Source organism: Salvelinus namaycush, chromosome 30 (assembly GCF_016432855.1).
Source record: "Salvelinus namaycush isolate Seneca chromosome 30, SaNama_1.0, whole genome shotgun sequence".
In the NCBI taxonomy this organism is placed as follows: Eukaryota; Metazoa; Chordata; class Actinopteri; order Salmoniformes; family Salmonidae; genus Salvelinus; species Salvelinus namaycush.
This window is the reverse complement of record NC_052336.1, coordinates 16,812,148-16,884,236: the sequence shown is the minus strand read 5'-3', so window position 1 is coordinate 16,884,236 and position 72,089 is coordinate 16,812,148. Positions and strand designations below refer to the sequence as shown.

Sequence of the window (72,089 nt, the reverse complement as noted above, 5' to 3'; positions counted from 1 at the left end):
TACCCCCCTCCCCTCACACACACTCTCAGATCTGTGAAGAATCAATTTTGGAGTGGAGCTTTAGAGTATGTGGGGCCTAGGCGTTTGGAGGGGCGGGAGGTGAGGTGTGTGCGCCGTGCTGGGTGACTCGACTTGTGTGGCGAATCTGCTACTCAAAGCACCTCTTAGCTGTGACTCTGCACCCAACACACACACACACATCTCCAGCCCCGAGGACATTCACACAACCCGGCGTAAACACACACACACATCTCCAGCCCCGAGGACATTCACACAACCCGGCATAACACACACACACACACATCTCCAGCCCCGAGGACATTCACACAACCCGGCGTAAACACACACACACATCTCCAGCCCCGAGGACATTCACACAACCCGGCGTAAACACACACACACACATCTCCAGCCCCGAGGACATTCACACAACCCGGCGTAAACACACACACACACATCTCCAGCCCCGAGGACATTCACACAACCCGGCGTAAACACACACACACACATCTCCAGCCCCGAGGACATTCACACAACCCGGCGTAAACACACACACACACACCTCCAGCCCCGAGGACATTCACACAACCCGGCGTAAACACACACACACACACACACACACACACACACACACACACACACACACACGCACACATCTCCAGCCCCGAGGACATTCACACAACCCGGCGTAAACACACACACACACACACACACACACACACACACACACACATCTCCAGCCCCGAGGACATTCACACAACCCGGCGTAAACACACACACACACACACACACACACACACACACACACACACACACACACACACACACACACACACACACACACACACACATCTCACACACACACACACACACATCTCCAGCCCCGAGGACATTCACACAACCCGGCGTAAACACACACACACACACACACACACGCACACATCTCCAGCCCCGAGGACATTCACACAACCCGGCGTAAACACACACACACACACACACACACACACACACACACGCACACATCTCCAGCCCCGAGGACATTCACACAACCCGGCGTAAACACACACACACACACACACACACACACACATCTCCAGCCCCGAGGACATTCACACAACCCGGCGTAAACAAACAGATCATTCCCTCATAATGCACACACTTCAGAGGGATTAGCCACTAACTGAAATGGTTGAGAGATGCTTTGTTAGGCCAGACATATCAGTCTGAAGCAGCAATGGGAGCTGCTCTAAATAGCTTGGATAGTAAATACCTCATAAGTAGCTTGGTTAAATGTTTATAATGTGCAGTAGGCCTGTCTCTTTGCCCTTCTCTAAATGTCAGTTGGGGAGAGTTCAGCTTTCATGGAAACGGAGGCTTCTCAGTCACGGTGCCACTGTTACAGGTGTGAGCACTGTGTGAAGTCATGTCGGTGCCATGCAGAGCGGGTTTAACCAGGTGGTGAAGACAGCGTCTCCAGACCTGTCACTCTATGGAGCATTTGTGCGTTTAGAAAAATGGTGTGTCTGCTAGATGATTCAATAACCTCCCCACTGTCGTTGTCTCTGTCACGCCATCTCTCCTTCTCTCCTCCTCTGTCCATCCAGGCTGTACACCCAGAGCGCCTTCAAGAATGAGATGTTGACCACCACCATCCCAGAGATTCAGCGGACCAACCTGGCCAACGTGGTGCTGCTGCTCAAATCCCTGGGGGTCCAGGACCTGCTGCTCTTCCACTTCATGGACCCCCCGCCTGAGGACAACATGCTCAACTCCATGTACCAGCTGTGGATCCTGGGGGCCCTGGACAACACAGGTGGGTCTCTGCCCTGGCCTGGCCTGGACCACATCACTCAAGATTAGGCCACCAAATGTACAAACTGATCAAATAGAATAATTTATCTCAGAAAACAAGGTTAAAATAGGGTGGGATAAGTATGTGTTCCCCACCAACAATACAGCCAACAGATTAACAATAACTACTTCATGTGCGAGGAGAGACTTGGATGATGGATCTAGTCAATAGGTTGCTGTAATGGTATGTACATGCACTGCACACCGTAAAGTACAGAGCTAGGTAGCACTGTGGTGTAGGTAGTGGAGTAATTGCATAGTGCTTTATCCTCTGTTACATTTGACTGGCTGAGTCTCATCTCTTGTCTCATCTGAGCCAGATCCCTGGGGATTAGGGGATTTGGTGTCTGTGGAGGACTTTTGACGTTTGCCTGTGTGGTGTGTTAACGGCAGATTATCTCTGATTTAAGGTTTACCTGGTCAATACAGCCTGTTCTGCCTCTGCACTTTCCCTCTAAGCTCCTTTATAGTCTGTCATGTAATCATTTAAATCAGAGCTGGCAAAGTTTGATGTAAATATTTTTTACATCAAGTGCGTAAGTTATTTGTGTCCCCCTCAGGTTCCCTGACGCCCACTGGGAGGCTGATGGTGGAGTTCCCTCTGGACCCGGCTCTGTCCAAGATGCTGATCGTATCATGTGACATGGGCTGCAGTGCTGACATCCTCATCATCGTCTCCATGCTGTCTGTACCGGCCATCTTCTACAGGCCTAAGGTAGATGTCATTGAGATCGCCAACCGATTAATGTCTTAATGTGTTGCTAATGTTTGTTTCTCTTTCTGTTATTAAGAAAAATTCACATTACACACTGGACAGTTGTGTGACCCCTGTATTTCCTCTGTGTCCTGACCTTTCCAGGGTCGTGAGGAGGAGAGTGACCAGGTGAGGGAGAAGTTCTCGGTCCCAGAGAGTGACCACCTGACCTACCTGAACGTCTACCTGCAGTGGAAGAACAACAACTACTCCAGCATCTGGTGCAACGAACACTTCATCCACACCAAGGCCATGCGAAAGGTCAGACCACGCCCCTGTCCTTTACCCTCTCTGACCAGTCTCCCTGGCTTAGGATTGAAATGCACTTGATTCCCACTTTGCATCACAATAGTCACACACTGAGCAATGTGTATTGAATGTCCTCTTGTGTTGGTTCCCCGGTAGCTAACGTGTCTCTGTGTGTGGGTGTTTTAGGTCCGCGAGGTCCGCTCCCAGCTCAAAGACATCATGGTGCAGCAGAGGATGAACCTGGTGTCCTGTGGCTCAGACTGGGACATCATCAGGAAGTGTATCTGTGCTGCCTACTTCCACCAGGCAGCCAAGCTGAAGGGCATAGGGGAGTATGTGAACGTGAGGACAGGGATGCCCTGCCACCTCCACCCCACCAGCTCTCTGTTTGGCATGGGCTACACCCCAGACTACATCACCTACCACGAGCTGGTCATGACCACCAAGGTAACAGACCCAGCCTCCACACAGCTACGCTATGATCTGGACTGTTCAGAGATGAAGATGTTCTACACCTTGACTCACCAGAAAGAGCTGTCATATATATCAGCCTTCTAGCTCTGTTACTGTGTTGTAACCTGTGTTGTTTGATGTCCCTCTGGTAGGAGTACATGCAGTGTGTGACTGCGGTGGATGGGGAGTGGCTGGCTGAGCTGGGGCCCATGTTCTACAGCGTCAAACAGGCAGGGAAGAGCAGGATGGTAAGCTCTTCGGCCCTTACTTCCTACGTCTCATGGTTAGTTCCTCCTCCCTCTGTCCTTTTCTCTCCTCACACCCCTCTGTTCCTCTCTCTCTGTGCAGGAGAACCGGCGGCGGGCCAAGGAGGAGATCACTAACATGGAGGAGGAGATGTCTCTGGCGGAGCAGCAACTGAGGAGCAGGAGAGAGGATCAGGACAGGAAGAGTAACGTGGGCAGCGTCAGGTATACACTCATCTACCTTCATCTATTCTTCACAGAGAGGTTTCACTCGGACAATAGTCCCAGTCGCTATTAAATAGACTGCCGCGGCCCCACCCGCCTGTGTGGAAAACAACCTCTGGTTACCTTGGTTACCCAATTGGCTCACAGCAAAATCTTGACCTTTTTTCAAAGCAATTTTCCTGTTGTCTGCTTGTTTTAGTCAATTACAAAGCTACATTTAAGAAAAGTACATGTCTAAAGATTACTTTTCAACATTGCCGAGTGTTTCCGCTACTTAGAAAAACGTAATATTGAAAGGCTTCCCTCATGCCCCATTTCATGACGGCGCTAACGTTAGCCATGTGAGTGCTAGCTACCTACCAACCAGTACATTAAGCTAGCCAGGTCAACAACAGACTATACAGCTACAAGTAGTGAGTGGAGTTACAAACAGACTGTACTTAACAAGTTAAATGTCTTCCCTCTGATTAAATGTTTTTTACACACATAGCTACGAGTAGCCTAATTGGACACCGCGTCCCTACATTTCCCACTCTCCCACCCTGAATAGCCTGAATCCACAGGGCTCTTCTCGCAGGCTCTATTTCCCTACGTGGGAGCATTGCGAACTATAGGTTGTGAATTTTGACCTGGCTACATGTACATTGAACAACAACAGCAGCTTTTCTGCATGTTTTGTTATTTCTGTAAAACAAAAAAATCAACAACGAAGTTTGCTCTTTTACAAAGGGGGTTCATTGGGAAACAATGTTAGTTTTCCAGAATCGGCCCCTTCCGAGTCGTAGAAACTGGTTAATTTAGCTGCTTCTCTACCCATCTCTCTAATTTTCACAGCCTCTCCTTCTCTCTTATCCTCTCTGTCTTCTCTACCATCTCTAATTCTCTCTGCCTCTCCTTCTCTCTTATCCTCTCTGTCTTTTCTACCTCTCTCACTTTCCATGATGAGCTTTTCTCACCTACAGTCCCTCCAGACGAGACAAAAATAAATAATATTGACTCCTGGCTGACCCCCATTACTGCTGCAATTTAAATGGTGCCACAGCAGAGGGGAGAAAGGAGCCAGCGTTAATTTTCAAATTAGAAAGGACATTTTTTATTTTGCACCCGTTCCACAAGGCTCACAAAAGAGAAATGGGTTTGGGAGGAAAGAAATAACACTTTTATTGTTAATGAATCAGCAGATGTATTGCTATATCAGTCTGTGTGTGTGTGTGTCTGTCAGCCATTCTCCAAAATAATAACATTAAAACACGGAGGTTTAAGGAATAGATTAGAGAACGAGTGCCTCAGAATTATGATAATAAACATGGCCGGCTCTCGTGGGCTCTCAGCTGCTTTTGTCCTCCTCTGCCTGTGAACACAAGCGTCCCTTCACTGTGCCGGGGCCCCATGAAACACTTCTACTACACATTTTGATCTGGTTCCTGTCTGTCATTCAGCAACCCCCCACCCTTACTCAGATAAGTGGGCTCAAAGCTTTACGTCAGAACTGAGGGCTGAAGGGAAGGCCTGGGTTATGACCTGATGGCTGTAATTGCTGCTGCTGGTGTGTGTGAGGACCGAGGAGAGAATGCTGGGTAGTGTCAGGGTGTTGCGCTGCTGTAATTAAAGATTATAGATTTTGCTGTCAGCCTGTCCCTCCCTGCTAGCCTGTCCCTCCCTGCTAGCCTGTCCCTCCCTGCTAGCCTGTCCCTCCCTGCTAGCCTGTCCCTCCCTGCTAGCCTGTCCCTCTCTGCTAGCCTGTCCTTCCCTGCTAGCCTGTCCCTCTCTGCTAGCCTGTCCCTCCCTGCTAGCCTGTCCCTCCCTGCTAGCCTGTCCCTCCCTGCTAGCCTGTCCCTCCCTGCTAGCCTGTCCCTCCCTGCTAGCCTGTCCCTCCCTGCTAGCCTGTCCCTCCCTGCTAGCCTGTCCCTCTCTGCTAGCCTGTCCTTCCCTGCTAGCCTGTCCCTCCCTGCTAGCCTGACCCTCCCTGCTAGCCTGTCCCTCCCTGCTAGCCTGTCCCTCTCTGCTAGCCTGTCCTTCCCTGCTAGCCTGTCCCTCCTTGCTAGCCTGTCCCATTATGTTTGACATGGCAAGTTGTTGTTTTTTTAATTCTCTTTTGTTATTTTTATTGCCAATTGTTTATTCTTTTGTCTCAATAGGGCTGTGAAAATCTACACCCCAGGAAGGAAGGAGGAGGCACCCATGACCCCAAAGCGCACCCCAGCTCGTTTTGGGCTCTAGTACTTCTCTGTTAAAACTTAAACACTTGAACTCCCCACTAAATATCACCTATATGTGTACCATACCATCACTGGATGAGCCTTGCTGAGAGGCCTTGGAAAACTGTCCCCTCCTATTGTCTGGAACCAGCCGCAGTTCAGACAGAGGCCAGCAGAGGTAGAACTTGTATAAGGCATGAGGCTCCCATAACAGACCTTTTCTGTCAGCAAATCCACATAGCGTCGCTCCATTTTTACGTGCAGAGAGATGTACGGCTGTTAGAATGCAGTATTTTCTATTTCTGTGATTGTAAAAAATATATAAACACAATGATGAAACATCATTGAAAAGGTATCGTCTTTAAGGAGTATTTGATATACCTTGACAATCTGTCAAAGCCTTTATCATAATCCTTCACTAGTGTCACAGTGGGAAATGTTTAGTTGTTCCATCTCCTACTGTACCCTACAAGGGGCTGTTTTGTTGATGGTAGTCTCTCACGATCAATATAAACTGTGTTCAATAGGGCTGGGAATTGCCAGGGACCTCACGATACGATATTAGCATGGTACTTTGGTGCCGATACGATGTGTATTGTGATTATCACGATTCTATATGTATTGCGATTCGATACTGTGATTTTATTGAGTCGATGTTCCAAACATATTGCTCACCATATATCTTCTGCAGAGGGACGAGAGAGATCCATGAGAAACAAGTTTTGATCAGTCATGGAAATAAGGGTGCTGAATACAAAAGAAGACGGAGAACAAGATATGAAGGAAAAATACTGGCATTTTGGTGCAGGTACAGCCAACTAGTGCGATATTGTCAAAACAATATATCCCGATATGTAACTGTATAGACCCCCCCATTACTAGTGTTTAAGTAGTGCTGCATTGTGCTGTCAGTCATAAGTCCAAACTAGTCTGATCCCGTAGTGTGTTCATTGGGCTGTATGTCATTCAGTGTGAGTAGAGAGAGGAGGCAGAAGTAGTACTGTCGTGTGTTCATGAATTCTGCCCGATTTTCTTCAGTTATTTTTCAATTTCATCATGTCCCTCTCGAATCTCCTTCAAGAGATCATTTTCACCTTGTACAACTGGCTGACCTCTGTATCCTTTTGTATGTCGTGTGTAGCAAATGGCCTGTGCCATGGTGAAGTGCCCCTTCACTGACTGAAGCATTATCCAAACTGTGCTTGTGGCATGAGTGTCTCAGACCTTATATCTGGAGCTACCTTAACAACACCCTTCATGCAAACTGTTTGGAGGACAAGCTTTAGCAACTGAGCTTTTCCCATTAGCCCATCAAAGCACTGATGGGCGGCAGGTAGCCTAGTGGTGAGAGCGTTGGACCAGTAACCGAAAGGTTGCTAGATCGAATCCCGGAGCTGACAAGGTAAAAATCTGTCGTTCTGCCCCTGAACAAGGCAGTTAACCCACTGTTCCCCGGTAGGCCGTCATTGTAAATAAGAATTTGTTCTTAACTGACTTGCCTAGTTACATAAAAAAAAGTAAAATATTCCCCAGCTTCTCTCCATTTACACATGAATGTCAGAACCTGGATGAAACTCATGACGGCCTCAGCCTCTCATGATCCTTGTGTTAAAAATGCCCACCAATTTTATCTTGAGATTCCCCTCTCCAAGTCAGGTGGGTGAATGATCCCAGAAATGTATTTTGCAGGGGCCATGGTTGGAGTTGATATGTGTGTGTGCACGTTTTGGTTTTTGCCCCAGCACTACACAGCTGATTCAAATAATCAAAGCTTGATGATTATTTGGATATTTGAATCAGCTGTGTAGTGCTAGGGCAAAAACACAAACGTGCACCTGGGGGGCCCCAGGACCCCAGACTGATATGTCCTGCACTTGAGTAGTCAGGTTTAGCAAGGTGGTTCAGCAAGTTCCAAGCGGTGGACTTGATTCTGAAGTCATTTATTCTGTGTACTAGATTGACTTTGTATAGTTTTGTACAGACTATATTGTCTTGTTGGTGGTCAGTGACTCTGTTTTGTGATGTGAAATTAGGCTCATGGTTTGCGAATATAATTTTTAACTTGACTACTTTTGGGAACTGAAAATAAATGGTCTTATTTTTTACTCTGTTGGTTTGTGTCCTTGATTCACTCACCACAGGTAAAACTAAGTAAACACTAGTTCAGTCAGAGCCTAAGGGCTCGATTCAATCCATATTGCAGAAGTTCTGTGGTATAGCGCAATTGAAATGTAAAGGTAATTTCTGATTGAGCCGACATGCAGCGTTTACTGTGAATGCAGTCTGCGTGAACGTGGGAGCATTGCCTTTAAGGGCTGGAATCAATCTGTAGCGCCGAAGATCAGCATTATGGTGTGATTTGAAATTTAAAGGCAATGTATCCGCGGAGACTGCATGTCTGCTCAATCGAAAATGATCGTAACATTTGTACCGGGCTACAACGCTAATCTTCGGTGCTACGGATTGAATCCAGCCCTACATTTCAATCATGCTATCCCGCGGAACTTCAGCGATACAGATTGAATCCATCTCCTAAACCTCATATCTGAACTAATGATCAATGCTTAAAGGGCTGTATTCAATCCGTATCACAGAAGATCTGCGTTTATAGCTCAAATAAAATTTTAAAGGCACTGTTCGCAGAGACTGCATTCACGGTAAACACTGCATAGACTATGTTGGCTCAATCGGAAATGACCTTTACATTTGAACACAGATCTTCTGGGATACAGATTTTATCCAGTCCATGTTTATGTAGTTTACATACAGGTAAAAGACCGGACTAATCACCTGCTAATGATTGACAGGTGGATAGGTTTTCATGTATATAACCTGCTAATGTCTGACTAGTAGTGACTACAGTTCCAACAGCTTTTCTGCCAGAGAATGGTGAACCTTGCCCAACAACCAATGTGAATAAATAAGCAGCTAGTCACTGCTCGCTCATTAGTGGCGCCAGACCTGTGCGTAATTAATTTTGCTTTTCCCAGCAGCCCTTAGGTTTTACACACACATGCTCGCACATACACACACAATTCAATTATTGGCTGCAGCCAGAGAATATTTAATCAGACGCTGATCGGGCAGAAAGGCGAGGTGACACTTTCTAATTATAATTATGATGGATGACCCTCCTTGGCCAAACAAAGCAGTGTCCTTTTTACTCTTTTCTAAATGTTTCTCCCAGCCAGCTAGCATAGATTTACATGGCCTTTTGTACTTTTTTCTAATTTCTCATGTTTGACCATAGGGGTGAAGTGCAATGGTCATGACTGATTTCACTGTGTAGTAGAGTAGAAATGGCCCGGGTGCTCAACACTAGCTCTGACAGAAGATCAAATTCCGGTGACGTTCTATTGACATAGGAGAGTGAACACAACTTGAGCTTAGATGAGTAAACCTGTCAGATAAAACAAAAGAAATCAATGCATCCCCCTCACACAAACACAGGCAGGTAGCCTGTCGGTTAAGTGTTTGGCCAGTAACTGAAAGGTCGTTGGTTAGAATCCCTGAGCCGGCAAGGTGGAAAAATCTGCTGTTCTGCCCTTGAGCAAGGCAGTTAACCCCAGACAACAACTACTCTGGATGTCGATTAAGGCAGCCCAGCCCTCTCTGATTCAGAGGGGTTGGGTTAAATGCATTCAGTCGTGCAATTGACTAGCTATACCCTTTCCCTTCACATATGCAGTGGTTAAATTGAGCCAGGCTACCTAGAGCCAGACTCCTGCACCTTGTTAATGGGAGTGCCAGGCAGAGTTGAGCTTCAGCACCTTACGGGTCCAAAAAGAAAAGTAGGATAAAAGTATGATAAACCAAGGTTACGGTTATGCTAAAATTAGGGTTGCAGCCAGCTAGGGTTAGGATTTAACCATGATTAAAGCTGTGGTTGATGCCAAGGTTGAACCTTGATGTGGACTTGAAGATAGATAGATAGGGTTGTGGTTGAGGCTAGGGTAAGAGTTGAACCGTGACGTGGACTTCAAGCTAGGGTTAGGGTTGTGTTGAGCCAGGATTAGGGATTGAGCTAGTGTTGTCCCAAGCCTTATATTTGACCGCTAGCTCAACCCTAACCCTAGCTCCAACCCTGACCCTAACCGTAGCTTAATGTACATATCCTGGTTCAAGCCTAACCCTAGCCTCAACCTTAACCCTAGTTGATGCCCACATACCGGTGTAACCCTAGCCACAACCCTAACCTTAGCTTAAATTCAATCCGTATTGCGGAAGTTCAGTGCTATAGCGCAATTTAAAGGTAAAATGTAAAGGTCATTTCCAGTTGAGCCTACATATGCAGCGTATACCGTGAATGCAGTCTGCGCTAACGCAGGAACTTTGCCTTTAAATTGTAATTGCCATATAGTGCTGAACTTCCACAATATGGATTGAATTGAGCCCTATCCCTAATCTTGGCATAACTCCCCAACCTCTGAATTCCCAATTAAACCCCAGCACATACTGTCCAATTCAGACATAGGAAATGTATGCCTTTTTACGCATTTTGATTTAAGCACTTCTCAGTATTTGGTATTCAGACTTGCCCTATGCATGTGTGTAACGAGGTTTGCGGGTGTGGCCCCCATCCAAGCACTGAATACATTTTTATTAAATCCCAGAAAACACACCCACTGGGTGGCCTACCAATTTGATCAGCGAGTTGTTCTTCAATTTGTTTTTCTCTTCATTTATCTAAAGCAATGCCTTTAAATACTGTGTACCTTTTAATTTGATCAGCACAACAGTAGAATGCAGCCTATGGAGCACAATATATATATATATATATATATATATAATTTAAAAAAAACTGTGGTTGGATTCATTCTGAAAATGGCCACATTCAGTTCTTCAACCCACGGTAATGTTGTAATATTAATGTGCGTATAATTATAATAGGGAGAATAGTATACCCTGACCTATTGCTGACCAGACTGACCAAGGAACTGTGTGATGACACGCCAAGTATTGCACCATGCATCAGTTTCAATGCAGCATTTTTTTTTATCTCAGTATCCAATCATTTCTGGGTAACGACCTTACTGTAATTGATTTAAATTAAAATGGTAAAAAATAAACTAAAATAGCTTCTTAGCAAAGACCAATTTCTCAAGCAAGAACTTTGCTAGGACTGTCTGGGAGTGGTCTGAGTGGGGAGGGGGAAACTGAAAACTAGCTGTTATTGGCAGAGAGGTTTGGAACTTTCTTATTGGTCTATTAACTAAGTGATGTCAACAGGCAAGCCAAATACAGAAATTTCAGGCGACCTTTTCAACTGACACTAAAAGGGCAATATAATTTCTACAAGTTCACAGTATTATTCCAAACAAATTGCCAGTTAAATATGTGTGGTTATCACTGACAGTCAATACTGATAGAGGCTAATATTTGACATGAATAAATAGTAGGATACAGAGAAAGTCAGGGCATATAATTAAAACATTCGAGAGTTCCCAAAGGTTAATATGGGCCGACTGTCATTGCACAATGCTTGCATCATCATCACATGCTCTTGGCCTACCCATTTGGCTTGCGTCTCCAAGTTCCTTCAAATGCCATACAATAAAAATTATGCATAAGGTCACAGCATTTTATACTTCACTGTGGAAAGGAAAGGGGCGGGAATTCTTGTCTTGACTGGTTTCACATTCATCTCCAGCGATCAAAACAAAAAATGATCTAAAACAATTGCTAATTGTATTTAAAATCCCCTTCTCCAAACGGATTACTCATTTACTTGGCGCTTATTAATAGCTCTTATCAATTCATAAATTACAGTGCATGGAGAGTGGTGTTATTTCTTGGAACCGACAGGTTCGCACATCCTTGTTCATGGTTTCCTTGCGCGTCAGAATATGGCATATCTGTAGACACTCAGTGGCGTGTATTCATCGATGCCATGGGAAGCCAGACAAAAAAAGGAAAAGGAAAAAATACAGTGGGGAGAACAAGTATTTGATACACTGCCGATTTTGCAGGTTTTCCTACTTACAAAGCATGTAGAGGTCTGTAATTTTTAATCATAGGTACACTTCAACTGTGAGAGACGGAATCTAAAACAAAAATCCAGAAAATCACATTGTATGATTTTTAAGTAATTCATTTGCATTTTATTGCATGACATAAGTATTTGATCACCTACCAACCAGTAAGAATTCCGGCTCTCACAGACCTGTTAGTTTTTCTTTAAGAAGCCCTCCTGTTCTCCACTCATTACCTGTATTAACTGCACCTGTTTGAACTCGTTACCTGTATAAAAGACACCTGTCCACACACTCAATCAAACAGACTCCAACCTCTCCACAATGGCCAAGACCAGAGAGCTGTGTAAGGACATCAGGGATAAAATTGTAGACCTGCACAAGGCTGGGATGGGCTACAGGACAATAGGCAAGTAGCTTGGTGAGAAGGCAACAACTGTTGGCGCAATTATTAGAAAATGGAAGAAGTTCAGGATGACGGTCAATCACCCTCGGTCTGGGGCTCCATGCAAGATCTCACCTCGTGGGGCATCAATGATCATGAGGAAGGTGAGGGATCAGCCCAGAACTACATGGTAGGACCTGGTCAATGACCTGAAGAGAGCTGGCACCACAGTCTCAAAGAAAACCATTAGTAACACACTACGCCGTCATGGATTAAAATCCTGCAGCGCACGCAAGGTCCCCCTGCTCAAGCCAGCGCATGTCCAGGCCCGTCTGAAGTTTGCCAATGACCATCTGGATGATCCAGAGGAGGAATGGGAGAAGGTCATGTGGTCTGATGAGACAAAAATAGAGCTTTTTGGTCTAAACTCCACTCGCCGTGTTTGGAGGAAGAAGAAGGATGAGTACAACCCCAAGAACACCATCCCAACCGTGAAGCATGGAGGTGGAAACATCATTCTTTGGGGATGCTTTTTCTGCAAAGGGGACAGGACGACTGCACCGTATTGAGGGGAGGATGGATGGGGCCATGTATCGCGAGATCTTGGCCAACAACCTCCTTCCCTCAGTAAGAGCATTGAAGATGGGTTGTGGCTGGGTCTTCCAGCATGACAACGACCCGAAACACACAGCCAGGGCAACTAAGGAGTGGCTCCGTAAGAAGCATCTCAAGGTCCTGGAGTGGCCTAGCCAGTCTCCAGACCTGAACCCAATAGAAAATCTTTGGAGGGAGCTGAAAGTCCGTATTGCCCAGCGACAGCCCCGAAACCTGAAGGATCTGGAGAAGGTCTGTATGAAGGAGTGGGCCAAAATCCCTGCTGCAGTGTGTGCAAACCTGGTCAAGAACTACAGGAAACGTATGATCTCTGTAATTGCAAACAAAGGTTTCTGTACCAAATATTAAGTTCTGCTTTTCTGATGTATCAAATACTTATGTCATGCAATAAAATGCAAATTAATTACTTAAAAATCATACAATGTGATTTTCTGGATTTTTGTTTTAGATTCCGTCTCTCACAGTTGAAGTGTACCTATGATACAAATTACAGACCTCTACATGCTTTGTAAGTAGGAAAACCTGCAAAATCGGCAGTGTATCAAATACTTGTTCTCCCCACTGTATATACCAAATAATTTATCTTTCGTCTCTTTTTATTATAATTTTTTTTATTTCACCTTTATTTAACCAGGTAGGCCAGTTGAGAACAAGTTCTAATTTACAACTGCGACCTGGCCAAGATAAAGCAAAGCAGTGCGACAAAAACAACAACACAGAGTTACACATGGGATAAACAAACGTACAGTCAATAACACAATAGAAAAATCTATGTACAGTGTGTGCAAATGTAGTCTGTGTTTCATAAAATTCCTTCAATTCACAAGAGGATGAATGTATCTCACTGGAGAAAGCATCGCCCCTCTATCTCTGTACGTCAACAAAACAAAGGAGATGGTCGTGGACTTGAAGAAGCACCCCCCTATCCACATTGACTGGCCAGCAGTGGAGAAGGTGGAAAGTAAAAAATTCCTACACATCACGGACTAACTGAAGTGATCCACCCACACAGACGGTGTGGTGAAGAAGGCGCAACAACGCCTCTTCAACCTCAGGAGGCTGAAGAAATTTAGCTTGTCACCTAAAACCCTCACAAACTTTTACAGATACACAATTGAGAGCATTTTGTCGGGCTGTATCACCGCCTGGTACGGCAACTGCACCACCCACAACCGCAAGGCTCTCCAGAGGGTGGTGCAGTCTGCACAACGCATCACCGGGGGCAAAATACCTGCCCTCCAGGACACCTACAGCACCCGATGTCACAGGAAGTCCAAAAAGATCATCAAGGACATCAACCACCCAAGCCACTGCCTGTTCACCCCACTACCATCCAGAAGGCGAGGTCAGTACAGGTGCATCAAAGCTGGGACCGAGAGACTGAAAAACTGCTTCGGTCTCAAGGCCATCAGACTGTTACACAGCCATCACTAACACAGAGAGGCTGCTGCCTACATACAGACTTGAAATCATTGGCTACTTTAATAAATGGATCACTAGTCACTTTAATAATGCCACTTTAATAATGTTTACATATCTTACATTACTCATCTCATATGTATATACTGTATTTTATACCATCTATTACATCTTGCCTATGCTGATCTGTCATTGCTCATCCATATATTTAAATGTATATATTCTTATTCCATTCCTTTACTTAGATTTGTGTATTAGGTGGTTGATGTGGAATTGTTAGATTACATGTTAGATATTGCTGCACTGTCGGAACTAGAAGCACAAGCATTTCGCTACACTATCAATAACATCTGACCATTTGTATGTGACCAATAACATTTTATTTTATTTGATTGATGTGTAGCCCATCTATGCTGTCTGGTCAAAAAGAGTATGACATTGTTGCCACTCATAGCATTGAATGCAAGGGAAGCCAGCGAGCATTTGGCCTCTCTTGAAATATTTGTAAATAAAATAATAACTAATCAGCATTGAGCTAAACTGAGTGAGCTCAGCTGTGGATGGTCCTGGCGTACCAAAAAAAAGTATTGACGGAAGCCAGTTTTGATTCGGCTTCACACCAATCACATCACATTAGAAGCCAAACGTCATTGACAAGACTTGAATTGTTCCATCTCCTTGTGTCGTTGTCCTCCAGTGGCTAGCTAGCTAGCTAGCTAAAAACGTCCCTTTACTAAATTAGCCATGGATGGAGATGTTTTGGACTTGTGGTTTTACTTAATTCTCCGTACTGGCCAATGATTATAACTGTGATTCTGATCCAACCATAAATTCATACATTTGCTCCTGGCCTGAGAGGATGGAAGTTAAACATGCAGCCAGATGTAGTAACGTTAGGCTAATGTTAACTAGCTGGACACGGCGCATCGTTGCCCATGAAAGTAATCTAGGCTAGCGAGCAAGCATTTTAGCCAGGTAGCCAAGGACAACAAAACTAAAAGTCTGTATGACAGAGTCATAGACCATGTAGGCAACCTGAAAGAGGAGGTTGGCATAGTAATTTTTCTACTAGTAGGGTGAGTAAAAAAAATTATAAATCTACTTACACACACACACATCAGTACCATTGACAGCCACATCATATGTAGCTTACGTTAATTGGACTAAATCATTTTTGGTTTCTTTTAGTTGTCACTGTATTAGACTAAGTATAGGTGATTCGATGATGTTGAAATGGTGCTGGAATAATAGTGGAGGCAGCCTGTTTTCTTTGCGACTTGCTGTAACTCTCTATGGTTCTAAATCAATAGTTGTTTAGTAGTCAGAAAATGTCGGAAACATTAACTTGCTTGACCATGCTGTAGGTCATGTAACTGTTTATTACATGCAATATGTTCCTTGGACAGTTGCTCTCCGGTTTTGTGATGAAAGAAAGGTGGGGTTGAATTTATTCTGCTACTGTGTCTTCTTATTGTCTCGGCCTTTGGCCTCTATATCACAGTGGCAAGGCCTATGAACTAACAGGTTATAGAGCAACAACACAATTATCACAACACAGGTTATAATATGCCTTTTTCCCCCTGATTTGGCTTCCCTGGTGATTTTACCCACATGTAACCGATGTGAAATGGCTAGCTAGTTAGCGGTGGTGCGCGCTAATAGCGTTTCAATTGGTGAGGTCACTCGCTCTGAGACCTTGAAGTAGTTGTTCCCCTTGCTCTGCAAGGGCTGCGGCTTTTGTGGCGCGATGGGTAAAGATGCTTCGTGGGTGTCAGTTGTTGTGTACAGAGTTCGAGCCCAGGTTGGGGCGAGGAGAGAGACGGAAGCTATACTGTTACACACACACCACTACTGGTAGAGTAGACACACCCCAAACAAATACTTGGCTGGCACATGCGTTTCCCCAAGGTCAGAATACGTGTCGAGAGAACGTGCATAAAAAGGGAAACAAGTTCCATTTATGTGTATGTAACTCGGGTTTGAATTCCTCCCATAATGCAGCAACAGCTCTACAGTACATGATTGATTCCAGTGCTTTGGATTTTCTCAGCTGTGAGATGTTGATGTGTTGAGTGTTGGAGATAAAGAGGAGTTATGTAGATGTGTCTCGCATCTCTCTGAGTCTGAAGCCTTATGTAAATCCTCTGAGGTCATACCCAGTATGAAACAAACAGCCTTAATGATGTGCCAGTGTCGTCATTGTGTTTCTGGTAACATGTCTTGATGTCTTTGTTTTCTAGTTGAAACCTTACATTCTGCTTGGCAACCATTTGGAGGACTAGATGGGATTTATTTTTTTATTTGCCAATTTAATATACATAAACATTTAACACCCAGCAAGACATACTGTATACCCCAAAATGTTATTCAATCACAACAATGGTATGCCTGGCACCTACTACCATACCCTTTTCAAAGGCACTTAAATACAATCCATTTCTCAACTGTCTCAAGGCTTAAAAATCCTTCTTTAACCTGTCTCCTCCCCTTTATCTACACGGATTGAAGTGGATTTAACTAGTGACATCAATAAGGGATCATAGCTTTCACCTGGATTCACCTGGTCCTGGAAAGAGCTGGTGTTCCTAATGTTTTGTACACTTAGTGTAGACAAAAAGGCAAATATACACACATAGAAAATCCCTCCAATAGAGCAGGGTGGTTTACATTATTAACCAAGCCCTGCAAGAGTGTTTTAAACTATGACTGTCAGAAATGGTTTTTATTGCAGCCGGGAGTTTGTTCCACTCTACCAATGCCGTATATAAAAACGTTTCCCCCAGTACAGCTCTTAAAACAAATAAAATGTTATTTGTCACATGCGGCGTGAAATGCATACTTACAAGCCCTTAACCAACAATGCAGTTCAAAATATTTACTAAAAAAACTAAAGTAAAAAATATGGCACAAAGTCTGTGGCACTGCCTCATGGCATAAGAACGTGAGTGCCTTACTGAAGTAAAATAGCTTTTTAGATACAGGGGGACTGTGCCATACAGGATTTTGTGATTCAATCCCAACAATTCCCTTTTATCAACTGTTAGCCACTGGAGTTCTCTGAGTTGAGAAGGGCCAACCTGAGAACGAGGGCTAAGATTCAGTATCACCCTTACCACTTTATTCTGCTCCGTTTGCAGTTTGTTCTTAATGACCTTTGGGGAGCTACTGTACCAGTAGTACAATCATAGTGAGGCTGCACTAATGCTGTTGAAAGTATTTTCAAGGTATCCTTATCCAGAAATGTGGCTTTTCTGGCAAGAAAGTTGACTTTCTGGTTCACCTTGGCAATAACTTTCTGTCCCATGCCCTCCCTGGTCAAAAACCTGTCAAGTTCACAGCCTAATACAGTTCTTGGCTGTAACCGCTGCCACCAACCATGACTCTGAAGCGTGGTGATCTACCTAGCCTAATCTAGAGCCAAATAAAATTGACTCAGTTTTCCCCAAATTAATAGACAATGTGTTATCCAACAGCCAGTTACCGATACCCTCCAGTTCTGCAAAAGCTGTCTCCTTAGTCTCTACCATACTCTTTGTCTTTGTGTGAGACCAAAATAGCTGAATTGTCTGCATACAAAAAAAGCTGACAGGAGCAAGCTGATTTCATATCATTGATATATAACAGGAAGAGGCCCTAAAACACTCCCTTGTGGTACTCCACAGTTGATTAACCTGGCATTAGACAAAGTGCCATTGAAATCAACCCTCTGATACCTTCCTGAAAGATACGACTTGAGCCACTCTACTGCCATGCTGTTAAAACCCATGGCCCTTAGCTTGTAGAGTAGAATCTGGTGGTCTACTGTATCGAAGGCTTTCTGGAGGTCAAGCAACACCATGCCACAGAATTTCCCAGCATTAATTATCTGAGATTGCCAGGAGGTTTCCAGGGAAAGTCTGTGTAATGATGAAAGGAATTAAAATGGCCTCCAAGGTGACTGGGATGGGAGTTCCAGGATTAGGGGGTAAAGCCACACCTCTCTGACTGGTCCTCAGCCTCAACATCCCTGAATAAAGAAGAGGGCTGTAGTCCTCTCACAGCGCTGCAGTATCTACACCCACCCCCCACCTACATCCTCAACGGGAGAATTAAATGAAGAAGAATCATGTTGTGTATTAGTTGTTGACCGCAGAGAGATTTGCTGAAATATACTGTCCCTCATACCTCGTACCCCCTCTCTTCCCCCTCCTCTCCCCTGCTGTGTGGCAGACCGGGACAAGCCCCACTGTCATTACAAACGTAATAAGAGCACAAGTGAGATTGATGAGGAAAACAGTGGCATCAACTGCTCTTTTAATTAACTCCAATCCCATAATGGCGCTGGGACAGAGCGGAGGGCGCAGAGTGGAGCGAGGCATTTATTTCCTTTCCACCCCTCTGTTTTGTTGCCTCACTCAGCCCCGATAATGAACAGCCTTCTGGGACCCAATTACATCCAAGGCTGCATTAGGAGCCCAGAAGAAACTTAAGTTGAGTTTCCCCTCATCTCCCCCATCCGTCCCCTCTCTCTCTCTCTGTGTCCCTGCCTGCTGGGGACGGCCTTCACTTGATTGAATTTAACCCCCCCCCCCCCCCCCCCCCCCCACACACTTGTGGTTTTCAATGGAAAGAGGAGGTAGGGAATGTATGCTTGGAGTTTACTGTCCTTCACTTTCCACTGCTAGAGCAGCTGTTGTGTCGTGTGGAGTGGTGGTGCTTGAGCAAATAAAAGCAATTCCGAGGGCCCCTCTCCCTGAAGCGGTCCTACTCTTTCTGCTGCAGCCCACCCGATGGGAGATCTTGTCCTTGCAGCATGTACGTACAGTATGTATTTAGGCCTTGTGAAAGGACGATGGCTTACATTTAAAACCTGTGAACTCTGACCCAGTGCTTTCAGAATGAATTAACACACAATTGGATGGAATTCAAAACTCTATACAGGACAGCCCACGTCCATGCTGGAGTAGATTCTCATGGTAAAGTCAATTTTGAAGTTGGATTCTTTGTTACTTCCTGTAATCTTAACATACAGCAGATGAAAAACATACTTTAGGAGGTAGGGTTGATGGGAGAAAGGTCATATTTTAAAACATCCATTTTTACTGTGATCTTATTCATATGGCAGGCAATGCCAAGAATTCAATTTTTTATCTTCCTGACAGAGCAGCTTCAAAGTGGCAGAGGTATAATTATGATCCTTGAGCAATCAGACAAAATTATCAATGCCTTTCTTTGGCTCTCAGAAAAAAATCCTCTTGATCTTGGAAGCAAGGAGAAAGGCATTAAAATGTGCTATTTCTTTAATGTCTGTCATCATGTTTCATAACACTCCACAATCAACACAAATCCATTCCTCAGCACGTGGCCGTAATAACACCTGCTATTAAAGACACACACAATGTTCAACATTTTATTAAATGCCATTATATACCGGGTAGTTTGGGTCCTGGATGCTGATTTGCTGAAACAGCATTCCAGCTGTGTGTATATCAGACAATTTACCACAGGTATAACGCAAAACTACTTATTAACTGTTATATTTATGTTGTTAACCGGTTTATAATAACAATAAGGCACCTTGGGGTTTGTGGCATAATTATGCAATTAGGCACGAGGGGGTGTGGTATACGGCTAAGGGCTGTATCCAGGCACTCCACAATGCTTTGTGCGTTAGAACAGCCCTTAGCCGTGGTATATTGGCCATATACCACAAATCCCCGAGCTGCCTTATTGCTATTATAAACTGGTTACCAACGTAATTAGAGCAGTAAATATAAATGTTTTGTCATTCCCGTGGTATACGGTCTGATATACCACAGCTGTCAGCCAATCAGCATTCAGGGCTCAAACCACCCAGTTTATAATTAAGCAATAAAGCACGAGGGGGTGTGGTATATGGCCAATATACCATGGCTAAGGGATGTTCTTAGGTATTATAAACTGGGTGGTTCGAGCCATGAATGCTGATTGGCTGACAGTCGTGGTATATCAGACTGCATACCACGGGTATGACAAACCATTTATTTTTACTGCTCTAATTACATTGGTAACCAGTTTATAATAGTAATAAGGCACACCAGGGGTTTGTGGTATATGGCCAATATACCACGGCTAAGGGCTGTATCCAGGCACTCCGTATTACGTTGTGTCTTAGAACATCCATTAGCCGTGGTATATTGGCCATATACCACACCCCCGTGCCTTATTGCTCAATATACCAAAGGCATATCAGGCATACTGATTATACTACCACCTATTGGATTTCAGTGTGACCAATTTCTCCATAAGGCCTGAACGGGCCAAGGTTTAACCCAGAGCACGGAGTTGTAGCTCACTACTCAGTACCATTATAGTATCGGACTCAAAAGAGCAATACCATTTATAATCGGGTTACAAACACTATACTTATTTGAAAAAAGGATACACTTCCATTTTGTAGATTTTTTCCCCATCTTTGTATTTGTGTATAGGTTTCTTAAAATGTATACAATACTTATCCGGAGGGCATTGGTGTTGTGTGTGTGATGTTGGTTGAATGTCTGTTACACCGGAATTACCCTATAAACGCAGTACTTGGGGAAATCCTAGGCATTAATAACAATTATTGGCATTCTTTAGTTTCCTCAGACACCTTAAGTGTTGGGTATTGACTGCTGTGCTGGAGAGAATGTTGCCTATTGATCCGACCAAGGCAGAAAGAGATGGTGTCTTCTTCCTGTAAGGCTGGGATTAATCCTAGCAGGCTGCCAGTGAACAACAGCCACTGCTCGATCCCATCGACTGACTAGGGCCTCTTTAGGACACATAACTTCCCTGTGAACACACCTCCTCTAAAGTTCGCCCTGCATGCTGGTGTGGATCATTACAATGATGCGCATGGTTTATTACTGTATTTGGGGGGGAGGGGGGCTATCGTTTGGATATCTTTAATATCCGCAAACAATAGTATTACATTTCGCTTTTAACTAGATCGATAAAATATAATTGTTTAATAAAAAATGTTCTATATATGTATTTAACGTTATGTTAAAATCAAACCACTGACCTCTATCAATAAATGAAGATCAAATCTCCAGTCTTGCCTGTTTCACATGTTTTATTCTTCACCACTGCACTATGTATAGTATGCTGCCATGTCTCTCTCCCAGTGGACTGTGTGCTTACTAACAGCTCATCTACTATTGCTTAGGGCTCTTATTTTCTTCTAGTCAGAAAAAATACTTTCTACTGTCAAGCTCCGACATCCCCAGTGATTGAAAGCTGGTGGGCATGGAACTCTCAGAGTTGCTCTCAAAGCTGCAGCAATGCCTGGATTCACACAGCCGACTCATGATGAATAGAGTAGTGCTAGAACAAAGGGACACTTGTTATGGGTTTAGATGCCTTTACCAGACTTGTATTTGGCCACAAAGACTTCTCTGCCTACACAATTCATTAGGATTTACATGAACTCAAGGATGTATTGCTCTAGGTGACTGAAAACATGAAATCCCCCAATACATTTATAGGACTTTTATCTAGACATCAAGTCATCATTTGACAACCACATAAATAAGCAGGACTATTTCTCATACAACAATAAAAGGCTGGACACTTTTTTTCTGATTCTTTCTTTCTAGGTTTATATAAAAATGTAAATGAAACTCAAAACCCTCAATGGATAGATACAAGTATTTGTCAGATGGGTCATTCCACGAAGAGTGCCTTTTGATATTTTAAATAGAAATTGTCCACCAATATCGATTTTAAAAGCCTGTTATATTCAATGAAGTGCCCTTTAATATAGACCGCACGGAGAATTCAATAAATCTGATTTTTAATATGAATAAAGGCTTGCTGAAGTACCAACCCTGTGTCACTTCTAGGAAGACTTCAACCCATTTAATCCAAACATTTCTCCATCATTGTAAATCTCTAGCTATTCAGTCATTTCTGAAGATATTTATTTCATTTGATTAGTGATTCATTTACATCTGTCCCTCATTTTAAGGTCAACCCTCTCGTTTGAATATGTTGAAACTATTCCTTTACAAAAGAAACCTTGAACATCAAATAGTTAAATCATAGTGTAAAAGCAGGTGAGCTGGTTTTACTTGTTCGGCCATTTTCTGTTTTGTGATAGAAAACTAACGGGTCGAGCATAACACGAATAACCCTGTTACCCATAGATAGACAGGCTAGAAATGTTTAAGCAATTAGATTTTTTTTTGTGTGAAGCTTGCATTCAATTGCCACTCCCTGTTGCACACAACAAGCTTCCATTCCCACTGTCACGAGGGGATTTATGGCTGATTTAAGACGAGATCGTCAACCCTGATACGATCAACCCTGTTACGGTCAACCCTGATATGAACAACCCAGAGAATTTATTCGGTACTTAATAGGCACTAACTATAGTAATTTTTTTATTTAACCTCTTGAGATGGCAACGTGTTGAACATGTGCTCTTTAGGACAGAATGTCAACATTTTGTGAAATCACAAGTTACACTTCTAAAAAGGCACCGAATTGGTGGAAGAACCCAGATACTGTACAGGTAAGATTGTAATCTCTTACCATTACTCTTTCAGCCCAGTTCTACATTATGATTGTCTACTTATTCACAACAGATTTTCTGTACATTCATACATAAAGTTGTAAATTACAATCTAAGTACTGAGCCGATTTCTCAATAAATTGTAAGGCAAAGGTAGTAGTGCCACAAAATCACAATAAGTAATCGAGAACACAGGAAAGGGAACATATTGTGCCACAAAGATAAGATTTAGGGAAAAAAGGATATACTGAAAATACCAAAGAAATTAAATTATTCAAGTTTAGTATTCTCATTAAATAATCTTAAATATAAAACAATCATGTATTCATATCTATCAAACTACAAATCAAATATATATATTTGTGTGCTGTATTCTCTTGAGTCATAATAACTACCTGTACTTCCCTTCTCATTGGGTCATACTAGCACCCACCAGTGTCCCTCCCTGAGATGTGTAGGGCGTGGCCCGTTCCAGCTGAGAGAGCGGGTCTGCTCCAACGGTGGTGGCCACATGGCAGGGGTCTGCGCTCCAGGGCCCTAAGGGCCACTCTTCTGGCCACCTCCGCAGCAAACGTGGCCCCCCTTCCTGCCAGGCAGGCACAGGCTGCGTCTGGGGCTAGCGCAGATGCAGATTGGCAGCCAGAGTTTTCCTCCTCCACAGGTTGTCTCCTTGACCACTCAAAGCTCCTCTCGCAGTCAGAGCAGATCTGAGACAGAGCAGCGGCAGACAGAAACAGATTACTCTACATTCAAATAAGATACCGTCAATAGTCAGCCTCAGAGCTCAGTGTTACTATTGGTATGTTGGCATCACCATGGACCTTAACTTTACATATTTATCATCATGAATATTATCCATAGAATTACTGTTAATACATGACTCATGACGTATCATTCACCTCCCACTGCAGAAATACTGCCAATCATTCCCCTACCTAATACTATCCCTTTGTGTCCTCTGTTGGCGAGTTGATATCCATTTCAGTGTATTAACCTACCGGTACACTACTGAACAGGTCTCCTGCTGCTAGCTTGTCTCTGCTCTGGTACTGGCTCTGTTCTCTAAACTGCTGAGTCTCTCTAGAACTCTCCTCTTGGTCTGGGGCAGGGAGGGTCTCCCCACTGTAGGGGAGGAGAGGGCTGATGGTGTTCAATGGGTTAGAGTGGAGTGGATCTGCACTACCCACCTTAACCATGACCTCTATTGACTACAACTAGTTTAGCGCCACCTCGCTGCATATATCCACGTCAAAACAGAGCCTGTCTCATTACCTGATGGACCAAATGTTGATGGCTCTGTTCGTCAACAGCCCTCTAACCGAATGCAAATTCTGTCTACTTATTTTGGTAAACCTTCCACGATGTCCCAATCCCTGTTAAGCTTCTTGTTGACCGGGTCTGCCAGCTTTGTGTACACAACTGGCTCCATGGATATTCCAGCCGCATTGTTAATGTGTGCCCTTTTGTGCCGTTTCATTCCGCCGGGATAAACAGGCTCACAGATGCAAAATTATTCCAACACAGATAATTAGCAGAAGAAACAATCACAAGTATGAATAATAATCTGCATTGGGAACATTAGAACTTTTAAACATGGGAACAGGGGGGATTCTGGGCAACAAGGGAAATGAGCTTATCAAATAAAGCTTGGCAAATGTGCAGTGAATGAAATAAGTCAATCATTTTAATGTGAGAGAGGAGCCCTGAGGAAAATAAATAAGCAATCGCCACATCATGCAGGGAGAACAAATGAGCATGGCGCACAATTAGGCAGGGTTACATTCTGTTGGAGCTGTGAGCACGGGGTGCGCTAATGAGCTCCCTGTGTGTGTGTGTGTGTGTGCGTGCGTGCGTGCGTGCGTGAGTGAGTCTATTTGTGTGCAAGTGTCTTGAGGAAGGAAGGAGAGAAGAAGAGTAAGAAATCAAAACCCCTTTCCATCAAAATTCTGATGATGTACAGGCTCCTTTAAGGCAGACAGATAGACAGATAAGCTAGGAGGTAATTCAGGCGAGGGACAGGCTTGAAAGTGAGAGGGCTATCAGACAATCTGGCATCTGGGCCAAGTAGACATGTAGTCAGGCAGGCAGTCAGACAGACAGAGCAATAGGCAGGTGTGTCAGCCAGACAACAGGCCGTTCAGCAGGAGCCACGTCACAGGCTTTCAAAAGAAAGTCAAAGTTATTAACTATTCAATCACATGAAGGGGAGGTGAAGGTGCGAAAGGTTGCAGACCAAAGCACTTTCTCTCCCGCGCATTAAGAGCCTGGTCCAGCGCTTCGGTGCTCTGTGTGGAAGAGAAATAGATTGCCTCCCAGGAAGACGACTGCTCACATAGTCTCTTTTCACCTTTTTCTCCTGTAATAACAGCAATCTGTTGTGAAAATCTAATCCCAAGTACCATTTACACTGCATCTAGATAACTTCTGCTTGGGAAAGCGGACAACATGAATATTTAATTTGCTGATATCCAAATAAACAGCACAAGCCATCAATCAGCCGGCCTTCTAACAGGAAGTGAACTGGAAAGGGACATTGATAATGAACACCACGCGTAGAAGGAAATGCACATCTCACATCAGCTGCATGCCTTTATTTCTGCTACTGGCCATTAGGGCTGGGAATGGCCCGGCATCTCACCATACAATATTATTGTGATACTTAGGTGCTGATACGATGTGTACTGCGATTCTCACGATTCTATATGTATTGCGATTCGGTATTTGTGATTTCGTCACTGTCTGCTGCAGTGACGAGAGTCATGAGAAAACGAGTTTTGATCAGTCATGGAAATAAAAGTGCAGAATTTTTTTTGCTCCCGCATTAAAAAGAAGATGAAGAAAAAATACTGGTGTTTTGGTGCAGGTACAGCCAACTAGCGCACAAATTATTTTGCGATATTGTCAAAACGATACGATAGATTGTAAAAAATTCTATCCCGATATGTAACTCTATCGATATGCACTAAAACTCCTAGTCATCCTTATCTACAACACACTGCAGTGTACATGGGCCTTACAATCACGAGTGTACAAGTGTACAAACACTCTAAATGTGGATAACCCGACCCGTATGACATATTCATGACAACAAATCAGGCATGAATACTGTCCTTCATTTAAGTAGTAGCTATATCCTAGGCATTAAAGTCAGATATGGCTGCATCCCCCTCTCCTCTCCTCTTCTCTCCTCTCCCTGGCCTAATTCTCCCTCCTCAGTGGTGGATAAGAAGGATCAGCAGTCCATCCATATGCACACATATCTATGGAGTGGATGTCAGGTCTCAGCTTGGCTCTAGTGCTGAAAGCCCTGGTAATGACACTTAATGAAAGCTGGGGAGCAGAGCCAGGCATGCGTAAGGAAGGAGAGGCCCAGTGTCCTTCCCCAGCATCCTCCTCCTCCCCCCTATCAGCCCTGCTCAGGCCCTCAGACACCATAAATAAACAAACGCGGTGCGTGCACGAGAATGGACGACTGTTCCCTCTGCTCCTCTCATGCCATTCACTTATTTATCTATTTATTTGTATTTACTCTCTCTCTCTCTCTCTCTCCTCCCCCCCCCCCCCCCCCCCCCCCCCCCTCCCTCCGGCTGCTTTTAGAGCTCCTCTGTGTTCTCCCAGCTCCCTACAGGCTTCCTGGATTTCCTGGAACATTAGCTGAGTGAAGTCGCAGTCATCCAGTGGGCCTTTATGGGCTGAGTTTGCATCTGCCCTCCATCGGTATCAGGCCAGGCAACACGCACGACGCACGCACACACAACGCACACACAAACACTTTATTAGCCTACAGTACGCTCTCCAGAGCAACGTCCACCCCATGCCTCAGTGCTCCTCAACTTCATATTGCAACTTTTAAAAATGTTGTTTAACACACTCAGCCAACCAGTTAAACTAACTGTTCTTTCAAAGCAGGTTTTAAGTTCTAAAGGGTCTTTTGGTACATTACCCACCTTGCGTAAGACGTTTGAGAGAGCTCAGTGTGGCGTGCTGTAAGTGACAGCATGAGGATGAGGTTAGGGACATGATGAGTGTTGAGGCTCCGTTATCAGAGCAAACACAGGGAATGATGGGATAGAATAGATTCCACTCACTACAAGCCTCTAATCAACACAGTCAGCACAGGGCTCTGATTGGGTTCACACAACCAGCCTAGTCTCTTCCTCTCTCCCTCCCTCTATCTCACACTCAACAAAAGTTATCCCACGAATCAGCCCTAACTTTACCGCATTTCAATTTAGGAGGAAATCAGACGGGAACGTATTACAGGGAAATGCCACTGAGCACAGGACTGGCTTACTTTAAAGCGAGGAGGTATAGGCAGGGCGAAATGAGACGGCTTCAACTGTCAAACAACCAAATGGAACACAATTTCACCAATAAATCGCCTTTTCTCAGCATGACATATAAAATGCAAGTTCAATTTAAAAAATATATAGTCGGTACCATGGCAATGTGTGGGTGATGTCTGTCTGAGTGTCTAGACTGGTTTCTGAAAACAGACATGACTAAGACCTGGCTGGCCCAGAGGAGAGGAGATCGTGTCCTTGGATGGCTCTGTCTGCCTGCCTGTCTGTCCATCTGTCTGTCTGCCTATCCACCTGTCTACCTGTGCTTGCCTCTCTGTTTGTCTGTCTGCTGTCTCTGTTAGGTGGGACGATCAGACCTGATAGGAGGCTAGACTAGAGGTCATCTCTAAGCCCTCCTCCAGTCCTCAGTGTCAGAGCACCAGGCTTTTGATTACCACCGTCCATAGCCACCTCTAGGATTTCCCGCCTGAATGCACAAATGCATCTTCGGTGTTAACAAGCCGCAGTGGTCCTGTGGGGCAGGAAGGGCCGGTGGCGTCTGGGCCCTGGCGTGAGGAGACTGCAGTGGGGGTCACCCAGGGTGCGGAGGGGGAACTCGGAACAGCGAAACTGTTCTACTCTGGGAGATGGAGAGAGTGGCTGAGACAGGCTGGGCTGCATTAGAGGGGGGTGGGGATTTGAAACACCAATCTGCAGGCTTCTCAGAGGCTCTCAGGCCACTGATTTCACAGCCGGACGACACGGACCATTAGCCCCAAGAAACACAGAGAAGCCTATGCTAATCCCAGAACAACAGAAATCAACATGGCTGCCAATAGCTCTTATGAGTTACAGACGGGCTCCCGCTCTTAACCAATACTGTCTGAGATGTGTTGGTGATTGTTGCTATTGACCCATGTCTCAGCTCTACTCAAGAAACACACAGAGAGAAATTCACTCAGTCCGGGAAGTCACTGCTTTGTCACTGATGCTGTCTCTAGAGCCCCAGCAAAGAAACTAGTGAGGAGTTAGAGGACATGTAGTCATTAGCCTCGTATGTAGCTGCTGCTTCTTGTTCCTGGAGAACTGGGAAGTTGCCAGGGGATGGACTAGAGCCAAGCCCACTGATCCAGTGTCTCAGGTCAGTGCCAGTAGTACAGTACTCACTCTGTGTGGAGCAGCTGGACAGGAAGTCTGGCCAGGGCACTGCGCTGGCGCTGGTCACTCATACTGGCTTGAGAGGCCTGGCACAAAAACAAGTGACATTACGCAATAGAAAGGATCAATGCTCTTCAATTAGTGTTGTTATATTACAGTATATCAGGGTTGTAAATGTGTGGAGGTCTGACAGTGTTATCCAGTGTGTGTAACTGTGTATGGTACGTACCCTGAACCTCTCGGCTTCAATCCTGCTCTCATCCAGCTCAGCCTTCAGCCTCTTCATCTCCTCCTGCAGACCCTCCACACTCTCCTGCAGGTGACTGGACACACAGTTAATAAACCGGGTCACAACTCCTGGGTGGCTCCATTTACACTTATTTCACAAATATAGCATGTTCCCTGCTCCATCTAATCTAAAGCCACCTAACGCCTGTACACTTGCTAACCAGTGCTCTAAACATGGGGACCTGATCATAATTAAAAACTTGGTGGTTTGAGCCTTGACTGCTGATTGGCTGACAGTCGTGGTATATTTAAGCAATAAGGTCCGAGGGAGTGTGGTATATGGCCAATATACCACGGCTAAGGGCTGTTCTTAGGCACAACGCAACAAGATGCCTTACTGCGATTATAAACTGGTTACCAATGTAATTAGAGCAGTAAAAATGTTTTGTCATACCCGTGGTATACAGTCTGATACACCACGGCTGTCAACCAATCAGCATTCAGGGCTCGAACCACCCAGTTTATAAATAGACTGTATACCACGGGTATAACAAAACATGTATTTTTACTACTCTAATTACATTGGTAACCAGTTTAAAATAGTAATAAGGCACCTCAGGGGTTTGTGGTATATGGCCAATATACCACGGCTAATGGTTGTATCCACGCACTCCACGTTGCGTTGTGCTAATAACAGCTCTTGGCCATGGTATATTGGCAAGATACCACACCCCCTCAAGCCGTATTGCTTAAACATAGCACCATTTATCATTATCATGTCTCCTGTGAATAAAATAAATCAACAATGTGAGTCGAACAATAACAGGGCAGGCTGGATGTGTGTGGAAGAGCTCTTACTCCTTCTCTGCAGTGAGATGGATGATCTTTTTGCTCTGGTCTTTGATCTTGAAGTTCAGTTTTTCATTGCCTTGCCTGTCGACAGGGTTAAGACAGGGTTAATGCTGCTTAGTGAATGTAGAGTAGAATGTGACTGGGCATCAGTGTGTGGAGTTAGGTATGCTCTTACTTCTGCTCCTTCACCCACTGGTTGACGTTGGTTACCACCAGCTCACTCTCCCTGTGTAGAAGAGAACTGTCTGAACGAGCGTTACCCAGAGACTGGCGCAACACCTCCACCTGAGACAGCGAGATAGAGAGAGAGATAGAGAGATAGAGAGAGAGATAGAGAGAGAGAGAGAGAGAGAGAGAGAGAGAGAGAGAGAGAGAGAGAGAGAGAGAGAGAGAGAGAGAGAGAGAGAGAGGTAATGAGAGTCAATGAGAGTCTATAATTCAGAACTCTAACAGTGTCTATCTGACATATCTGGAGGTTTTAAGGGTTCACTACCTCATTAGCTGCTGTGCTGTACTTGTGCTCCATGGAATGGAGCTGTGAGTGTAAGGCATCCACCTGAACAGAGACACATGAACAAACCCCTGCTGCACATTGTAATGGCTATACAGCTCATTTTCCATTGAGAGGTGATTACTAACGATGCTGTTTGGCCTTTCTGTGCCAGTGCAAAGTGTGAGGATATATGTCATAACTAGAGCCAAGAGGTTTTCATGAGCCCATCAATTGATCAGGAAATCTTTGGGCCTAGTTACACAGTAAGGCTACCGGCTATAATAAGGGCCCAGAGTTTTTCCTGATCCGGTCACATGGTCAGCAAAACCTCCTATCCCTAGTCATAAACCCTACCAGAATGTCCCCAGAACCCATTGTGTAAGTGTGTGTCTGACCTGGGCCACCTTGACATGGTAGTTCTCCCTGAGAGAAGCCATCTCCACTTTCATCAGCACCACCTCCTCCTCCTGGACCTCCAGGGCTACCAGCTGCTCCTGGCCCCAGCGCTGAGACCTCCCCAGCTGGGCACTCAGCTCTGCCAACCTGCCCTCACAGGACCGAGTCTAGGTGAGAGAGGGATGATACCTGTCATTGTCATTTCCTAATATACTATTTGTTCTAATTTCTGAAGACTGATGGACCTTTAAAATGAATGATGAACAATGAGTCACAGCAACATGCAATGTATATTCATGAGGGTTTCCCATAACCCTGCCCACATAGAAACTGGGAAACGATAGTTCATTAGTTAATTACATTGTAGTGAACTCCTCCATAAACATCTCCTTCTAGTAACCTTGTCCTGTCATAGTCACATTCATCTGACTCTAAATCACTCTTAACAATGCTCGCGTATGCTTATATGCATGTACATGTTGAGCCACTACATCAAAGAACTGGTCACTGGTCAACATAAATTACAAGTTTTTCTTTATAGGAACAATGTGAAGGACAGCAGTAACCAGTCCTCCCTAGCCACATCCCCTGCCCTATCCTCTGCCTGCTTGGCTGGGACACACGGAGGCTGTGCAGTGTTCACATCCCCACCACAATGACCTTTCCACAAGCCCAGGGAGCACGCAATGCAGACGAGAGGCAATACATTTAATGAAAGAAGCAAAGGCAATTAAAGTGGTGTGTGTGTGGGGAGTGGGAGGGAGCCTGACTGGAGGCTCCAAACTGCAGTACTGCAGCTCTTTATTCCCCCTAACCCCTGTGTGACAGCATCGCAACCCCAGTCTGATCATCCTCTTGCTGCGTTCACCTGCTAATCCAGACAGGATTAGGACAGCCGTGCACACACCCACAAATACACACACACACCCCCCATCTAAGCTACACATACATACAGTATGTAGATACACATCAAGCACATAGAAAACACAGACACCACACACTGATGTTAACACATTCACACACATAACCACACACACGTTTAGGTGTGTGAAATGAGTTGCTCTCCCCCAGCCCAGTGTCTTCCCTCCCCACCTCCCCAGAACCCAGCCATACCACACGGCCAGAGAATCATTACTCCCTTCCTCTGATCCCACCAAGCAACCAGCAATTATTTCTAAAAGTGGAAAGTAAAAACAGACAACCAAACACACACACACACACACACACACACACACACACACACACACACACACACACACACACACACACACACACACACACACACACACACACACACACACACACACACACACACACACACACACACACACACATTATTTTTTGTGGGACGGGTTGCGCGGGGAGGGGGCAACTCACACTTCATTTTCTCTGGCGGAGTTTGCTGACCGCAAAATGACAAGGATCCTCTTCCTAAACCAATTAAGAGGGCAGAGCGCCGCTGTTACCATGCAACATTGACAGCACTTAAGGAGGATGACGTGAGACCACAGCGATGAGCCACAGAGATGTGCCCTCGGCTAAACACACATACAAACACATTGTAGAGAGGTTTGGCACTGCAGAGCAAGCACACACAGCTCTTATGTGCCTGTGTACACAAACAAAGTGCTTTGGATTTGTCACAATACAAACACAATGCTTAGAATATTTAAACCATAAGGTCTCTTAGACATTTTCACATTTTCAATTGAAAACCTGTTACTACATTTCTGTACTGTATGAGGCCTTAGATAAACTGTGATTTATATTTTGGCTATTATGTGAGGCAGTTCCTCTAAGCAAAACTGTGTGTGTGTGCGTGTGTGTAAATGTTTGTGTCTTTGCAAACTCTTTCTCTATGTATGAATGTGTGTGTGTGTGTGTGTGTGTGTGTGTGTGTGTGTGTGTGTGTGTGTGTGTGTGTGTGTGCGTGTGCGTGTGCTGTACATGCAGACTCTGTGGGGGTCTGGGAGAGAGGTTTCATTATCCAATCAGCTTTAGGAATACAGCCCCGGACACACAGAAAGGGCCCTGCTACAAGTCACACCTCTTTTCTCTACAACAGAACCTGCTCTCTCCTGTAGTGGTCAATTAGTGTACAACGCGACCTGTGGAGGTTAAGTCTCTACTTCACAGGGGCTGTGTGCTCCACACTAATGACCAGGCATTATAAGGGTGTAGTGTTCATTTCCTGCCATGGGTGTATATTACACTAGATAACCCCCTTTCCTATTATACAACACATAAGGTTGAAAGATTGAGCCATCACACTTCTAATCATGTGATGGTGTAGTGGTTGGCTACAGGCTGTAACAGTCTAGGATTTAATGTGAGGTTATCTGGTTCATGACCTAATGGTTGGATACAGGCTGTAACAGTCTAGGATTTAATGTGAGGTTATCTGGTTCATGACCTAATGGTTGGATACAGGCTGTAACAGTCTAGGATTTAATGTGAGGTTATCTGATTCATGACCTAATGGTTGGCTGTTGACAGTGTAAGATCTAGAACCAGATCAGTGGTTATTGGATATTGACAATGAAATGGATGGTTATTGGTTAATTGCCATGAGGATGAATGGAAATGTTGATGTGTAGATCCTTCTCTCTCACCTCGTCCAGTGACTGTCTGCTGGCAGTGCGTAGTCTGTGGAGCTCTGCAGCCAGCTGCCTGGTCCTCTCCTCCTGGCCCCCTCTCTCCTCTGACAGCTGGGAGCTCCTCTGCTGCAGGCGGGACAGCTCACTACGTAGACCTGCAGCCTCACCACTCTGCTCAGCCATCTGACCAGTACCACCACACACACAGCCGCACACCACAAAACAAACATCCACACAAAATATACATTGTTAGTCCCACTACACATTATTTCCTCACAGTCATTACCCTAAAACAAGTTGAGAGTTGATGTCATTGTTTTAACGTCAGTATTTTCAATACATGCCTGACAGAGTACCAGTGTGTAAGCAGGGCACCTACCAGCTCCATGCTCTCTCTATGGGAAGCCTGGGTGGAGGCCAGCTCCAGTCTCAGCTCTCTGAGGCTGTGTTGTGCTGCTGCTGTGTCCCTGGTCCCCTGCCTGCTGTTGGCCTGGGCCTCCTCTACACACTCCCTCAGCCTGGACACTGTCTCCTGAAGGACACTCATCTGGAGAGGAGAACACACACATGGAACATGGGCCCCAAACTACACACAAAATACACTCATATGGACAGTATGTGACTGTGACCTCTTGGCTGTGGCTCTGGCTCTGGCCCTCCCTGCTCTCCAGCTCCCTCCTGCACTGCTGCAGCTGAGCCTGGCAGGCTGTCTGTTCCTCCTGCAGCCTCTGGGTGGTGCTCTGCAGCTCTACCACACGGTCCTGCAGGCACCCCACAGTCCTCTCCCGCTCCTTCAGCTGTAGGACAGACAGGAGAAACCCCTATCAGAGCTCCCATCAGGTGTGTGTGCCACTGTGTGTATATCAGGCTCAAAGATAGATGGGACTAAATCTGACAATCGCAGCGCCATCTTAGCTCTCTGTTCCACGATTAAGTAACATGGATGGGCAGATAGATGAGAGATCTGCACTTATATGCATGACAGATTTTAAATTGGGATTAAGGAGATTAATTTCAGGCCGTAATTGAGTGAGAAACTTTTTGATCAGATTGATTTAACTTTCTAAAGATATGAATTATGTGCTTCAATTAAATTTCCTAGCAGCTGAACAGTTGGTAAATTGCCGCGCTTCAGGCTTGTATCCCTTTGGCTGGTGGAAAACTATTATTTCACTAAATTCATGACGTGTGCAGATCTGACTCATTTCTCTTGCTTCCTTGGGGGTTAAAAAAAGAATTACTATTTTTGAAACACAAATTCAGAGACGGAAACTAATTCAATTTGCGAGCATGGCTGGAGGGGGAATCTGAGTGGATTTTAGATGAGTGTAGCCAGGCTTCAGTCAGACACTATGTGAGGAGAAGACGCTCTCCTGATGAATGGAAAAACAACATCCTGTAAAGCCAAAAAATGCCTTTTGAAACGTTTAACTGTCAGCAAGCACAGGTTTAATTCATGAGGTTCACTGACACTAATTATTTGTGTTGGGAAATTGCATTTAGTCATAAATCAACAGAAAAACACTACAGTATGATTAACATATGTTGTGTGAGTGTGACATGCATTTGCAATATGTGTGAATTTAATGACTGCATATTTCTAGTTGAGCGCTAGTTTTTGGATACATTAGTATGTGTGTGAAAGCACCTAGTTGAGTGCTGAGTTGTTGACTGCACATGTCTAGTTGAGTGCTAGTTTTATATACATTATTATAAACTGGTTGGTTCAAGCCTGAATGGTGATTGTCTGACAGCCACGGTATATCAGACCACGGGTATAGCAAAACATTTATTTTTACTGCTTTAATTACATTGGTAACCAGTTTATAATAGCAATAAGACACCTCTGGGTTTGTGGTATATAGCCAATATACCATGGCTAAGGGTTGTATCCAGGCACTCTGTGTTGCGCCGTGCATAAGAACAGCCCTTAGCCATGGTATATTGGCCATATTGCACAAACCCCAGAGGTGCCTTATTGATTAATAATAGTGTTTGACTCTACCTGGCTGTGAGCTGCTTCCAGATTGGTTCTGAGCTGGTTTCTCTCTGACTCCAGCTGGGCCTCTCTCTCCCTGGCCCCCTGGTTCCTCTCCTGCAGCTCCTGCTGCCTGTCCTGCTCCTGGGACAGCTCTGCCCGCAGTGCCCGGCTGGCATCAGCCTGCTCCTGCAGCTGGAACACAGAGAGACAACCACAGTCACACACCCAACCAACACCCAACCAACCGACCACACGTTTACAGGCAATATTCTGAGGTTAGGCTACATTTTAGTCTTAGCATAGGGGTTCCCAAACCGGGGCCCCCCTCCCAAGTCGGGGCCCCCCTTCCAGCATTGGGGAACATCCTGAGCACGCGCCACGTCTATTTCTATGGGCACAAGCACTGTTCATGACATAAACTGTTCACACCCCTCTTGTTGGTGGAGAGAACTTTGCAGGTTTAAAGCTTATTTCCTGCAATTCTACACATTTTGTAATGGGGTGTAATGAACATTTGAAAGTTTTAAAGCAAATTGTCTTGCAATTCTATTCATTTTGCCATGTCTAATGTGCATTCATGCCATATTTGAGTGACAAAAAAATGACACCAATATATATCGTAAAAAATAAATAAACGTCAGCTGACATGGGCTAGTTGAGCTGGACAAGTTTTAAATAGCTCTCTAAGGTATGCAATGATTGACATGACAAGAGGAACTGATGATGCACTACCCAATTTGGAAATTGCACCCTGTGTATACTAATATTACAACTTTCAAGTTTAAAAGTTTAAAGCCGGACTGAGTTCCTTCAAAAAAAATTGAAAAAGGGCCTCCCGAGTGACGCAGCGGTCTAAGGCATCACTACAGGCGTCACTACAGAGCCCGGTTAGATCTGTTTCACAACTGGCCATGATTGGGAGTCCCATAGGGCGGCGCACAATTGGCCCAGCGACGTCCAGGTTAGGGGAAGGTTTGTCTGGTGGGGTTTTACTTGGCTCAACGTGCTCTAGCGACGCCCAGCCCAGTGGCGGGCTGGGCGCCTGCAGGCTGAGCTCGGTCGTCAGGTGAACAGTGTTTCCTCCGACACATTGGTGCAGCTGGCTTCCGGGTTAAGCAACGGGTGTTAAGAAGCTAGGTTTGGCGGGTCATGATTCGGAGGACACATGACTCGTCCTTCACCTCCCGAGCCGGTTGGGGAGTTGCAGCGATGAGACAAGATCGAATGTTTTTTTAGTTTTTTTAAAATCTCAATAAAGAAGTTATCAGCAAAGTCACTGCTAGCAGGAAAAGTCAAGTGCTAGGCTACTGGGTCATTAGCTATCACAAATCAATATATTGATCTAGTGTAACGGGACAACCTCTTTTCACGCCACTTTGATACAAAGTGATTTTCGTAGCAGGTTACGAGAGCATTTTCGCTAAACCTAAACATTTTCCTAACCTTAACCTCAGTCTCCTAACCGGCTACGACAAATTCACTTTGGTATTGAAGTGCCGTTAAAAGACTGTTCCTCTAGTGTAACAGACCCTAAATGACTGGGAGAGGCTCCCCAAGGTGGTGACTGGTTTCAGAACACTGTTTGTAGGAACCTGTTAGTTGGTTGGATAACTTTATGTGTTAATGTTGGGTCTTACCTGCTGCTGTAGAGTCCTGAGTGTGTCCTTGGTGCTGGTCAGCTCTGCCTCTAGCTGCTGAGCCCCCTGCTGGTGTGTGTTGGCCTCCTGCTGAGCACTGAGCTGGGCCTGCCTGCTCTCCCCTGCCTCCTTCTTCAGACTCTCCACCTGGGTCCTGATACACACACATAGCCAGACACACCGTCAGTCAGGGGCTCCCAGTCTTTAAACGACCACTACTTTCAAACTGGCATGTTTGATACCTCTCTCTGCCATAGCTACCCCCCACATGCTGTAAACTTTGTTTTCACTCTTGTTCACATTTTCAAAATCAAAGGGAATTTCATTTATCTTGTGATGTAATGCGAGAAACGTAATCATTGGAGAGTAATGCGTATGTGTTTGTGTCTGCCAGATTTAATCTGAGCAGGCAAGCCTGAACATTTAATGAGAGGACGTTGCACTAATTCTGTCTGTGCGGTGCTTTGCGGTGTGGCATGGTGTAGTGGGGCGAGCGTTGGGCTGATGGGGCGCCGGGGCGTGAGTGATGGGATCAGAGCTGTGTGTGTGAGGGATGGCCAGGGCCTGTTTACCGCCAGGTGAAGCAGCTAATCAAATCCCAGAGAGAGGCCCAGTTCAGCGCCCTCTCTCCCTGAGACATTAACTCAGACCACAGCCAAGCGTCAAAGCCCTCGCCTGCCCAGGGAGGGACACACGACGCGTTAGGGAGGGTGACGAGGGACGCACCAGCACTGTGAAGGAGGAACTTATACTGTACGTAGAGCAGAGTGTGAGGGTGGCGTTCCCTAGGGACATGTTCTACCAAGGAGTTGCCCCTCCTCTCTGCCAATACCCATCCGATAAGCAACACCTTTACAGTCTAAGAAAAAGGGAGAACGAGAGATATAGAGGAGGTGGGCGGGGGTTGAGGGGTAAAGCCCTTCCAGAAGTGAGTGAGTGTTTGAGAGAGTGTGTGTGTGTGTGGAGGGGGGGGGCCCAGAGCCTTCTCAGTGCTCACCTCCCTCTCCCATTGACAAGGCGGCCGCAGTAACAGCAAATCGATGGCTCGTGAATCCCCTGCATCCCCCCCTCTCCAGGCTGATCAATATCCCTGGCAATTAGAATCCCCTATCTGCATGGTTGTGGGGACGTCTGGGTGGCTCGCCAGCCCACAAACACCCAATTTAGTCCTCAGCCTATCACTTAATTACTAAATCCTCCCTAATGCCTATTGGCAGGCGGCGGGCGCACTCCAAGCGGAGGGACGGTTGACTGAACAGGAGACCTTTGGCAAGGTGCTGGTTAAGACGCTCCCATCCCTCTTCTCCTGGCCAGTTAAACATCTGATTTCACAAGAGGGCCCCGACCTGGAATGATCTGCCTATCGAGCGGCCGGAGCACACACAGCCCAGATGGACAGGGGGGAGGAGGGGGAGAGCGGGGGAGGCAGCGTGCCAAGGGTCACAAAGCCAAAACACTTTTCTCTCTTTCTCTCAGCCACTAAGATACAGACAAGATTGAGAGTGTGTGTGAGGCACAGTGGGGTTTTAAACACATTTAACATCAGATTTTCATCAGATCACATTTTTTTCACAGGCATTATTTAGAGTGATTGTTTGAGAGGCTTGTCTGAGTCATAAAGACACTGTGGCCTTACTGACCAAAAGGTTCAGTTTGGATCTAAATGGGAATAAGACAGTCTTATAGGCTCATGGCAATCAGTAAATACTCAAGTCACTGTTGAACTAATGGCTGTGAAGGATTCGGGTTAAAGACAGGGTTCATGACATGCTGTGTGCTTGGCGGTAGAGGGCTGCAGGTCCCAACAGAGATCATTGAGTCGCGGTCGGCATTTTTCATCCTGCATTCATCATTCATCAGACAGACAACTTTGGGATGAATTTTGATGAATCTTTCCAAGGAAATTAACTTAAATATTATTAGGCTGTAGTTTACTACAAGCGTCTGTAAATAAATATTTATAATGTAAAGAAGCGGAGGGCGCTCAACCAACGTGAGTAGAGGTGCAATCCAAAAATGTGATCATCACTGAAAAGCAAAAGGCACAACGTGCAAATACCATGGTGAGCATTGCACCTTTTTCCTTTTTCAATAAATATTGATTACCCATTTAATTGTCTTTGCCTGCAAATCGTCCCACTCCTAAAAGGTAGGCTTTATCCTATATGAAAAACGTAGCTCAAGAGAAAGTGCAAGTGTCCGCTGTCATCATTCTTGCTGCTTCAAATTCAATTCAATAGAGTAGGCTATAGACTATCCATTGGTGGAGAAGCACGGGGCAGTTCTCTTTCCAAGGAAATTAGCTTCCTAAATATAATTAGGTTATAGATTACTACACTGCCTAGTAATAAATATTGATCACCCATATTATTTTGTCTGTCTGAAAATCGCCCCGATCCTAAAAGGTAGGCTATTAAACGTAGCTCAAGAGAAAATGCAAGTGTCCTCTCTCTCTCCAACTCTGCTCTCCTCAAACTACGTCTAACCTATTGGCTGATATAGCCCAGTAATACTGATAGCCTAATATAATGGAGAATGTGAGGATCTCTGGTAATTTAACTTATTTCTTAGGTTATTTTTGCACATTCTGATATTGACTATAGAGCGCAAAATTGCTAGGACCATGGCTAGCAAACTAGCAGCATCACATATGCCTAAAATAACATTGCGGGACTGCGGTTGGGTTGCGGGAGCGGGTGGGAGTTAGACAGAAAGCCAGCGGGAGCGGGTAGGTGTGGTACGAAAAGCTGTGGGTGCGGGTGGGAATGGCATGAATAAATCAGTCATGCGCAGACCTCTACTTGGAGTCAGATAGAGACAGACAGTCAGAGTGCTTTAGGGAACCCAAAGCCCTGTAGAGTACCTGTAGCCCTGCAGCTCATGTTCTGTGGTGCAGAGTCTCTCCTTTAAGGTGCGTAGCTCTGCCTGTAGCTTTCTCTGGGCCTGCTCTGCCCTCACCACCTCTGCCACCCGCTCTGCCAGGTGTTCCTGTGCCCGATGCTGCCCCCCCTCCACCAGCAACACCTTCTCCTCCTGACGAGCCAGCTCCTGTGCTGAGACACAGACACAAACATAGACACATAACATATTTTGATCATTTACTATCAACAACGCTATTATATTACATATCTTATCTGTTATCTTGTGTGTTGATTTGCTGTTCTTCTGCATCCATGCATGTTCTGTTATTTCTTATTTTTATGGTCCCTCTGAGTGCATATGCATATGTTAGTAGGCATGTGTGAGTGTGAGTGAGTGTGTGTGTCAGACAAACGGCCCCAGGCTGTGAATTGATGGGCTGTTTCATTGCTGGCTAGCTGCTGAGGCTTCTGGGGCAGGCAGGACGTAAACAGGTGACCATCTCAGACTGCTCATTAAAGTCAGCCCTAGAGGCTGCACTGCTGCTGCTGCCACTACAACCATGTCACTCTCCTCTTTCTCCCCTTCCCTCCTTCCATCAGCATCACTCTCATTCCTTCTTCCTCATGCCTCTTCTGCTTTTAACTGTTTTTAGAACCTATTCTCCACCAAGGAAGGGGGAAGGAGAGAGAGAGAGAGAGACAAACAGCCAGACAAAGAAAGACAAAGCAAGATAGAGAAATAGGGAGAGAGAGAGAGCTACAAATGTACCTGACTACACTCTGAAACACGAGTCCACCTTTATAGACACCAGTCACCCAGCTCACCCCCCAGGACTGTGTCCTCCTCCTACCTGTGTCCCTGCAGCGTCCCTGGGCCTCCTTTAGTTCCTCCATGAGGGTCATCAGCTGGGTCCTGAGAGAGCCACACTCTGCCTCTCTCTGCTGTCCTTCCCTCCTGGCCCTCTGGACGTCAGCCTCCAGGCCCCTGGCTGCAGCCGCCTGCCGCTCCACCTCCACAGCCCGACTCCTCAGAGTCTCCCGGGCCTCCAGCAGGTCAGCCTCCGAACGCCTCAGGAGGTTATCCCGCTTCTGCACCGCCTGGGAGGGAGAAGAGGGAAAGCTCAGTCAAAGTGTGAGTGTATGTGTGTGTGAACATATACTCCTGTGTGTGTATCTTCTTACCCAGAGTGTTCCATGTATGTGTGTGTGTGTGTTTTCCACTTCCTGAAGTTCTGAGTGAGTATGTCAGTGAGTGAGTAGGTGTATGTAAGCTCTTTCTATCCTATCCTTCAGGTATGTTGGAGGTGAGGGGGCCTGGCCTGGCGCCGCAGTGTGTACCTGCTGTCTCTTGACACACTGGGTGTGGGCGGCCTGCAGGTCCTGCTCCAGCCTGGCAGCCCTCTGCTCTTGAGCTCCCACCTCCTCCAGCCTGCGCTGGCCCTCCATCATGGTCTCTGCCTGGAGCTGCCTCCCAGCCTCTTGCAGCCACAGCACCTCTGCAGCACACACAGTACACCGTAAACACACACATGGATGCACACACACACGCACGCACACACACACACACACACACACACACACACACACACACACACACACACACACACACACACACACACACACACACACACACACACACACACACACACACACACACACACACACACACACACACACACACATCAACTCTATGTATTCTATCGTAAACACAAAGTTATTGGTTGAGTTGTGTCATGCCCTCCACACCTGCCACAGTGCTGTCCTTGAGCTGGGTGAGTCTGGACACCTCCTCTCTCAGCTGACGAACCTCCGACTGGCACACACTGAGGTCCTGGCTACCCTGGGCACACTGCTCCACGGTCTGGGAGAATGCCTACACACACACACACACGCACGCACGCACACACACGCACACCTGTCACACACCTATGACTATGCCCGAGAGGAACGGGAGGGCCAAAGCCCCAGGCTTTCCACATCCTCACCTGAGCGACCCAGCATAGCAATGCCCCCCCCCCTCCTCCACCCCACAGGACATCTCCACACCTGCTCAAGCGCGTTCAGTGAAGCGCCTGCCCCTAATTTGGCATTTCCACCATGATGGCATGAGTATCATTGTGGAGGAAGTGTCCTGTGTTAGGGGAGCACCTATCTGACAGGTGTCACATCCCATCTGCACAGACCTACTGATGTTTTAAATATTCAATTAACCAGCCAACTGCACTGTGTGGCTGCCATGACATATTTACCTAAGGTAACTTGTGTGTGTGTGTGTGTGTGTGTGTGTGAGCGCAGGCAGCTGACAGGTCAACATGTCACTGTCACTCTTCCTCCGGTAGAGTGTGTGTGTATGTGTGCCAGCCATCTACCCAATGCTCTCAGAGCCTATCAAGCCAAAGCCAACAGCTTTGAGTGAAATATGTACATAAACATTAAGTTCAAAAGTATAATTCAGCCATGTCGTGGAGGGAAGATCCTGCCATCTTCCCCCTTCATCTCAGACCATTAAAATAACGAGTTGTCACCAGGCTCTGGTTTCACTACCCCCTGACGCTGACACCCGTCAAGACAAATCTAGATTTCATGGCCACTTACAGATGTATAAATAGTCAAACGAGGTGCTCTAACCATCTATAAAACGCAGCTAAAAGGTTGCCAGAAGATGGCGGGCATCGTGGGCCAGCCGGGCTGGGTAATCAATCTGGGCTGAGTCGGAGTGGAGCGGGGAGCGGTGGCTGCGTGCGTTGGGAGTAGGGCAGTAAATCACGTCAGCGCAGCGCGGGCGCTCCTCTGACACGCCAGCCACTCCAGCTGACACTGGGCCTGCTTGACAGCCTGATGGATCGCCCCACTACACTCCATTAAAGGCAAACGGGCACACGCATGCTGACATAACAAACAATTAGTCACCGTAGCCGTTATGGACCTTGGTTGGTGTGGGTCGGCGTCTGTCTGGCGATGGCTGCTCTGACTTCCTGTCTAGGGTCAGTTTAAAGCCAGGGTTGGAATACACAGAACTACAGTAAACGTACTGAACATACAGTAGGACCAAACCTTTAAGTTTAGTTGATGAGTTAAGTTTTAAAGACAATGACTTTCTCTGGTCACTGTGATTTCACTGGCCACAGTGACTGGTTGTGTTAGCAGGACTCCAGCATGAAGAGGTGGTGTTCTGCCCCAACTGTACCTGTTGTAGTTCCTGGATACGGCAGAGCTGCGAGTCGTAGTCTGAGTCAGAGTGGATGTGACTGGCTCTGTAGACAGAGAAATCAGCTTGGCTCTTCACCACACTCTCCTCCTGTTCCTCCACCTGAGAGAGGCACACAGGAACAAACATAGTGCACAGATATATCTGTTGACAGACTGGTACAGAAACACTGTCATGCGGTTGACTTTAGTAGGTCTCTCCTCCCATTTCCTTCCTGTGTTGTGTAGTTGAGTGTTGCGAGGTAGAGACAGAAGGACTGGCTGGAGCTCTGTGAGACTATGGTTGAAGGGCAGACTGCATGGGGTCCTCCTGTCTGACTGTGGGTGAGGCAGGCTGGGGGCCACTATGAGACTGTAAGTTTGGGGCTGAGGTGCTGGGTGAGTTCACACTAATGAAGCAGAGACAGGCAAACAGAACGTTTCCCCTCAGTCTCCCCATCTGGAAGCTGTGCTGGGCTTGATGGCTCGTGACTGGAGTACATTCTGCTTCTCACAGATGAGTCGGTCTGTCTGAGGTGCACACACACACACACACACACACACACACACACACACACACACACACACACACACACACACACACACACACAAAATGTCCTATTGGGTTTCGGTGGTTTGTCAGGATTACTTTGTGCTGCTGCACTTATAAAACACTCCCAGATGGCCTGTAAGTTTATGAAGATAATATATCTATATGAATACGGTGTTCCTCTCATTACCCACTGTTGTTTGTTGTCTATGTTTTCCAGACAGCCTTCACTGCAGCGTGTTTGTAGTGTTCATAAAGCCAGGGGCTGTTACAGGCAGGATGAAAATGGAGTGAGAGGTGGTGAAATCAGCTAGTTGTATTGATGTCTCACAGCACTCAGAGCGATCGGCTCATTAAATGAAATCAGACTCTCTCTATCTCTCTCTCTCTACCTCCCTTTTTCACACAGACATACACACACCCCAGTTTCCAGACAACACATGTGAACTTGGGAAAGAGGTAAAGAAACATTGGTGTGAAAAAATACCGTGGCAGGAAGTGATCACTTAAAAGGTATGCAGGTCAACACTCACTCACACACACACCACACACACACACACACAAACACACACACACACACACACACACACACACACACACACCGTGGGTGAGAGATAGAGACTGATGAACCGAGCGGGTGGTGTGTCGCGCTGTGTGCTCTAAGGACCCAGCTGAGGATGAGAGAGATCAATACTGTGTGTGTGTGTGCGATTGAGAGCCTCTGTGTTGCTAATGGAGCTCTCCTGTGTGGGAGGGGTGTTGTTAGGGACTGAGGTGGTGTGTGAGGGGGGGGGGGGGTATACAGTGGAGAGGGAAGGCCTTGGTTACAGCAGTGGAGAGGGGAGGGTGAGAGCTGGAGGTGATGGGAATGGCGCCTCCATTGTGGGCTCACAGAAGGAGGTAAGCGCCCCACGGGATCTCCAGCCACCTCCACACCACATAAACACTGAGCTCAACTGGGCACGGCTGCCATTATTTCAGCCACATATCGCATCCCCAGCAGGATTTTCCACTTTGCTTCTTCCGTGCATGGAGCTGTCAACCACCCCGTGTCTCACACACACGTGCATGCACACAACCACACACACCCAAACAAGTCCAAACATCAAACCTTCCTCTCCACTGCTCTGCCCATGTAATCCAGTCTTCCCTTCCTCTCTGCTTCCTCCTGCCAGCCATTAACGGCTGTGCTCTGTGCTGTGCTCTGTGCTGTCCAGGGAGCTCACACTGCCTGTGTTTTCTCATTGTGTTTCCTCCTGTATGGGGGCCATGACGCCGATCAATAGGAATCAGTGAAAACACTTCCAGAGGTCCCCAGGCCTCCGACTCCCAGTGTGTTGTACCCTGTCTGACTCCACCCGTTTACAGATCAGGAGCAGAGATTGAGCCTTACCTACAGAGGTGTGGCGCGACAACTGACCTGCATGTAGCTTCACTCACCTGAGAGGCCAGTTGGGTATACTACAGTGCTAGTACTACTTGACTGGCTTTGACTTAGCCGCATGACTGGCACTGTTCCAGGTAGCAGGGGTAGTGAGCAGGATGAGTGGGCCTGACTGTAGGGGGAAACCACTGAGTGGACTAGTATGTTAATCTATGTTTGTAGTGGAAAGGGAGTGATCAGCACAGTGTGACCGGGTTTGTCTGTGTCTGTGGACGAGTCTGTCATTGGGAAGCTACATCCCTGTGGATGAGGCTCGGCCTGACTGACTGATCCACTGACCGATCTGCCTGACTGACTGGCTGGCCTAACTGGTGTGACTGACTGACTGTCTGACCTGTTGTCTCAGTGCGGCAGTGCTGTCTCTCATAGTGCTGATGACCATCTCACACTCCTGGCTGTGTTTGCGGCTGGACTCCAGGTCTCTCTGGGTGTCTCGGAGGTGCTGGCTCAGGGCACTCAGGGCGTCATCCCCGCTCTCCAGCTGGGCACTGTGGGCCTTCAGCTCCCCCTGCAACACCAACGCCTGGGCACACAGACGCAGCACATGCTCGTCCCGCTCCACCACCTGGGACACAGGGACGCGCAGGCAGGCACACAAACACACATATAAACAAGACATGCTATTAACACTCATAAATCAGGCCTAGAGATGTACGCAAGAACAACTCCTGGCAACATGGGTATAAACAGCAGAGATAAAACCACAACACATGGAGCGCTTGGGGCTATATGGTTCTATCTGCATTTTGTCCAAATGGAGTTATTGACAGCCTTGTTCTGTTCAATGTTCTCTACCTATATAGTACTCTAAATACCCCAATTCATGTTGTTGTGTAAAAAAAGAAATACTAGATAAAAATTGCTGACACCGTTCAAACCAATGAGGGTTTGTAAGTAACTTTAACACCAATTATCTTAGAATCATCTTCTAGCAGACAGAAGCTCTAGCAGACAGAACCTCTAGCGGATAGAACCTCTAGCAGATAGAAGCTCTAGCAGATATAAGCTCTAGCAGACAGAACCTCTAGCGGATAGAACCTCTAGCAGATAGAACCTCTAGCAGATAGAAGCTCCAGCAGACAGAAGCTCTAGCAGACAGAACCTCTAGCAGATAGAAGCTCCAGCAGACAGAACCTCTAGCAGACAGAAGCTCTATCAGATAGAAGCTCTAGCAGACAGAACCTCTAGCAGATAGAAGCTCTAGCAGATAGAAGCTCTAGCAGACAGAACCTCTAGCAGACAGAAGCTCTAGCAGATAGAAGCTCCAGCAGACAGAAGCTCTAGCAGACAGAACCTCTAGCAGATAGAAGCTCTAGCAGACAGAACCTCTAGCAGACAGAAGCTCTATCAGATAGAAGCTCTAGCAGACAGAACCTCTAGCAGATAGAAGCTCTAGCAGATAGAAGCTCTAGCAGATAGAAGCTCTAGCAGACAGAACCTCTAGCAGACAGAAGCTCTAGCAGATAGAACCTCTAGCAGACAGAACCTCTAGCAGACAGAAGCTCTAGCAGATAGAAGCTCTAGCAGACAGAACCTCTAGCAGATAGAAGCTCTAGCAGATAGAAGCTCTAGCAGATAGAAGCTCTAGCAGACAGAACCTCTAGCAGACAGAAGCTCTAGCAGATAGAAGCTCTAGCAGACAGAACCTCTAGCAGACAGAAGCTCTAGCAGATAGAAGCTCTAGCAGATAGAAGCTCTAGCAGACAGAACCTCTAGCAGACAGAAGCTCTAGCAGATAGAAGCTCTAGCAGACAGAACCTCTAGCATACAGAAGCTCTAGTAGACAGAACCTCTAGCAGAATGAAGCTCTAGCAGACAGAACCTCCAGCAGACAGAAGCTCTAGCAGACAGAACCTCTAGCAGACAGAAGCTCTGGCAGATAGAACCTCTAGCAGACAGAAGCTCTAGCAGACAGAACCTCTAACAGACAGAACCTCTAGCAGACAGATCCCCAAGCAGATATAAGCTTTAGCAGATAGAAGCTCTTGCAGACAGAACCTCAAGCAGATAGAAGCTCTTGCAGATAGAACCTCTAGCAGATAAAACCTCTGATAAAACCTATAGCAGATAGAACCTCTAGCAGACAGAACCTCTAACAGACAGAACCTCTAGCAGACAGATCCCCAAGCAGATAGAAGCTCTTGCAGACAGAACCTCAAGCGGATAGAAGCTCTTGCAGATAGAACCTCTAGCAGATATAATCTCTGATAGAACCTCTAGCAGATAGAAGCTCTAGCAGATAGAAGCTCTAGCAGATAGAACCTCTAGCAGATAGAACCTCTAGCAGATAGAACCTCTAGCAGATAGAACCTCTAGCAGATAGAAGCTCTAGCAGATAGAAGCTCTAGCAGATAGAAGCTCTGGAAATACTAGAAAAAGCTCCAGTATCAGCTCTTAGTTTTCCTGCAGGGTGAGGATGGCGTGGGAGCTGACCTGAGCCCTGGCTTCCTTCAGGTCCTCGTCCTGGGCCTGTAGAGTGCTGTCCTGCTGGGAGATCTTGGTGAGGCAGGCCTGGTACTTGACCCTGTACAGCTCCAAGGACTGGGTCAGGGCCTGCAGCCTGGTCTCTGTGTCCGCTGCTCTGCTCTCAGCCTCCTGCAGCACAGCCCTCAGCCTGGACAACTCTGCCTCCTGGCCCCGCAGACGGTTCTCCCTATCAGTTGCCTGTGGGGGGACACATTCTCAGAACACTGTAGTCTACTTCAATATGCCTGTATAATGGCTTACATAAACCTGCAATAGGCACAGTACTGAGGGTACTTCACTGCTTATTAAAGTGAGGAGAAATCCATGTTCCTGTCTTTCTGTGTACTGTACTCCTCTCACTCCTCCCACCCACCTCCTCCTCTGCCTGCCTGGTATGTCTCTGGGCCTGCTCCAGGTCAGAGCGGAGGTGCTTCATGGTTGCTCTACACTGCTGCAGCCTGCCCTGGGTCTCCTGTAGCTCAGCCCTCAGCCCCAACACCTCCTCCTCCCTGCTCTCCTGCTGAGCCCGGGCCTCCGCCTGCCACCGCTGCAGCTCCCCACGCAGAACACACACTGCCCCCTGCTGGTTGTCCCGCTGGAGACAGAGGGTAGTGTCAGTGAGGGAGTGTGTAGGGAGAATGTGTGTGTATGTGCATGTGTGTATGTGCGTGTGTGTGTGTGTGTGTGTGTATGTGTTTGTATTTGTGTGTGTGTTTGTATTTGTTTGTGTGTATGTATGTGTTTGTATTTGTGTGTGTGTGTGTGTGTGTGTGTGTGTGTGTGTGTGTGTGTGTGTGTGTTTGTTTGTATTTGTGTGTGTGTGTATGTATGTATTTGTTTGTATTTGTGTTTGTGTGTGTGTGTGTGTGTCTGTCTGTGTGTGTATGTGTGTGTGTGTGTGTGTGTGTGTGTGTGTGTGTGTGTGTGTGTGTGTGTGTGTGTGTGTGTGTGTGTGCATACACACATATGGGGGGTGTAGGGGACACACAGACAGAACAGACAGATATGATCCAATACACTCCTTCAGCCTTCCTTCCTCTCCCTGCAGCTCCACCGAGGCACTTTAATGACACCAGCTCTACATTACATTACTACACTCCAGAGTACAATATCCCAGATGGGATAATATTAGTTTTCCCCTGGCTGATGATGCATTACAAAAATAAGGAGCAGTGTAACAGATGGCTCTCAGGGTAAAAATAATAAATCCCACAGACTTGTAACATGGCTGGGAGACACGCACCCACACCCACAAAACACTTCTGTAATTCATCTACTCTTTCGTTCTTACTGACTTCTAAGCCAGAAGAGAGAGAGAGAGGAAGAGAGAAACACGATTAGTTTGCATTTAACTTACAAACATCATTAAAACCCCAGCACTAATTGTGTTCTTTTAAATGAGTTAAATCTGTTAATGACTCCATTAGTGACTCCAGTGCATTGATGTCTCCCAGGAATGGAGGGAGGGAGGAAGTGAGAGGATGGATTGAGGCAGTCTGTGACATCACAAACCGTGTAGACATACACAAATATGGAGGTAAAAGATACGTGCAGAGAAAAGAGGACAGATGAAGAGGATAAATATAATAATAGTAGGACAGATATAGGGAGGGGGACTGATGTGGAGAGAGAGAGGGGGGAGCTCTAATCCATAATACTGCCTGCCTGCCTGCCTGTCTGCCTGTCTGCCTGCCTGCCTGCCTGCCTGCCTGCCTGTTTGTCTGCCTGCCTGCCTGCCTGTTTGTCTGCCTGCCTGGCCTGCTGCATACATTACTGCATCAATCAGTGCTAAGCTGCAGTGTAATTTTCTAACTCCCTATTTCTCTCCCAACCTCATCACACAGACAACACCCCATGGCTATTTTTGATGAGATTCCGTGCTAGAGAGAGGGAGAGAGAGGAGGTGAGGGAAGGGGGGGAAGGGTGTTTATAGAGCAGCCTCTCTCCCTCTCCCTCTCTCTCTCTCGCAGCTCAACCACTGATTAATTTCCAACTAGATCGCTTGGCAAGCAGTATTATTAGCATAACATTTCCATGGATCAGGCCCTGCAATGAAACCCTTTCATCAAGTCGCTTGTCAAACATAAAATTTCGAATCTCATTTTGTTTCTAATATAATTTTCTTACTGGGTGTGTGTGGAAGGAAAACGGAGAGTGGGGGAGGTGGGGGTGGAGGGTTGTTATGCAGAAGATAAACGGAGTCATCAATCAAAATTAAAAGAGCTCTGGGTTGGGAAGGAGGCGTTGGTGTTAACCATGGCGTCTGTAGCCGCTTCGACACACCCTAGGTGTGTGCTCTCAGGGCTGTCTGGCTGTCTGTCTGTCTGTCTGTCTGTCGAGTGGACAGAGGCTGAACTCTCAGCTAAAGACAAAAGAGCAGTCTGACTATCTTATCTTGTGACTGAGGCAGAACAGAACGGCAGGCAGACACCAAACTTAGTCGATCACACAGGTCCACAAACTCAAAAAACACCTTTCACGTCACAACAATGTGACAGCACATGCAATAAATAACGATAAATCTAGCCTTGATTACAAAATGGTCAAAGCTGTCACTATTACAACCCCCAGCCCTAGTCCCAGACTGTACCATTAATTATGAAAAATAACACAGCAGGGGGGAGGAGGAGGAGGGATGGGGAATTCATTTGAATAAGGATACAGAATCAATGCAATTTAATCAATCTTAGCTAATTAAAATAAATCTATATTGTGAAACAATCAAGGTGCATAAACAAGATTCAAATAAATGAAGGAACTGTGCCAAGAGGCTGCCCACTTCTAATTAAATTATACTAATTGAATTCCACGGCTGTGTGCTGTGCTGTGTGTTTGTTGATGGCGTGGAGAGAAAGAAAGAGGGATGGCTGACCGCCCACTCCTCTGTCTCTGCTGCTTCTCCTCAACAGCACACATTACTGCACACAACACAGCCACACCATGGGCCATCTCTCATAGTTTGTGTCTGTCTTTGTGATTGTCTCCACCCACTTCCAGGTGTCACCCGTTTTCCCCATTAGTCCCTGGGTACTTATTCCGGTGTTCCCTGTTGGTCTGTTGCCAGTTCGTCATGACAAGTCAACCAGTCTGTTTTTCCGTGCTGCTGCTTTTCTTATCTCTCTTTTGCTAGTCCTCCCGGTTTTGACCCTTGCCTGCCTTGACTCTGAACCCGCCTGCCTGACCATACTGCCCGCCCTGACCTCGAGCCTGCCTGCCACTCTGTGCCTCCTGGACTCTGATCTTGTTTATGATCTTTTGCCTGTCCACGACAACTCTCTTGCCTGGCCCTTGTATTATAATAAATATCAGAGACTCGAACCATCTGCCTCCCGTGTCTACATTTGGGTCTCGCCCTGTGCCCTTATAGACCTCCATAAGTATTGGGACAGTGACATTTTTAGTTGTTTTGGCTCTGTACTCCAGCACTTATTGATTTGCATCCATATCGGGTGAACTGTTTAGAAATTACAGCTCTTTTTGTACATAGTCCCCCCAATTTAGGGGACCAAAAGTATTATCTGCATTAAAGTAATATTTGGTCCCAAATTTCTAGTAAACAAAGCCTGTTTACTAGGAATTACATCAAGCTTGTAACTCTACAAAATGCATTTCTTTAAAACCGGAGAGTTTTGGTAAAGTTACCACAATTTTACAACCCTATATGGGGATGAGAGGGTAGGACATGCTGTAATAGGAGGGATGAGAGGGTTAGACATGCTGTAATAGGAGGGATGAGAGGGTTAGTTAGACATGCTGTAATAGAAGGGATGAGAGGGTTAGACAGGCTGTAATAGGAGGGATGAGAGGGTTAGTTAGACAGGCTGTAATAGAAGGGATGAGAGGCTTAGACAGGCTGTAATAGGAGGGATGAGAGGGTTAGTTAGACATGCTGTAATAGGAGGGATGAGAGGGTTAGACAGGCTGTAATAGGAGGGATGAGAGGGTTAGTTAGACATGCTGTAATAGGAGGGATGAGAGGGTTAGACAGGCTGTAATAGGAGCGATGAGAGGGTTAGTTAGACATGCTGTAATAGGAGGGATGAGAGGGTTAGTTAGACATGCTGTAATAGGAGGGATGAAAGGGTAGGACATGCTTTAATAAGAGGGATGAGAGGGTTAGACAGGCTGTAATAGGAGGGATGAGAGGGTTAGTTAGACATGCTGTAATAGGAGGGATGAGAGGGTTAGTTAGACATGCTGTAATAGGAGGGATGAGAGGGTTAGTTAGACATGCTGTAATAGGAGGGATGAAAGGGTTAGTTAGACAGGCTGTAATAGAAGGGATGAGAGGGTTAGACATACTGTAATAGGAGGGATGAGAGGGTTAGTTAGACATGCTGTAATAGGAGGGATGAGAGGGTTAGTTAGACATGCTGTAATAGGAGGGATGAGAGGGTTAGACATACTGTAATAGAAGGGATGAGAGGGTTAGACATACTGTAATAGGAGGGATGAGAGGGTTAGTTAGACATGCTGTAATAGGAGGGATGAGAGGGTTAGTTAGACATGCTGTAATAGGAGGGATGAGAGGGTTAGACAGGCTGTAATAGGAGGGATGAGAGGGTTAGACAGGCTGTAATAGGAGGGATGAGAGGGTTAGACAGGCTGTAATAGGAGGGATGAGAGGGTTAGACAGGCTGTAATAGGAGGGATGAGAGGGTTAGACAGGCTGTAATAGGAGGGATGAGAGGGTTAGACATACTGTAATAGGAGGGATGAGAGGGTTAGTTAGACATGCTGTAATAGGAGGGATGAGAGGGTTAGTTAGACATGCTGTAATAGGAGGGATGCGAGGGTTAGACATGCTGTAATAGGAGGGATGAGAGGGTTAGACAGGCTGTAATAGGAGGGATGAGAGGGTTAGACAGGCTGTAATAGGAGGGATGAGAGGGTTAGACATACTGTAATAGGAGGGATGAGAGGGTTAGTTAGACATGCTGTAATAGGAGGGATGAGAGGGTTAGACAGGCTGTAATAGGAGGGATGAGAGGGTTAGACAGGCTGTAATAGGAGGGATGAGAGGGTTAGACAGGCTGTAATAGGAGGGATGAGAGGGTTAGTTAGACATGCTGTAATAGGAGGGATGAGAGGGTTAGACATACTGTAATAGGAGGGATGAGAGGGTTAGTTAGACATGCTGTAATATGAGGGATGAGAGGGTTAGTTAGACATGCTGTAATAGGAGGGATGAGAGGGTTAGACAGGCTGTAATAGGAGGGATGAGAGGGTTAGTTAGACATGCTGTAATAGAAGGGATGAGAGGCTTAGACAGGCTGTAATAGGAGGGATGAGAGGGTTAGACATACTGTAATAGGAGGGATGAGAGGGTTAGTTAGACATGCTGTAATAGGAGGGATGAGAGGGTTAGACAGGCTGTAATAGGAGGGATGAGAGGGTTAGTTAGACATGCTGTAATATGAGGGATGAGAGGGTTAGTTAGACAGGCTGTAATAGGAGGGATGAGAGGGTTAGACAGGCTGTAATAGGAGGGATGAGAGGGTTAGTTAGACATGCTGTAATAGGAGGGATGAGAGGGTTAGTTATACATGCTGTAATAGGAGGGATGAGAGGGTTAGTTAGACATGCTGTAATAGGAGGGATGAGAGGGTTAGTTAGACATGCTGTAATAGGAGGGATGAGAGGGTTAGACATACTGTAATAGAAGGGATGAGAGGGTTAGTTAGACATGCTGTAATAGGAGGGATGAGAGGGTTAGACAGGCTGTAATAGGAGGGATGAGAGGGTTAGTTAGACATGCTGTAATAGGAGGGATGAGAGGGTTAGTTAGACATGCTGTAATAGGAGGGATGAGAGGGTTAGTTAGACATGCTGTAATAGGAGGGATGAGAGGGTTAGACAGGCTGTAATAGGAGGGATGAGAGGGTTAGACATACTGTAATAGGAGGGATGAGCGGATTAGACATACTGTATGTAGCAGTGTATATAGATTATGGTGTGTGTATACATATTGTATAGTTTATATAGATTATGGTGCGTGTATACATATTGTATAGTTTATATAGATTATGGTGCGTGTATACATATTGTATAGTTTATGGTGTGTGTATACATATTGTATAGTTTATGGTGTGTGTATACATATTGTATAGTTTATGGTGTGTGTGTATACATATTGTATAGTTTATATAGATTATGGTGTGTGTATACATATTGTATAGTTTATATAGATTATGGTGTGTGTATACATATTGTATAGTGTATACAGATTATGGTGTGTGTGTATACATATTGTATAGTTTATATAGATTATGGTGTGTGTATTAATATTGTATAGTGTATACAGATTATGGTGTGTGTATACATATTGTATAGTTTATATAGATTATGGTGCGTGTATACATATTGTATAGTGTATAGATTATGGTGTGTGTATACATATTGTATAGTTTATATAGATTATGGTGTGTGTATTAATATTGTATAGTGTATACAGATTATGGTGTGTGTATACATATTGTATAGTTTATATAGATTATGGTGCGTGTATACATATTGTATAGTTTATGGTGTGTGTATACATATTGTATAGTTTATATAGATTATGGTGTGTGTATACATATTGTATAGTTTATATAGATTATGGTGTGTGTATACATATTGTATAGTGTATACAGATTATGGTGTGTGTATACATATTGTATAGTTTATATAGATTATGGTGTGTGTATTAATATTGTATAGTTTATGCAGCTATATAATAGGCCTGGCACCAAGCCCATCATTCTAAAGATCATCATTCCAGTAGCTACTGTAAACAGTGTTGAATAGTCTCACTAAGGATGTGGTATGATGTGTGTGTGTAGCTGACCTGTGTGAGCAGGCTGTTCCTCTCCTGCTGTAGCTGGCCAGTTGTCTGTAGTTGTGACTCCATGTCCTCCTCTCTCTGACTCAGGCTGCCCTGGAGACAGCTCACCTCCTTCTGCAGCCTCTGCACCTCCTCTCCAAGGGCCTGCTCCTGCTGAGCCTGCACTGACAGCTACACACACACACAGACAGACACAGACACAGACACACAGACAGACAGACAGACAGACAGACAGACAGACAGACAGACAGAAAGAAAGAAAGAAAGAAAGAAAGAAAGAAAGAAAGAAAGAAAGAAAGAAAGAAAGAAAGAAAGAAAGAAAGAAAGAAAGAACATACATATCATTTAATGTTTAGTGACACAGTATCCCTTATCAGGAAACAATTGCTGCATGTGTGGGCGCAAGTGTGAAATTGAACAAAATCCCAGTCCATATAATTAAAGAAAACAGTGCTGTGAGCAGACAAGAAGAGAAAGCAGGGGAGCATGGAGACAACCAGAGACAACCACAAAACCACTGTGTTCTCCTCTATTCTGCTTGTAGTCAGACCTGTAGAGCTTGTGGTCTGGAGAAGTGGAATCTGATTCCATGTAATATATGTGGATATTACCCTGTTTCCCCCCTGGCGCGGCAGGTAGCCTAGTGGTTAAAGCGTTGGACTAGTAACCGAAAGGTTGCAAGATTAAATCCCCGAGCTGACAAGGTAAAAATCTGTCGTTCTGCCCCTGAACAAGGCAGTTAACCCACTGTTCCTAGGCCGTCATTGAAAATAAGAATTTGTTCTTAACTGACTTGCCTAGTTAAATAAAGGTTAAATAAAAACACCAACCACTCCAGCAGCAAGTTTCGAGTGAGTGATAAACTCCTCTCCCCTCCCATCCCCACCTCTCAACCCGACCCATGCCATCTCTCTCTCAGTCCCTCTCTTCACCCGTCTGCTCAGTTTAAATGACATCTCCCTGTGAGTCTCAGGAAACGCCACGTAAAGCAATTACTAACAGGCCTGATGTGCCCCCTTCCCTTTATGTAGGGGGGGGGGGGGGGGCATGTGCCCTTCAGCAAAAAATGAATTTTCCAATTGCAGTTAGTTCTGCCATGAATAAATAAACAAATGAATAATTGAGAGGGCAACATAAATAAATAACATCACAAACATTTCACTGGCACTCATAAGTATTCTGCAGATAACTTGGGCTGCATGCTAATGATAAAAACAGTACATGTAGCAGGTTCCCAATGCATTATTCACCGCTCCCCTCCAACCCAAAATTAAATAAATAAAAATCTTTCAAGGAAGTCAAAACATCCTCTCAGCATTGAAGTGACAGGCCTGTCCCATTTATAACACAAGGACACTCTGGCAAACAAATATCTGACCAGTCAGAGAGAGAGGAATAAATAAACCAGCACAACACAGCGTACGGCCATTGACAGGTCCTCCACAAGTTCTCCTTCAAGAAGAAAACACTGAAATAACACAGAGGGTTCATGGGACACAGTCAGGTGTCTTTTCTAAGTCCCATGGTACAGGGCTGGCTGGACACTAACAAGGTCACCATGTCCTTGAGCTTTCTCCTCAGGGATACACAAGGGGGGGTCTGTGCCCCTGTGAATTCTGATGGATTTGAGTTGAACTAGCCTCTCTATAAACCGGCAGCACTAGGACTCATCTTCGATGGCTGTAGAGACTGCATTAGGCAGGTCTGTACAACCCCGTCCTTGTTGACTAATTAAAAAGAGATGCGTTAGATCTCAGGCCTCACCTCATCCTGAGCTGATTTCAGATGTTCCTGGGCAGTCCTCAGTTCTGTGGTCAGTCTCAGCACTGTCTCATCCCTGTTGGTCACCTGAACACAACCACACACCTTGGTCAGTCCCTACTTCCACTCAACTCACACTGCCTTACCTGTCAGTATGTATGGTTCTTCTTCTGCTGTGAAGACTTAAAACAACATTACTGTTACGACTTCTCCCGAAGTTATTATCCAGCTCCCTCGGGGAGGGAGAGGGTGTCCGCCCTCATCTCGTGCCTCTCGTGGAGAGCTCTGGAGTGAGCCAAGGCCGTGTGGGGAGAAGGAGATGCGGCGTTGGAGGACTTCACGGAGTTCACCCACCGCTTCCGGGCAGTCTTCGATCACCCGCCCGAGGGTAGAGCGGCGGGTGAACGTCTGTTCCACCTGAGGCAGGGTACGAGGAGCGCCCAGGAGTTCGCACTGGAATTTCGGACCTTGGCCGCCGGAGCGGGATGGAGCGACAGGGCCCTCATTGACCACTACCGTTGCAGCCTGCGCGAGGATGTCCGTCAGGAGTTGGCCTGCAGGGATACCACTCTTACCAGCTGGTGGACATGTCCATTCGGTTGGATAACCTGCTGGTCACCCGCGGACGTCCAGAGAGGGCTCTGTCGATTCCCGTTCCCAGCACCACCGCTCCGGTGCCTATGGAGCTGGGAGCCATCTGTGGCCATCACGTGTACCATCTGTGGCCGCAGAGGTCACACTGCTGGCCGGTGCCGTGTTGGTTCCTCTGGGGATCGAGGCAGCAGGCAGGGCACTCTGGCGTCACCCCAGGTGAGCCGGCACCATTCTCACCCAGAGCCCTCTGTTGCACACATGTTTTTGTTTGTTACTTTTCCTGAGTTTTCCCCGCATTCCTAGCATAAGGCGCTCGTCGTTTCAGGCACGGCTGGGAATTTTATTGACAGATCATTTGCCCATAGTTTAGGGATCCCCATCGTTCCCGTGGATGTGCCCTTCCCCGTTCACGCCTTAGATAGTCGACCATTAGGGTCAGGGTTGATTAGGGAGGTCACCACTCCTTTGGGCATGGTGATGCAGGGGGGTCATACGGAGAGAATTAGTCTCTTCCTTATTGACTCTCCTGCATTTCCCGTGGTGCTGGGCCTAACCCTGGTTAGCTTGTCATAACCCCACTGTTTCTTGGCCACAGAGGGCTTTCACAGGGTGGTCGCGAGAGTGCTCAGGTAGGTGTTTAGGGGTTTCCGTTGGTGCTACTACGGTGGAGAGACCAGACCAGGTCTCCACCGTGCGCATTCCCTCTGAATATGCCGATTTGGCTCTCGCCTTTTCCAAAAAGAAAACAACTCAATTACCACCTCATCGACGGGGCGATTACCAGGAGATCTATCGCACAGACGCTGCACTTCCCAGGAGTCACGTGTATCCCCTCTCACAGGCGGAGACGGAGGCTATGGAAACATATGTCTACGAATCCCTGCATCAGGGATACATTCGGTTCTCCACTTCACCCGCCTCCTCGAGTTTCTTTTTTGTGAAGAAGAAGGAGGGAAGTCTGCGCCCGTGTATTGACTATCGGGGTCTGAATCAGATCCCTGTGAGGTATAGTTACCCGCTACCGCTCATAGCCACAGCGATAGAGTCAATGCACGGATCACCAAACTAGATCTCAGGAGCGCTTATAACCTGGTGCGTATCCGGGAGGGAGATGAGTGGAAGACGGCTTTCAGTACCACCTCTGGGCACTATGAGTACCTCGTCATGCCGTACGGGTTGATGAATACTCCATCAGTCTTCCAAGCCTTTGTAGATGAGATTTTCAGGGACCTGCACGGGCAGGGTGTAGTGGTTTATATTGAAGACATTCTGATATACTCCGCTACACGCGCCGAGCATGTGTCCCTGGTGCGCAAGGTGCTTGGTCGACTGTTGGAGCATGACCTGTACGCTAAGGCTGAGAAATGCCTGTTCTTTCAACAGTCCGTCTCCTTCCTAGGGTACCGCATTTCCACCTCAGTGGAGATGGAGAGTGACCGCATCTCAGACCGCATCTCATACGGGACTGTCGATGCCTCTCCTTGTTCGGGCGGTGTTCGACGTCGCCGGTCTTCTAGCCATCGCCGATCCATTTTTCTTTTTTTTTGTCTCGTTTTCCCACACACCTGGTTCTCATTTCCCTCATTATGTGTTGTGTATTTAACCCTCTGTTTCCCCCATGTCTTTGTGTGGTATTTTTTATCTGTTTTCATGTATGCGCACGTTAGGCTGGTTGCACTGGGTTATGTTCAACCCGTATTTGTATTTCGTGTCCGTTTGTGCCGTGTGCTTTTGGTTCGCCAAATAAAAGGCTCTAGTTTGCTACCAAATATCTGCTCTCCTGCACCTGACTTCCTACAGCACTTCACGCATACCCTGACAACTACACTATTTCGACACATTCTTAACAATGACCTTGGTAAAGAAATTTTGTATTTCACATCCATTATGAAACATCCTGATCCAAGTTAAATAAAGGTTAAATTAAAAAAAGTTAAAAAAATTCCATGACATTTCTGATGCCTGTTTGTGAGCTGACCAGCTAAGGGGCATTAGAACGAGGGTTGGTTGGATGAGGGAGAGGAGACAGATGGAGGAGAGATGGAGGAGAGATGGAGGAGAGATGTTAAGGCCAGTACCTCGTGCTGTGCAGCCTTGTGTTTCTCATTGAGCAGGTCCAGGTCATGGCTCAGGTCCTGGTTCTCTGTCACCTGAAAGGCCAGTCTGTCCCTCTGTTCCCCCACCTCACGCAGCTCCTCCCTCAGCCTGCCCACCCCAGCCTCCTCCTGGACCAGCTACACACAGACAGAGAAATAGTATGGGTCTAACAGAAAAGAGGCTAATAACAGATGCTAGCAGAGGTACAGTATATGGATAAACCTACAGACCATTTTAGCATATTATGTACTAGTGACTTTCTATCAAGGTTCAAGTACCTGGGCATAGCAGGTGGTATACTGCTGCTGTAGTTGGACCAGATCAGCTCTGATCTCAGCCAGTCTCTCCTCTGTCTCCACACACTGGCTATCCTGTAACAAGTGACATGTGTCATTCCATTGTCATAAACATGCCAATACATGGCTCTTAATGGGTCAAATGAAAGTCCTTTTCTTACCTGCTTCTCCCTCTCTCGTTTACATGACCTCAGCTCGGCAGTAACTTGCTGCAGTGCATCTTGGGAGGAGAGCAGCTGTTGGCGGAGAACACGGGCGTCTTCTTCATGGTCCTGCAGCTTCACTCTGAGAGCCACGACCATCTCCTCCTTCTGGGCAAGCTGCGGGACAGGAGGGAACGTAACACACTGAAGAACACATCAAGGACAGGACAGAGAACATGCTGATTGTACAGTAATAGATATGTGGAAAGCACTTTCCTGTTCAAATCAGAGGCATTATTTGCAATCAGCAAGAAGCAAAAAGGTTCAAATCAAACGTTTATTTACTGTTGTTCTCTATGTTCCGTCTTACACAGGAAAACCAATGACAAAGAGCGTGATGGTTTTAGTGCCATCCTATAGACACACATAATAACACATAAATAGGTAATAGTCCAACGAACCATTTAATGGTGGCAACACTCACAATTGTACATTAGAAAAGAACACAATATATATAGATGTTCTGTTCAGTTAGTTTCCCATTTGGACAAAAAACATGCCCTAGATAAGCAAGACTATGTTTCCTGTTTTAGGGAAATGGGTTTGCCTGCTAGCTACATCCCTCCATTCCACTGCAAATTGGAGTATAAGAGTTTATACAGAACCATTTCTGCTGCTGTTATTGAGCTTCTGTGAAATTGTTGTGGATTACACATAATTATTGATAAAGCAGCTTTCTCTCTCCGTTTTTGCTGCCCAAATCTGTTAAAATATGATGAGACTCCACATTGGTACCTGAGTAATGAAAACACACGGCTATATTGATAGTGTTATTTTGTCGTGAGTAATCCTACGCATGAGAGACAGAGAGAGGCTGACTGGGATGAGGCAATTAACAACAACACTGATCCCGGAACATGTGGAATGGATGAGTGGGCTGGGGAGAAGAGGGCTGGTTGTCGACTGGGGTATCTAAAGAGTGGCTGAGGATTCTAACCACCACACACACACACACACACACACACACGGACGGACGGACGGACGGACGGACGGACGGACGGATGGACGGACGGACGGACGGACGGACAGACAGACAGACAGACAGACAGACAGACAGACAGACAGACAGACAGAGGAGAATGAGCAGACAGAGAGCCACAAGGTCAGTTTGAGGTTCACCACACATGCTTTCAGAGGGGGGGGGGGTCTGAAACAGAGGAGCCTTATTTCCACATAGAACATTCTGATTGTGAGAGGGTTATGGCTGAGTGATTTTCAGTTGACCTACAGGAGTTATTCCTAACAGTGGTAGTTAACTGAGTTATAATGTCCCTTTTATCACAAGAAACAATAAAAGGACAAGAAAGAAACACATCAGTAAAGAAAAGATACATCCTTCCTCTCTGTGAGGCTAATTTCCACAGAGCCCATTAAGGAGTGTCATTAACCTGCCTGCTAAGCACAAAATGGTAATTAAAACCACGGGGGTCATATGCATTTTAACACGGCCGTGCACTTGAAAGCGAGGAGTGGGGGGGAAAAAATCTAATTTCCTGTACATGTTTGCAGATTGCAGCCTAATGTGGAGCTCAGCTTAATTACACGGTTTAAGCCACACGGTCCCGTGTGGCTCAGTTGGTAGAGCATGGCGCTTGCAACGCCAGGGTTGTGGGTTTGTTTCCCACGGGGGGCCAGTACAAAAAAGTATGAATGTATGTACTTGTAAGTCGCTCTGGATAAGAGCGTCTGCTAAATGACTTAAATGTAAATGTAAATGTAATTAGACCCCAGTGACCTGATGTGATGGAGCCTGACCGGGTCCTCACTACACCCACACTGCAACCACACCACCGTCACCAACCCTGCTCCCTCCCTCCGACCCCCACAGCTCCTAGAACCATTCCACCTCTCCTCCTCCCCAGGCCCAGACTCCCTTCCACCTCTCTACTCTTCTTCCTACCTGTCCCCCGACCCCCCCACACCCTCCACCCTGCTCCCTCCCTCCGACCCCCACAGCTCCAAGAACCATTCCACCTCCCCCTCCTCCCCAGGCCAAGACTCCCTTCCACCTCTCTACTCTTCTTCCTACCTATCCCCCCCCCACCCTCAACCCTGCTCCCTGTACCTCCCCAGCCCCAGCGACTCACCCTGTCCTGTAGGCCCTCCAGGCTGTGCTGCAGCTCCTGCCTCTGGGCCCCCAGACTGTGGGTCTTCTCCTCCTGTAGTCTCAGGCTTTTGAGGGCCGTGTCCCTGGCCCTCTGCACCTCCTCAAGCCCAGCCTCCCTCAGCCGCAGTCCCTCTGAGACAGCATGGTAGCGGTCCCTCCACTCCCACAGCTCCCTGTCCCGCTGGGCACTCTCCTCCCACAGCTCCCGACCCACCACGTCTGCCTGGCTCTGCAGCCACACAGCCTGCACATCGCTCTCCCTCACCTGCACATAGACACACAGTCACAGTCAGTTACATCCCCAAATAGACATCTTCAGTCATTCATATCAGTCAGGAGACATCTAGAAACACAACTCACACACACTAAGAACACACACGTTAACAGTCAAGGACATAGTACAGACACTCATGTACACACGACCGACGCTCGTCATCACGGTGTCTGCTGTGGCACAGAGCAGACTGTCCCTCCTGTCACAGCTAGTTCCCACGATGTTAAAACAACACATCTACAACAGCCCTAGTGAGTTTCCACTAAAACCCACTGAAAGAGCAGGACTATTCTTTATGAACTGACAAACTCACACAGTAACAGGATCAGCACATAAAAGTCCATGCGAATGAAACAAACGAGTGTGAGCGGGGTGTGAATAAACACTGTGGCGCGCACCTCTACAGACCCTTCTATCAATCAACCTGTCTACACTTTGTTTTGAGAGTAATCTTGTCCAACCACCAGAGAAGCACTCAGCAGTTAGTGGAGCTTGGCTGTGCTTTGAAGGCCGTGGTTTATTGCGGTCCCAGAGCATAGTGAGGCCGCGCTGTAAAAACAAGCAGGCCCAGCGCTCAACAATTGTCCGGGGTTACTCACCTCACACAGGGATCTAGCGCAGACCTACAGACCACCTAAAACGCCCGTCTGACCCTTTTCTATTTCTCTCTTGTTCCCTCTCTCTCTCTCCGTCTACAGATTATCACCCTCTGTCCCAGATCTTCCCTCTACCTCCCTCTATTGACTGGGACAGGGCCTGTCTGAGCCCTCATTAGTGAGGGCTGCCAAGGCCATGCCCAGTAGACATGTGCATACACGCAGACACACACACACCACACCAATCCCCGGGAACGCTCCTGACCCACTCTTATGGCCTTTAAGGGCCAACCAAAAGCCCCATTGCACGTCGGCTCCCATTGCTTAAAAGGCGAATGTGAAGTTGAGGGTTGAGAGCAGGCTTTAGAAGATGCCCACGCTGTGTCAGTCAGTCAGGCACCTCACAACACAGCAGCGTGAGAGGAGAGGCCTTGTTAAGCAGCATTGTGTGTCATCCTGTTCCTGAGAGCACAAAGGTGTCAGCCAGAGCCCAGAGCCACAGACCTTGTCCTTGAGCTGATGCTGCTCGTCTCTCAGCCTCTTCAGCTCCTCTTCTCTACCACAAAGCTGAGGAGAAACACACACAACATGTTAAGTAGACAGAGAGTGAAGAGATAGAGCGGGAGGTTACACAGAAGGGCTGTTATAACAAAGCAGACGTTTTATATCAATATAAAATCACTTCTGAGTAACAATTAAGAACCTTACTATAATAGTTTTCCAATAAAATGGTCAAAAAGAAACAAAAATAGCTTTTTAGCAAAAAACTATTTATCAAGCAAGAATTGCTGGGACTGTCTGGGAGTGATGTCGCTCTTGCTGCGGGTGATTCCCTGATCCACCTCTACGCAAACGATACCATTCTGTATACATCTGGCCCTTCTTTGGACACTGTGTTAACAAACCTCCAAACGAGCTTCAATGCCATACAACACTCCTTCCGTGGAAGGAGTAAAACGCTAGTAAAACTAAATGCATGCTTTTCAACCGTTCGCTGCCCGCACCCGTTGTCACCAAAGCCCCATACACCACCCACCACTGCGACCTGTATGCTCTCGTTGGCTGGCCCTCGCTACATATTCGTCGCGAGACCCACAGGCTCCAGGTCATCTATAAGTCTTCGCTATCTCAGCTCACTGGTCACGATAACAACACCCACCCGTAGCACGCGCTCCAGCAGGTATATCTCACAGGTCATCCCCAAAGCCAACATCTTCTCTGGCCGCCTTTCCTTCCAGTTCTCTGCTGCCAATGACTGGAACCAATTGCAAAAATCGCTGAAGCTGGAGACTTATATCTCCCTCACTAACTTTAAGCATCAGCTATCTGAGCAGCTAACCGATCGCTGCAGCTGTACATATTCCATCTGTAAATAGCCCATCCAATCTACCTACCTCATCCCCATATTGTTTTATTTACTTTTCTGCTCTTTTGCACACCAGTATTTCTACTTGCACATCATCATCTGTACATCTATCACTCCAGTGTTAATTTGCTAAATTGTAATTACTTCGCTACTATGGCCTATTTATTAACTTACCTCCTCATTCCATTTGCACACACTGTATATAGACTTTATGTTTTTCTATTGTGTTATTGACTGTACGCTTGTTTATTCCATGTGTAACTCTGTGTTGTTGTTTGTGTCGCACTGCTTTGCTTTATCTTGGCCAGGTCGCAGTTGTAAATGAGATCTTGTTCTCAACTGGCCTACCTGGTTAAATAAAGGTGAAAATAAAAAAGTGGTCTGAGTGGGGAGGGGGAACTGAAAACTTGCTGTTATTGGCAGAGAGGTTTGGAACTCCTTGTTATTGGCCTATTAACTAATTTACCGCCTAGTGATGTCAACAGGGAAGCCAAAACTCCACCCATGTAAAACCTGCTGATTAGAAGGTATTGTGTAGATTGTTATTTCCTGATTCTGGTTGGAAATACAATGATCATATTTACAGAGTTTTTCCACACATGTACAGAGTTCTTTCATCAGCTGTTGCACAATATGATATAAAAAAACTGAATTTTGACTGTACTGGGACTTTAATAGCGTTCACATTCTCAATTGTGCTAAGTCTCCTGACATTCAACAACAGGTCTAGGCCAGTCCAGATGAATAACTAATGCTGCTATCTAGTCCTACTGAGTGGTTGAACCCCCACCCCTCTCTCTCCTCACTAGACCTGGAGTGAGAAGCATCTGAAGCCTTAATAAGACAAAGTGCCTCTCCTTTCTTTCCTTGACCTCTTCAGGAATACCTCTTTAAATATTAAGAGAGAACAGCAAAAACTTACAGCAGGAGTAAAAAGTGCTGAAATATTGAAGGGGTGCTGTGGCTGGGCAGTTTGGGAGCGGTAATGCAGGGGCGAGGGATGGCGAGAGCGAGGGAGGGTGTGGAGGAGAAGAGGGGGAAGCGACAGCGATAGACCTACCAGGACAGGAGAGGCTGACGCAGGTACCTCAGGCCCCTGGGGCCCCCGGGCTTTATTAACAGTGGCCCCTGGCAGGGAGGTGACATTCAGCTATACTGGAACTCTGGCAGTTAGGGAAATGAAGCCATACTGAGTGGAGGCCTTAGAGAACGCTTTATGGTAAACAGCAGATATTGAGCAAGGAAAGACTTGCCTGATGGAAATGAAATCTTCAGAAACTTTTTAAGTGATAGTTCAATCTGAGTCTTGAGAGTCGGAGGGCAGAGAATGGCACATGAACCCAGTCTGGGTGGGATTGCTCTTATAGAGGTGACCTCTCTTCTTTCAGATCCAAGGAGGATGACATCACTCTTGACCTCTTCTCTCGCAACACAAATACCCTGTATCTGAATGCAACATTCCTCCCCCAAGGACACAAAGATGTAATATTTTCTCCCCCCACTTGGGATGAAAAGAGGCTTTAACCCACGCCTTGAAGGTAGCATAGCTGCGCCTCATCTTAAAGCAGATGTCTTTTTTTCCTCAATAGCTCAGGGTCGGCAGTGTCAAGGCACGTAGCCCCACAGCAGTTCCAGTCTTTTGTGGAGCCTCTCTTTGAGCTCAGTGAAAGGAAGGGATGTGCAGTCCAGCCAGGCAGTATGAAGAATGAAGAAGAACTTTTTGAGCAGTTGAAGGTACTGGACTGTACACATGTGTGTTTATATGAGTGGGGTTACTGTTCTTCATTGAGCAAAGGAAGGTTGTTATGTGTGTGTGTGTGTGTGTGTGTGTGTGTGTGTGTGTGTGTGTGTGTGTGTGTGTGTGTGTGTGTGTGTGTGTGTGTGTGTGTGTGTGTGTGTGTGTGTGTGCGTGCGTGCTTCTGCGTGTGTGTCTGCGTGTGTTACTGATGCTGTCAATAGACAGAGCACTCAATTACCTTTTTTCGCATCTCCTGTCTCTCATTCTTCAGTCTGTCCACCTCCCTCTGCAGCTCACCAAACAGCTCTTCCTTCTGCTGCTGTGCCTGCCTCTGCTCAAAACACACAAATGCCCACACACACACACACACACACACCCGGAGGGCAGAGGTGAGGCACACATGGGAGAGGGAAGTGTCTGTTTTTAAAGGTGTCAGCGGAGACATTTGCATTATGCATATCACACCTCTGAAATGATCCATTAGCAGGTTATGGCGTGAGAGCTGCTAAATCAGTTGACAGGATACTACGCTAGCACAGAAAATATCCTCTACTTTCACTGCCAAATGAGAGGGAGTGTTTGTCCCTACGGAGCAGAGACAGAGAGGGTCGCTGGTCCAGAGAGAAGCCCTCTCTACAGGCCCCTGTCCCTGTAGGACCAGACCCCCTCTGCTGTCCCCAGAGAAAGAAAGAGAGGCAAGCGAGACAGACAGACACAGGGAGAGAGAGAGAGAGAGAAAGAGAGAGAGGCAAGAGAGATAGAGGCAGAGAGAGAGAGAAAGAGAACGTTCAGCCTCTCCTCAACACCCCCTTGCACATCCAGACACTGATTTATAATTTTAATATCTCTAATTTCCACAGCAGCGGCCGCTTTCCAAATGTCATTTTCCAATTTATGTCAAACCGTGTGACCATTTTTCTTAATACGGCTTATGACAAGCCTGGTCGCCAGACGGATATGCAATTCAGATTGAGTGTTTTACAGGCGCGGGAGCCAACAGGCTGGGGTGTTTGTGTGTTTATCTTTATCAGTGCCCGTTCAATATTTTTGAGGGGGAAACCGAGAGCGCCATACACATGGGAAAATGTGGTTTTACGGGGAGGAAATGGCTGCAGGGAACAAAATAATAATTCTGTCATAAATCGAATAATTACAGTTACCATAATGAGAATTATGATGGCGGTAATGATAATGTATTAAAATATGTATTAACACTAAGAGCCTGAAATGGAACGTGGGATGGCTTCACGGTCATTATATGAATATTTATGTTAATTAAAACAGGGCCTCCCCTTTTATGTACCACTATATCTCAGTGCTAATCGTCTGAGTGGAACACAATGGGGATCGCTGAGGAGGGGCAGGATGCAGTTCAGGGCTCACCCTGAGGATGGCGCTGTGGAGCTCCTCTCTGGCACGGCCCAGCTGGCCCTGCAGGGCAGATGTCTCTCTCTCCCACTCCATCTCTCGCCCATGTAGCTCAGCCAATGACTTCTGGAGCCTCTGCACCTCAGCACTCCTGTCCTGCAGCTAGAGGGCATAGAAAGGAGAATAATGTCAATCACTCACACACACACACACACACACACACACACACACACACACACACACACACACACACACACACACACACACACACACACACACACACACACACACACACACACACACACAACTTTTGCTCAAGGGAGGTAAGGTATGGTCACACATCCTGGTCGAAACCACAGCCAACAGTATCCTGCTAAACTAAAGGCTTGACAACAAGCAGCTCATCAGACTAGATTAATCATATAAAGCCCGTAGAGAGTCTCTGGGTTCGCGCCCAGGCTCTGTCGCAGCCGGCCGCGACCGGGAGGTCCGTGGGGCGACGCACAATTGGGCTAGCGTCGTCCGGGTTAGGGAGGGTTTGGCCGGTAGGGATATCCTTGTCTCATCGCGCTCCAGCGACTCCTGTGGCGGGCCGGGCGCAGTGCGCGCTAACCAAGGGGGCCAGGTGCACGGTGTTTCCTCCGACACATTGGTGCGGCTGGCTTCCGGGTTGGAGGCGCGCTGTGTTAAAGAAGCAGTGCGGTTTGGTTGGGTTGTGCTTCTGAGGACGCATGGCTTTCGACCTTCGTCTCTCCCGAGCCCGTACGGGAGTTGTAGCGATGAGACAAGATAGTAATTACTAGCGATTGATACCACGAAAATTGGGGAGAAAAGGGGATATAAAAAATATAAAATAAAAATAAAGCCCGTAGAGAACATGTTGGGTAGTTCCTCACAAGACTCTTCATTTGGCTATAAAACTCCATACGATCCATATGATTGAGAGGTCTGGATGTTGGCGCTGAGGTCCAGCTCTCTCTGTGGGTGTTGGCTGGCTCTGTGATGTAGCTGTGACTCTCCATTCAGCTGGCTGCTGACAGGACTGAGAGACCTGAGAGAGAGCCTGGCAGGCTGGCCTCCGGCAGGCCCTAATAGCCCATAATGATCACTGGGAACTTATTCAACGAGGAATTCATTCCTGGCTGGGGCCCGTGTGTGTGGCTGGCCTGTCCATGGCTGTACACTACGGTGCGGTCTGGTATGACATAGCGAGTCTCGCCCCACTGCTCCTCCCTCCGCCAACCGCCTATCGACTTGCCAGCGCATGTTCCCCACCCTCAAAAAATGGGTAGAAATAACAGGAACAAGTTGTCGGAAATGAAATTTCAATTCATCCAGTCCCTTTATACACTGGTGCGGGTAGCCTGCCGTCAAGAGGGAGGGATCAATAGTGTTTAGACAGCAGAGCAGATTTTCTAAGCGCCGGATCAATAGGAAAGAGAGAGGGGAAAATACCCGGCTTTTCTTTGGGTGTTGTAGTAAATACGAACAAATCAGTGGCCTTAGGCTAAATGGATTGACCAGCTGTTTCCAACTTCTGTGCTGTAAATAAAGATCTATTCTGGAGTCTGTGACGGAGGCCCAAAGGGGAGAGTGCCACCAAAGGCGCTAGGCTGCCTCAGACACACACCTGACAGGACAAGGGGAGCAGGGGAAATAGGTACATGGGGGTAGTGGGGGAGCTATAGAGAGGCTTCAAGGCCAGGGAGCCTGGAGCAACTTGGACTGATAAAATGCTGCTAGCAGAGCTACCCTCTGTAGGACAGGTGAAACGAAAGGGTTCCCAGAGCTAATCAGACGGGCAAGTAAAATCATGGAGGGCGATATATTTTGATGATCTGTATTTTAGTATGTCTGTGACCTTATCTACTGAAAACTCTGAAAATGCCACAACAAAGAGATGGATGTTTTTCAGCATTTCGTAAGAGAAGAATCCGATAAACAAACTTGATTCACGATAGGTCACAAAAGATGACTTTTTGGCTAACTTAAAAATAGTCATTAGGTGAACCGGAGTCAGTCATTTGACATCGTGGAGTGTGGCAGGTCAGATATGTCAGCCAGAGTACTGGGCTAATCAGAGTCGAGCATCCTGACAGGATGACTGATCACATGGTGTGTTCCCCTCACCTCTAGACGTATTAAAGAAAAACACCACCGGCCACGCTCGCCTAGACCCACATCACTCATTGGTCAACTGCCGTGGAAAATGTTAAATTCATCACCAAGTCCTCAGCCCAAACAAAACACACATTGGACGACCAAACAATAAAAGAACCCCTGGTCATTCCTGATTGCCTAAAAACACAGTGAAACGACACATTCAAAGAGAACGAGCGTGTTAAAGGATGGCTGTTGACTCTAGCTGCAGTGCGGGGGGGCGAAGGGGTGGGGGCTGAGGAATGATTGGCTTGGCTGTGCTTGGACACTAAGACAGGGGATGACTAAACCCCCCTCATGTTCTCCTCCCTGGCGGGGGTGCTGCTGATGGAAGAGGGTTACAGCAACAGTGACATACCGGTACCTCTGTGCTGCTGGTCTGGTCCAGCGGTCCATCCGTTACTGGAACACACACTCACTAAGTGATTTATAATTGCCCTCATTCTGCCACTCTGTCAGGGAGAACGCCGGTGACATGAAAGGGCTCCGCTCTGCATCTCAGCTGACAGACAACCTGGAGTTTGGTGACGCTGTGGAGGCTGCAACACTCCAGACTAACTGATCCCAGACAGACACAAACATCCAATTACACACTCATATCCACACTTGACGGATCTTTATCTCCAAACAAATAGGACAGAGTCATCAGCCATGTTATGTGATTGATTTAGAGGCCATTTAACACAATAATCTATATGTTAAATGTGTACATTATATTTGTTGTTCAATATGTCTGGTGGGCTGTGTGTGTGTGTTTGTGTGTGTGTTCTAAAGCTCTCTCCTCTCTCTGCGGTAAAGGTCACTGTAGATTGGGCATTTAAAGCTTCTCGTGGCTGAGCCGAGGAACCTGCCCACGTTAGAACTCAACTCATTGCCTTCCCAGGCACATTACCTTAATGATGCTATTCCTCACACCTCCATCTCAGCAGATGGGGAGATACAGAAATGAGAAAGGCAGTAAAGACATTCTAATGTCCTCCCCAGCCATTCAATTCCGGCTCTCTCTGCCTGCATCCACACAAAGGAGCAGTGAAGCAATACTCCTTGTTTTCCCCTCAACAACCAACCGAGCTATATATGCAGATACAAAGCTGTATGCAGAAACTGACATTAAACATTTATATTGCAGGTTTCCCGAAATCCTTGCTCTATTGTTGTTCGGTAATATAATTGTTTTTTTAAATATTAAAACTGTTCGTCTTGACAAATGCTAAAGCCTGCCTATGAAAGCAGCTTATTCTGCTCCTTCCTGGCGCCTGATCAAAACCCATTTACTCCACCGGGGGGATTGAACGAGACGTCTGATCGTTAACCCCGTCTCACCCTCTGCCGAGGCCTCACCCATGGGGGAGATGTTTACTGCCTGCTGTGTCTGCTGTTCACCCCCAAGATGTCAGCCCTGCATCTCAGTCTCAGCGGCCCTGGGTGGGTGCACCCTGTACACTGCACAGTCCCAGCTCCTTCTCATACGCCCTGCTGTTCAGTTTATGCTGTCTTTGATGCCACAAGTCAAAAAGCGCGCCCCATCTTCTTCTCCGCCCCTCACCCATCCTCTCAGCGTTTAAGCGTTCATTACTTCCATAAGTGCTTTTCAATTTACACTAGATGAAGCTCATTAAGTAGTGTATTTGTTAGCAGACATGCTGCCGTGTTCTGAGACATACTGGGTGTTTGTCTGCTGGGACAGGCTACATAAGTAAGAAGGGGTTACTGTGCTATGCTAGGCAGGTAAAAGTCACAATGCTTTGAATTGGACTGAATATCTCCTCATTCTCTAGAGAAAAGATCTTGAATGCTTTTTAAATATGTAATGACAATTTAATTGCTGATGAAATCTAGGCATTTTCTCCATATTGTCTATGAAAGCTTAACTGCAGGATTGAGCTGAGGAGGTTCTCAGAGAGTGGTCATTAAAATGGTCATGTCCCTGAAGAAGATCTGTTCCACATTGTGGCCTGTCTGTGTAAGCCGTTTCCCCTCCCTGTCTTTGAGGTATTTGGGGTATCCGGGGCGGAGGGGGAGACAGGGGCTGTTGAGAGTGTTTATGTTGCGGACCTGGACACAGGCTTCTAATGTGTAACACAGGACACTCCAGTATGCAGATGCCCCGGGCTATTCTCTAAGTGGTCTTTACTATGAAAACACAGGTACCCTCCAGGGGGATGGGGTGGGGCTGCTGATGCAGGATGGGATGGGGGGCAAGAGTCCTGCTCAGAGCCCCATGCAACGCTCTGAATAATATATCCATACATCATCAGTCCGTGTCAGACTTTGATTCACGGCAGAGGACTTGCCGAAACCACTGTGGTATTAGCTTTAATAATGCAAGCTGGGGTTAGGCGCTTACTCTTTTCTGACAAATATGGGCAAATCAATTAATTCCACTGACATTCTCCCAAAGCACACATATAAGTCCAACATGGACGCTTGCTTTTGTGTTTTTGTTTTATCAAGCAAAGCAAGCAAAAATAACTTCACGTTTTTATGTCCTAATTCTAAAATAACCCGACAGGATAAGGCATTTGTTATCGTTATAAACACCTTTTTAAAGTAGATATTGACTTTAAAAATCTCAAATGAGGTCTGGAACACTTTGATGAGAAAATATGTTTTATATGCTAGTGCATTATGATAATCATTCAAAGCAGCAGGACGTGATAATATGACACATATCGACCAAGTCCAGAACGCACTCAATGCACCTAACATAACAGCACACTAATATCCCCACCTAGAAAACCTCCTACACACAACACTTTAATTATGCACATAGAACATATCCAACATCTTGTCAATAACCTCATATCAGTAAACAAATGCTACCACAGCCAATTAAAAAAAATGCATTGTTCTTATTCACATTCGTAGCTGGCTTTCACAGCTCGCTGTCAATTTCAAGCTATACAGTGAGAACGAGACTGATTTTTGTGTACGGAGTTTTGCCATGAAAACTTTTACATGTTTCCAATCTCAGAGGAGAAGATTATCGACTTCAGGTACTTAACATGATAGTGGTGACCTTGGTAAAGAGCACCAGCTGTCCCCCCCCCCCCCTCTCTCTCTCTCTCTCTCCGTCTTTGTCTCTCTCTGTCTTTGTCTCTGTCTCTATTGGTCTCTCTCTCTCGGCCAATAATGAATACAGCACCGTGACAAAGGCCATTACGTTTGCTGGTCTTATCAATACTTCTAAAAGCAGAACATCAATAGTTGTGAGGGGCACAGGATGTTTCGGCTAGTGAGACACAGTCTTGTAGAACTGATTAACCAGAGAGATGCTCACCAGAGAGGTGACATGGAGGAGAGGGTGACCCAATTAAAACAATGGAAATTCAGACTCCGCTGCCAGTCACACAGGCAATGAGCTAAAGCCCGTGAGACAGAAGGGAACAAGCTTTATCAGTCCCAAAAAAGCCCTGTCCTTACATGAATATTCTATCCTAATGAAACCTTTCTACATTTCTTCATCTCTCTACACTTGTCTGTCAGTCGTTTGGCTCATAAATATTGTCTTATTATTATCATCATCGTAATTTCTTCCCTGATACGCTCGAAAATTCAGTGGCAATTATCGAAGTGACAGGTGAAACAGGAACGCGCTGAAAAATAAATGAAGGGTTGCCATGACGACACGACCGGCGAGAGGGAATCCGATGTGCGTATGTGTGGGCGTGCGCGTTGGTCACGTGACCC

General features: G+C 46.3%; 2 protein-coding genes across 3 annotated transcripts in view; one reads left to right on the top strand and one right to left on the bottom strand.

Moving 5' to 3' along the window:
• LOC120024866 (pre-mRNA-splicing factor ATP-dependent RNA helicase PRP16-like) overlaps nt 1-6,335 on the top strand; it is a 17,250-nt gene extending 10,915 nt beyond the window's left edge. For both annotated transcript variants that reach the window (XM_038969200.1, XM_038969199.1), the window contains exons 19-25: nt 1,605-1,813; nt 2,412-2,566; nt 2,711-2,866; nt 3,041-3,301; nt 3,460-3,555; nt 3,656-3,777; nt 5,916-6,335. In XM_038969200.1, the coding sequence (XP_038825128.1) occupies nt 1,605-1,813; nt 2,412-2,566; nt 2,711-2,866; nt 3,041-3,301; nt 3,460-3,555; nt 3,656-3,777; nt 5,916-5,997 (1,081 nt within the window). In that variant the 3' untranslated portion in view covers nt 5,998-6,335. The remainder of the gene's footprint in view (nt 1-1,604; nt 1,814-2,411; nt 2,567-2,710; nt 2,867-3,040; nt 3,302-3,459; nt 3,556-3,655; nt 3,778-5,915) is intronic.
• Nucleotides 6,336-22,556: 16,221 nt separating this feature from the next.
• Nucleotides 22,557-69,320, bottom strand: LOC120024827 (plectin). The gene is made up of 31 exons (XM_038969151.1): nt 69,315-69,320; nt 66,255-66,401; nt 65,110-65,202; nt 62,272-62,334; nt 60,878-61,162; nt 58,749-58,907; nt 58,570-58,662; nt 58,273-58,428; nt 55,604-55,687; nt 53,843-54,010; nt 47,387-47,608; nt 46,981-47,211; nt 44,882-45,112; nt 42,555-42,677; nt 42,024-42,218; nt 41,114-41,240; nt 40,706-40,863; nt 40,219-40,465; nt 39,370-39,559; nt 36,507-36,660; nt 34,894-35,061; nt 33,518-33,685; nt 33,268-33,435; nt 32,904-33,071; nt 30,291-30,458; nt 29,896-29,958; nt 29,578-29,687; nt 29,409-29,483; nt 28,552-28,645; nt 28,332-28,408; nt 22,557-23,588 (listed from the first exon to the last, which is right to left on the bottom strand). Exons 1-31 carry the CDS (start codon nt 69,318-69,320, stop codon nt 23,498-23,500), a joined length of 4,482 nt encoding a protein of 1,493 aa, XP_038825079.1. The 3' UTR covers nt 22,557-23,497.
• Nucleotides 69,321-72,089: the final 2,769 nt, after the last annotated feature.

Coding starts and splice junctions, on each gene's coding strand:
- LOC120024827 (XM_038969151.1), bottom strand. Junction 33,436..33,517: donor GCCAGAGCCACAGCCAAGAG/GTCACAGTCACA, acceptor TCTCCTCTCCAG/ATGAGTGTCCTTCAGGAGAC. Junction 29,959..30,290: donor ACCATGTCAAGGTGGCCCAG/GTCAGACACACA, acceptor GTCTCTGTTCAG/GTGGATGCCTTACACTCACA.